This window comes from Trematomus bernacchii, unplaced genomic scaffold (assembly GCF_902827165.1).
Source record: "Trematomus bernacchii unplaced genomic scaffold, fTreBer1.1, whole genome shotgun sequence".
Classification (NCBI taxonomy): domain Eukaryota; kingdom Metazoa; phylum Chordata; class Actinopteri; order Perciformes; family Nototheniidae; genus Trematomus; species Trematomus bernacchii.
The window spans coordinates 2880004-2941330 of NW_022987966.1; the positions used below are offsets into that span (position 1 = coordinate 2880004).

Below are 61327 nucleotides of genomic sequence, written 5' to 3' on the forward strand. Positions count from 1 at the left end.
TTTTATTATTTTTATTATTAGATATTAATAGGATCCCTATAAAGTATATTCATTACTCGTCGTTATTCTCTACTAATAGTTAATTAAAGACTGTATATAATGACTATTTTGCACATCCCTTTCAAGATTTCAAGATTTTCTAAGGTTTATTGACATATCATATTATACACAACTACGGTGTAGTTATGCAATGAATGAAAAACTTGGGTCGCAGGTTCCTCAACAGTGCATTACAAGACCTCTATCAATATGTATGTACACCTCCACCTTTAAACTGTCATATTCTGCACATTTCTTATACTATCTACATACATCTTATAAGAGTATAATACATATGTATAATATCAGTTAAAACTAGAGAATGCAATTCCTGAAGAAATTGCTAGTGGGAATGCTTTATGCTGAAAAGCTGACGCTGAAATGTAATGTGTAAGAAGAAAGTGAAGAATTTAGATTGAAATGATACATGAACACTGGGGGCTTGAATGTGTGATGAGTGAAGAAAAGAAAGTAAAAAGGCTTGGAAAAGCAGCAGAATATTTGAACTGCAAACTTTTGAACTAACTTGATGGCGAATGATCTGTCGCCATGGCAACGGCATTTGATGACACCCCATAATACGCTTAGATGCGTTGATGGCTACATCGTTACCAAACCTGTGAAGTTTTGGGCCGTTTGGAACATTTTCACTGAAGTTATGAGAAAACCGTGTTTCATGGCGAGCATTGTGTTGCCATGGCAACGGCATTTGAAGAAACCCCATAATTGACGTAGAGCTGTTGAGGGCTGGACCGGTGATATACAAGCGAAGAAAGATAAACCTCTTACATGTGAACGTTTTGTGGAGGAACAATAACAGATATCTGTGAAATTTCAAAACGTGAAGCATGTCAAGGAAGTTGAGTATCTGAAGTGTAATTTTTGTGTACTTTCGGGTTAATAATGTGGCCTTTTTGGCAGTTTAACTAAAGGTGTGCGGCTGCTGCTGTGAGGAAATATCAGCCTGAAATTACAATGGGTTTTAATGGAGACATGTTGAACGTTGTTGTCACTTCATGCCCTCAAGAGGCATATTGTTGAATTATTTTTGCTTAATTATTTGTCATTTTTCAAGCTACGAGATGTTTTCCTACGTTTGTCATGAAAAATTATGTCTCAGGAATGTAGGGTTTGGGAATTATGGCAGTTTTAAGATTTGCTCCACTCTAGCTGTGACATCACGCACTCTAGTTAATGTTAAAATCTGAAGAAAATCTCTTTAACAAGGTCTGAACAATGTTTAATATCTCTAAAAGTAAGAATCAGATTTAAAAGTTTTGTTCCACGAATAATGTCAGAAAGATGTGTAACATTCTAAAGTTGGAATGAGGTTTCTGAGTGAAAGTATGAATGAACAGTTAGCAGTTGAAGTCGCATGAAGATTTGTTGAAGTCTGAAGAATATCTCCATTGACTTCAATGGTTAAACATTTGATGAATTATGGGATGCATCTCTGGAATTATGAGAGTTATGAATGAGAAAAGTAATAGCAGTCGATTCCCGACCGAGCTGAACGTTTTGATGTTTGAACGGAGTTTCTGCGATGTTGAATGTGGGAGGAGAAGAGGGCCAAAATAAGTCGGCGGAATAATAATAATAAACTTTTTGTCCGTAGCATAACATATAGCTGGAATGCTATATCAGCATTCTGAAGTAAAAAGATATGATTCTACACTGTATTGAAGTAAACATGTATTATTTTGAATTGTATTTTAGTGAACATGTATTGTTTGAACTGTTTTATGTAATCACAACGGTTATGGGTAATCATATATATAGAACTGATATTCTTACTTTCAAACTCACTGATCCAGAGATTCTGTTTTCACAACACACACCAACTTGCCTGTATCACCCCTAAAAGCCAGATGTTGTTTTTAAGTCGTTAAAGACATCGTTAAATAGGTGAAGAAAAGTTTAAATGTCTGAAAAGGGATGGTTTATGTGAAGAACCCAGGGGAAGGGAATGTAGAGTAGATAGGGTGGAGATAAACGTTGACTTTTGACCTGGTGTAACTTAGGATCTCACGTGCTGGTCAGACCTCTGATTGAACCCGGCCAGAAGCGAATCCAGCCAGTCAGGACACTTGGGGGAGGTGATCAGCTTACACAGCTCCTCCTCACGGACTCTCTGATTCGCGTGGGAGGAAAATGGGAAGGAAGAGTCGACTGATCTCCGCCCCAAAAATAGATATGAATACTGATGTTTTTGAGTGTAAAAATGCTTCTGGTTTGGTGAGTTGGTTGGTCCTGATATCTGTGTCCGCATCGCATCACAAACCTGAAGTCACTTTCATCTCGTTTGATGAGTTGGTTTGGTCCTGACACCTTTATCCGCATCGCATCACGAACCTGAAGTCCGGAGTACTCTGTATAACTTGTATATGTGTTTGGTTTCCTACTAGAAGTAAACTCAGATAATTTGTTATAACTTTGATTCCGGTGTTTTCAATTCCTTTCTTAATTTAATAGAGATCCAGCCTCATCCAACGAACGGCGCGTAGCAGAGGTGTTCTGCTCTAACAATTCCCACTAAATAAGTGCTTGAACATAGTTAACATGGCAGGAAAGCAATATATTAGACGTTAAGTACTTTGTCAGGCTTAATATTTATCTGTAGATACAAAAGAAGACCTTAACCTAAAGTATTATTTAATGTTTAAATAAAGCCTTATTAGTTTGTCCTCCTATTAATATCTAATAATAAAAATAATAAAATTCAATAATGTGCTTTAACCACTAGGTGTCCCTTTCTATCAGCTGTGCACCGTTATGGTGTAAATACAGCCTATCTACCAATTGGATCAAATGTAAAAGTCTGCCGAATTAGTGTTGATACTGCAAGGAGACGTATTGTGTGAAAAGAAATGTAAGATGTTGTTTAATTGCTGATATATTTATGATCCACGTCACGTTTTCAGTTTTGTCGGCAGTTCTTCCTGTTTGTCTAGAAGTCTTGTCATCAGGGCTCTATACATAGAGTTAACTACGGCAGATATGTAATATGTAATGCAGCCGAACCGTGTATTACAATGCCGTTATGTGATGACTTTCAAAGAGAAAAGCAAGCACACTCGGAATAAAGTATTATTTTATTTTTTTAAATTTCACATCGCATAAAACACCATATCCCAGCGTGCATTGCGGCTAAACCATCCAATCACCGAGCTGAGGATCTTGCCTACGTCTGTTTCCGGTACTGTTTATGACAGATGTATTTTGTTATACACACATTCGTTCACATTTACATTTTAATTTACATTAAAGTATTTTGTGAGGCCTTCTAAAATGTTTTTAAATATAACTACGGTTCTAGTTGAAGAGTTTGTAAATTAACATGAACCCAAACTGTTGCCTGGCAACGCAATCGCACAACGCCACGTCTGTTAATTCCACACACATGGATTAACATCGATTTAATACATTAATGTAGCATTGTTTCTGCTAAAAGAGGTGTCGACCAGCTGGGGCAACAAGAAAATCGGCGAAATCGAGTGTGACTATTACAAAATAAATCATTATTATATTAATATTGACAATAACAACCGACCGTCATGGTAGAGCATTTGCTTGGCATTTCCGGGTATTTCTCTACTGGTTGGGCCATGTTAACAATACTGTGTAACTGTCACGTTTGAAGGGACGAAATCGTGACATCTTCACGTCTCCCAGCATGGTAAATCGTCACATGTTCACGTCTTGCCGTGATACCGGGTTGGCCCCGCAGCGAGGCTCCCCCCGCCCTCCCGTAGACAGTTCACGAGCTCGGTCACTTCATAACACCAAAGATGGATCGCGGTAAACGCTCTAAAGTGAGGCTCCACTACACTAAAAAAGAAAAAGACAAGGCACAGTGTAATGCCTGTTAATAGCTTGCCATAGGCATAGCTCAGTTAAAATAAAGCACAGCTATTGTGCAATACATTTGTATTGCATGTATATTTTTTATTTGTAAAAATGTCAGTTAAAGCTTAAAAGAATAAAGATATTTTAGTTATCTAAACGTTTGACCTCTTTCTTTCATAATTTTGGAATCGAAACGGGGAATCGATAAGAACCGGAATCGATAAGCAGAACCGGAATCGGAATCGATACATTTAAAACGATACCCATCCCTACTCTCTATTTACTCTCTTGCTACAGTTTGCATATTAGTAAATGTTTGGGCAGGGTTCAGCACACGTAGCTGCGTGTATACGCCACCAGAGGGCGCTTGAATAACAGTTTGAATCAATCTTCCTGTTTTTATTGTATTGGTTTTAGGGGTGTATAAGGTCATTTTTGATAAATGTTTTGTTTCCTCAATTATATGCACTTTAGCAGAGTGATTTTCTACAATAATAATAAGTCAAATGCATGGATCACATGATAAAAACAACAAGAATTGTACAATGTTTTTTTTATTGATGAACAAAGTAAATAAATGTTTTGTCAAAATGTCATCAGTCATATTGTGACACATTTTGAGGATTATTGTCAAAGACAGGCTGTGTTATTACAGACTGCAACCCGTCACACTACTTAAGAGTCAAGTATAGAGCACTACATGGTTACTGTATTACTGTAGTATTACTCTTATTGTAAAATTGTGATTAATTGGACAGGAACATCTTGTTAAATATATTAAAGGGGCCCTATTGTGCTTTTTGGGGTTTTCTCTTTCCTGTAGTGTTACATAGGTTTGTGTGCATGTAAATGGTCTGCAAAGGCAACACTCCCTGTGTTCCCTCCAGAGGGAGTTTCTCTCCCACACACTCCCCCCCCCTGCCTGAAACGCCTCAGTTTGTAGTCATGTGTTAACTTCCGTAACATGGTGACATCACTGGGTAAGACTAGCCCTTTAACACATTGTACTTGATAGGCTAAGGGGCGGGACATCTTTAGGCGGTTGGTCAATCACAACAGAGCTGTCCAGCTAACCAATCAGAGCAGACTGGGCTCTGGTTTCAGACAGAGGGTGAAAAGAGGTGCTGCAGCACAGGCAGTATGAGAAAAATAAAGAGCTTTTTGATCATTAAAGCATGGAGACATGTACCAGTAGAGGCACTAAATACAAATATGAACCTGAAAATAAGCAGAATAGTGCCCCTTTATTTCTAATGTGTACATATTTTGTAGTTTGTGTCATTAACTGCAACAGAAAACTATAAAACTAGTACAAAGAAATAAGAAGAAAAGTACTTTAGTCCAAGTGATGATGGCACACTGCTGACTTTAATGAGCTATTTAATACATTTCATAGAGATGAAGAGTGCAGTATGTGTGCACCTACACTTGCTGTATGCTTTGCTAACAGCACTGTAAGTGTGTTGCATAACCTGCCAACACAGTCTCACTCCCTGAAAGTCCAATAGCGACGCTTGGTCAGGGTCCTTTGGCGTGCAGTTGTGACGCACAGAGTCTCCTTCAGCTTCATAAACGGACGCAAAGAGCTTTCAACTGATTGCAATGTATTCCGATCGGCGGCGGTATTTGACGCTCAGGGAAGCACCGCATCGGTCCATGTCGGCGGCAGTTAAAGGCAATGTGAGCATCCATTCCCATTGGATAACGGAGAATTTTACACCCGGAAATAAGTATTCTCCTTACTGTCGATTGATTTTACAGTGATATCTGCACTACTCATCAACTCAAAAACACCAGATTATCCTTGTTAATTACACAACATTGATTGGTTTAAATTGCCTACAAAGGTTTTGTGATTTTCCCCTTCGACTCTGAGAAACAAATACTTGTATCGGAGTTTAGGATGGCAGAAGACACTACCCAGAATCCTCAGCTATCGTTTGAGACTACACCATGCGCTTTGCTCGACAAACCCCGTGATTAGTCCTCAAGCTCTGTGATTGGTTGACCTCCGACTGTATTCCATATGAAAAAAACGTTTCGTAAAAGGTAAAATCATACTTTATTCAGCTAGTGCTTGCTTTACTCTTTGAAAGTCATCACATAAATGCATTGTAATAAATGGTTTGGCTGCATTAAATATTACACATCTGGCTTAATTATTTATTTATCTACAGAGATTGGGCCTCAGAATAGACCGGAAACTATTCTTTTACCGTTCTGTTTTAATTTCACAATAAAGTTAATAGTAATATTTTTGTATTAACTAGACAGCTGCTGGGTCATGTTAAGACCATCTTTTCTGTGTTGCTGTGGGTTTTTCCCATCGCTTTTGTGTTACAAATATCAAAACAATATATGTGTGGTCGTCTGTGGATAACAAAATATATCCGTCGTAAACTAAAGAAACCGGCTCGAGATACACTTTTTGTTATATTCCATGGAATACTCTTAACATCCCGATAGCAATGAATATCTTAAGTGCTTTGACAAAAAATCCATAAAAGAATTTCATCTGTGGAAGCCGTAGTACTGTAAAAAGCACGACCAATCATTTGAGCCGGCCCGGCTAAAATAACTGGATGGCCTACCTGCCTGTCAGCCTTCCATCTGTGCACAAACTTATCTCGTGCCCTCATTGGTCATGTGCGCGTTCGTGTGTGTTGGAGGAGGGGCTCTGTAAGAAAGTGGCAGATTTTTTCCGGCTGTGTATTTTCAAATTCTAGCGCACTCGAGCTGGTTTCTCCAAAATTACCTACCCCACCTTTAAGGTCTTCTTTTAAATACATATAAGCAAAAAGCTTTGGGGGTATCTAGAGATAAATATTAAGCCTGACAAAGTACTTAAAGTCTAATATATTGCATGGTTTGTTTTGGGACTTGACAATCAACTTTCCTGCAATGTTAACTATGTTGAAGCACTTGGTTTCAACATAGCGTCACTATTGGACTATCAGGGAGTGAGACTGTGTTGCACCTGCATCTGTAAATGACCTAACAATTGTTTGTCGAGTAAATAATATCAAGTGATAATGCCAAAAATGCGACGTGATCACAGACTCAAAATACACATTTTCACTGTCACAACAACAACAATATATTTTACTGTATTCAAATGATCGCACAAAGCTTAGCATGAGTCAGCCTTTTTTCAGCTCAGCCCACACGTGTTGCTTTGTTAAATGTTGGGCAGGTGATATTTATGCTTCACCTGTTTCTTAACATCTGGAGCTGGTGAGATGTTGCTGTTGGGTAACTGAGGCAGGTACTGAGCCTAGAGAAAGGAAAGGGGAAGACAAGAAAAAAAAAGGTTAACTTGATGCTTTTTTCAGGATGTCTATCTTAGACAACAGGAAAGGGGAACTATCATAAAAAATATGTTTTCTACTTATTAAGGTGTCCGTTAAAGAAAGGTTTGTTTAGATCCATGCAAGTTAAAATCAGTCGTAGAATGTAATTGAGCACTTATTTAAGTATTTTACTTAAGTAATAATAAAGTGTTGCAGGAATGAGTCCTAAAACCCGGAAATTAGTTGCATTTCTTGTTCCCTCGTGTCAAAGTAAATGTTTGTTTTTTAAACGTGTTTTTGGTTAGATGTCTCAAATAAGGTCTGTTGTTTACGTAAGTCTAAGAGTGTTTCGCTACATGTTAAAATACATCAGTAGATACCCCACTGGTCAATTTCCGAAGATTCTATGTGTCATAAAATCAGAGGTTGCTAAAAAGTGACGAAATGAGACGACTTTTATAGCCTTAATGTTTTTGTGGAGACTATCCTGATGAATAAAACGTGTCAATTATCATAAACACTTGCTTTTTTTAAATCACAGATCTTATTTTGCTATCCATTGAAACTTCCGGGTCGGCATATAAAAATACGTAATCACTGCACCACTCTATTCTACTCAACTACAATTCAGAGGGAAATAGTGTACTATTTACCACACTACATAAATGTAATATCTTTTGTTACTAGTTTCCTTGCAGATTCAGATTATTGATATAAAATATAATCAACCTATACAGATGTAGCACTCCAGATAGGACTCCACCCAGCGGATTCCAACCAAAAACCCAGCGGATCCCAGTGGCTGGGAGATTCAAGCCCTCCCACTATTTCCTAAGAGGGCGTTGCCAAATTTCCCCATTTGTTCAATTTCAGGATTTAACCATGAGATGGCGCTTCATTCACAAATACACAAAGACAACTGGGTGTTGGAGACCATAGTTTGTTTGCAATGTTTGCAGCTCTGCAGTTGTGTTAGCTGAATACTGTAGCATTTAATCCCTTATTTGTTATGGTTTTCACAGGCTACTATAATGAAAAAACATCAATATTTTAGATCAAATAAAGTATATCTAATCTTATTATCTTAATTGTAATTCAATAATATATAGTCTTTATATATTAAATAATCATAATAATGTAAATGTTTACACTTCTTTATTTTTTATGCTCATACTTTTACCTTTACAATAGTTTGCTTTAATATGCAGTATTTTTTTTGTAATATTGTTGTGGTGTACACAGTACAGTAGATCGAAGTAAATCAACTCATACATTATCACGTATTATACAGTAATGTGTTTATTTATTACTTATTAAGTAATATCATACATTAACCCCATTATAGCAGATGCCACATTGAATGGATGAACACATTTATGCATCAATAATTACAACGGAGTATTTCTAAATATAAGTTGTACAAATACTTATATGTATTTAATACTAATAACATAATGATTCATTTTACTTTCAGATGATAATACTTTTCACTTGGGCAATTGACAATTTTGAATGCAGGACATTTGCTTCTAACACGTATTTTTACCTAGGTAAATAATCGGAATACTTCTTCCACCTCTGATTTTAACTTGTCACTGTTTTTAAAACTTTAATTAAATGTTTGATATTTCCAGAGACACTTTCAGACCGGCAATGCTGCCCTGCATGTAATTCCGATTGCCCATCGGAATGTGACAAAAGTCTCCCATCCCCCATGGGAGACTTTTGACACATTCCGATGGGCAATTATTTGAAACAAATGGCGCATTTCCACCACACGGTCGGCCTCGGCCACGCTCGGTACTGCTTGGCCGCGTTGGGCCTTAACAGGGCCGGCTCACTTCATGCTGCGCTTCCATTACAGTTTAGGAACTGGGGTAGTTACTATAGTAACGCAGTGTAGGCGGAGCCGTGACGTCATCTTCAATGAGAACCCCAGAAAAACAACACAGCCGTTAGCTGTTAGCACTCAGAGCTCACAGCTCCTTATATATGTTCAGAAACTCGACAAAAGTTAAACAAGTACAAACCACAGACTGCCTGTGTCATGGCGAGTACAGTCGCTGCTTTATTTATGTCTGTATAGGCCGTTGTTGTGAGTGTGGACGGTCGGAACATATATTGAGTTAGCTTAGCCAATCTCCATCTAGAAAACACGCATTTTAAAAGGTTTTTCACCTGCCGTCTGTCTGCAAACTTGCCAAAGCATTAATTCATGGTTTTTACTAACCGGTATCAGTATGTTGTTACTTCGGCATCATTTTGAAACGTGTATTACAATTAAATCACGGTCAAATATGTTCATCTTGTTGTAGTTGTAGCCTCCTTGCCAGCGATTCTCTCTCTAGTTTAGCATACTCAGCCCGACTCAGCCCTGTTTGTTGGCCCCGATAGAACCACAATTTTGTCGGGCCAGAAAAGAGGTGAAAAAGTGGCCCCGGGCCGGGCCGGGCCGTAACTAGGCCTAGTGGAAGCGCAACCAAAAACGGGCACGGCACGACACATCACACTTAAACCGCGCTCCGCGCCATGGTGGAAATGCGCCAAAAGAGAGTCCGCAACATACTATCTCTTGTTAACAGAGGGGGGATGGTAGAGCTTTGTCACACCGATGATGGCCGACAGACCCTTTCAGGGTTAATTAATAGTGGATAGGAGAATTCAAAAGGCTTTAGGAGAAGAGACTGCAGTGCTTTGAGAATCCGACTGCACTTACACTATCAACGTATTTATGATGCGCCAGCGAACGTCATGAATGTGCGTCCGCTGCTGTGGGGAAACTACAGTTTTCTATACAGTGGACTACATTGATGTATAATAAAAACAACAACTACTGTAAACCCAGCGCCGTATTCTATCTAGATACTTTGCACCGTGCTCTGGTGGTGTTGTTTTATGCTTTATAAACGTGGACAACAGAGAAACATATTCTTCGTTACCAAGGTTGGAATTTAAATAAAAAGGAAAGTGAAACTTATAATAATCGTGAAGATGATGATTCAATTATGATTAAATATCAGTAGTGAGAGCCGGGCTGCATTTCCTTCCGTCGGATGTGATACAAAAACAAACCGATTATTTTTGTAGTTGTAAACTCACGTGGATTAAACCACATTTATTTCGTTAAAAAGAAACAAAATATGATTTTTTTTAAATGATTAAATGTATCTTATTCAATGCAGAATATGATTATATCCGTGAAAGTGGGAATCAAAAACGATATGCTACAATATAGTAATACAAGATAAATCCCACTTGTTGTACCTGGCAGAGCAAGAAACACTCCAGCCTTTTATTTAAACTTGTTTAAAACATATCTAAATAAATATGTGTGTCAATGTTTGTTTGTTTAAAAATGTTTGCAGTCGCGAAAGCTCTAAGCCAATCACTAGACACCCCTCTTCCTTTACAGCCATGGTCCGCTGTGACAGCGCTCAGCTGTCTGCTCTGCGGCAGAGAGGAAGAGATAGATCACTGCATAAATATGCAAACCCAAACCTACAGTTCAACTTTACTGCTGTGGCTGATGGGCCATTAGTTGTGTAAACAAAGAGAGTCACACACAGCTGATCAGCTGATCACCTGAGAGCTGCCGAGTTTCATTCAGACTATTTAAAAAAACAACGGTCTGATTTTATCATTGCACAACAATGAACTCAATGTGTGATTGTTATAGCAGTAATATTAAACACTAATAATACAGTAAACTATTAACACTGTAAATATGATTGTTTGCCCGTGGTGAGATAACGAGGCTCCATTAAAAAATAAACCTATTTTTAGTGAATTACTGAGTTTAGGCACGTTAATAAAGTTTTAATGAAGTTGACTACAGCATATTCATATTTGTTGGTGCTTTCATGTAAATTTGGCGAACATATGATAGTCTACTACATTAAATGATCGTGAAGATGATGATTCAATTATGATTACAAATCGGTAGTGAGAGCCGGGCTGCATTTCCTCCCGTCGGATGTGATACAAAAACAAACCGATTATTTTTGTAGTTGTAAACTCACGTGGATTAAACCACATATATTTCGTTAATAGAAACGAAATACGATTTTTTTTAAATGATTAAATGTATCTTATTCAATGCAGAATATGATTATATCCGTGAAAGTGGGAATCAAAAACGATATGCTACAATATAGTAATACAAGATAAATCCCACTTGTTGTGAAACGACGAGGCTCCATTAAAAATAAACCTATTTTTAGTGAATTACTGAGTTTAGGCACGTTAATAAAGTTTTAATGAAGTTGACTACAACAAATTCATATTTGTTAATGCTTTCATGTCAATTCGGCGAACATATGATACATTAAATGATCGTGAGGATGATGATTTAAAATCATTTGTTTGAGCTGGGCTGCATTTCCTGATGAAAAAACAAACCGATTATTTGTGTAGTTGTAGTACGCCAAAGTGGATTAAACAACATTATTTTGTTATATAAAAACAAGGTGATGTTTTGTAAATTATTACATGTCTCTTATCCGTGAAGATCCGCTATATCAGATATACCTATCAGCTGTTTATTTCACATGAGTTCCAGTGTGGCAGCTTTTTAATCACTGCTCCTCCTGGTGGATCCATGATCCATTGCAGCTGGTTTCATTATAATTTATCAAGGGGGCGTATCAAGTCATGCGGGGGGTTTTCCTTTCAGCGAGGGCCCACCCTGTGCCGATCACGGCCCCACATCGGTAGGGTGCTTTATCTGTACATTAGATTTAGTTATACCTGAAGTAAAATCACAATCTACCCAGCAATGCATAAAGTAGTTAAATTAGCTCCACTTTACTACCTGCAAAAAATACATTAATGCATCAATATATGTGTCCCTTCGCAATTATTACTGGCCCCGTGCATCTCCTGCTCTCGTCTATCCCACATGCTCCACTGAGATCCAACATCTAGTTACAGGTGGCCTTTGGAACTGCCAGTCAGCTGTTCCTAAGGCTGACTTCATTTCTCTCTCCACAGCATATTCCTTCACCCATACACCCAGACCCACTGGCAGAGGAGGTGGCACTGGTCTCCTGCTCTCTCCCAAATGGAGCTTTTCCCTCTAGCAACTACCTAACTTCTCTCCTTCCACCTTTGAATTCCATGCCGTTACTGTAACCCATCCTATACAATTAACCATTGTTGTTCTCTACCGTCCACCAGGCGCCTTGGGAGACTTCTTGGAGGAATTAGATAATCTCCTCTCACACATCCCTGAAACTGGCCCTCCCAGTGTACTTCTCGGAGACTTCAACCTCCAGACAGAGAAGATATCTGAACTAACATTTATTTTAACCGCCTTTGCTTTCTCACTGTCTCCATCCCCACCAACTCATAAAGCTGGCAATGTCCTTGATCTCATATTCTCAAGGAACTGCACTACTCCTAACCTCTCTGTAAACCCGCTTCACACCTCGGATCCAGGGCTCTCGACTAACTTTTTTCACCATCCTCCCGGAACCACAATCTAAGCCGTCCCGAAATTAATGTGGACTGTCCCGAATTTAAAATATTAGTTTTTCTACATTATCATTAGTTAAAATCATTCAAAGTGACCTTTAACATAAATAAAACATCATACAAATCATTAGATGATAATTCATCAACCTTTTTATTTGAGTAAATCAGTCAATCACATAAACAAAGGCCAAATATATTTAAAAAAAACACACAAACGAGAAAGTTACTCTAATATTGAATCCAATCAAGTCCCATCCAATTATCAAAAAAATCCAACACTCCTGAAGACAGAACCCAGAGTAACCACTAACCAGCAGTCTGTAACACAGTCAAGAGACCTTTACAAACTGCCCCGCCCCCTCGCACACAGACGGGAGAGAGAGATCTCTCGTCTGGATTGGAAAGATCGAAAATAAGATCGAAAATACATCATAGACGCATTTTGTAGTCTTATTGGATATTAGAGTTGGCGAAACTAAAACTGCAATATAATGTTTATGTAGCAATAATACATATGAAATATATTTTTTAAATGTCTCCAGTACCGATAAAAAGTCAGATAACGTCGGAGCTTAACGTTACCACTGTCTTTAATCATTCCGGCCCGGGGCCCGCTTAATACCGGGGCTCGGTACCCATCCCTACATGGGGAGAGGCGCAGCATATTGCTAAGGACTAAATACGATGGAGAGTTCTCATCTCAGCCTTATTACCCATATGCAGGGTTGGGTGGTAACGGAATACATGTAACGGCATTACGTAATCAGAATACAAAAATCAAGTAAATGTATTCAGCTCGCGTTACATTTGAAAAACGAGTAATTTGATTACAGTTACTTTCGTAAACCTGAAGTGAATACATTTTGGATTACTTATTGGAATTATTGGTGGAAAGATTTCCTCACAACATTTAATATTCATTACTAAAGGTACAGCCGAATCATCACAGCGCACAAAACCTATTACCGCCGCAGATGGACCAAAAAAGGGAGCGTTTGAAAAAAAATGTGCGGCTCCGCTCAGTGAAACAATAACAACGAAACATGGAGGAACAAAAGTCTGCGTTTAAATCGCGTGTGTGTGTGTGTAGAGGTGTGTGTGGTTAAAACACATCAGCCTGCGGTCGCTCTTTAGCCTTTCTAATTATTCTGAAGGTAAACACAGTGAAAGGCACTGCACGCTCCTCTTCTCAGAGGCTGAGTTAACCCTCCCGCTGCCTCCTGGTGCTGCAGAGATTTCATGAAGTGAAGGAGGTTTTCCTTCTATAAAACAGCTGTGGGCAGCAGATACTGTGAGTGTCACGGACATGAATTCATAGATCAAGGCAGACTGGTACACACACTCTCCTGTTTTGCCAATCCGGTGCTTAAAGGGCCCATGTCATGCTTTTCCAGTTATTACCCGTCCCCTTGTGTGTTATGAAGGTTTTTATGCATGTAAACGGTGTGCAGAGTCAAAAACCCTCAAAGTACACCCTGTAGCGAGTAAAACTCTAACACAGAAAATACCTCCCCAAAACGCCTCGTTGGAGATTCGTCACTGATACGTCATTGTCCAATGTTTCTTCCGGGTACGGCTTAACGTCATGCGGTACCCGCAATATCAAGCCACACTTATTGTTTTTACTTCGGCTGTGAGTTTGTGTGTGCTCAGGATGAGTTTGGCTGTGTTTGGCTGTGTATCGCTAAACAAGGAAACCACACCTCCACGGAGCTCAGCGCGATTCACAACGTCCCGACCAATCAGAGCACACTGGGCTCACAGGGAGGGTGGGGGCTGGAGCTATTGGAGCTCCAACGAGCCGTTAAAGGCAGAGAGTGAAATTCAGTGAATACACGTAGTTTACAGAGATGCTGTATGAGAAACCAATGTGAGTTTGGAAAATTGCACAATATAAATCTATTCTAGTAGACCTCAACAATGGAATTATGATCAGTGGAAATGGCCATGACATGGGCCCTTTAAACAAATATATAGCTCTACACCCCAGGCCGAAATGTCCTTAAAATGAAGTCCGAGTTCGACATTTTAATTAATGTCCTGCCAACACTGGCAGGACAGAAGGCGACACGCCCGTTCTAAGCCGTGTCCCTCACTCCTCACATCCCAAGCTGCATCCCCAAAAAGTGTATTATGTTGTTACATCGTTTCAGATGTTATGTTTCAGTTGTGCTAAGCCATTAAAACAGTAAAAACACGTTCAGTTTCCTTTTGCTTTTTGTGTCTCCTGTACACCAAAACATACCCATCTGTGATGGAAAAAGAAAGTAATCCAAAAGTAATCTAAAAGTAATCTGAATACGTTACTTTTTTATGACACGTAACTGTAACTGTATTTGGATTACTTTCAGAGCCATGTATTCAGTAATCAGTAACTGATTACATTTACAAAGTAACCCTCCCAACCCTGCCCATAGGGGATGAAGAGGAGTAAGTAAATAAAGAGGCCGGCGCTCCAGGGTTTGGTTCTGCTGTGCGTTTTCGTGATGTAACGGTAAAAAATTGTAGAATTCCTCCACGGGATGCCATTGTCATTGTACATCACTCAAGGCAAAATACACACACTCAGTACATAGCTAGACCCACGAATTTGCGGGCCAGGAATTCGCGGGCACAGCTGTGTGCAGGGTTCCCACGGGGTCTTAAAAAGTCTTAATCTGAATTTAAGGCCTTAAAAAGGTCTTAAATATGACCCAAAAAAAAAGAAAGGTCTTAAATATGATTTAGAAGGTCTTAAAAATTATCGGATTTGAAAGGTACTTCTGTGTTGCGATCGCGTCTAAATGTGTTTTGGGGGAAATGTCCGGGCTGCAAAGTAACCAGTATGGGGAAGTGTAAGTTCAACCGTAACCAGTTGAGGGGAATGTGTTTGAAGCCAGCTGCACCTTTTGCAAAAGAAATTAGCCTTTGTTTTGCTAATGCAGCGTTAGCTAGTGCAGCGTTAGCTAGTGCAGCAGCTCCCGCAACAACACCGGGGGACCTCCGGGCGACGTTTGGGTCTACGTCAACCCTAAAAGCGGAGGTGCTGTAGACGCTAAATACCGTAGTTAAACACCAATCATACAACAGCAACGATGAAAGACTGTAGCCAAGGCAGCAGAGCTCTGAATATAGTGCTTGTCACACACACACACACACACACACACACACACACCACACCACACCACACCACACACACACACACACACACACCCACACCACACCACACCACACACACACACACACACACACACACACACACACACACACACACACACACACTAGGGCTGCTCGATTATGGCAAAAATCAAATAATTGATATCACGATTATTAAATACGATTATTAATTGACTTTGAAAACATCCATTTATTGAACTTTAAAACAAATAATAATTTGAACAGTATCTTTTTAACTGTTGATTACCCTGAGCGTATAATTCAACTGAAAAACCAATACAAAAATTAATTAAATAAATGATACATTTAAATAAATAATATCAAAATAATAAATACCAATAAACAAGATCAACAAATATTTTGGAGCGCACTTCCACAAGCTACTAAACATATATAAATATGATAAATAAAAATAAATTAGACTAAAATTAATTAGATCAAATATGTTGTAGTGCACTGTCACAACCTAGCAAAGCTAAATAATCGTTTTTTTAGATTATGTTGTTTTCGTAATTGTGGCAGGCCAAAATCGTAATTGCGATTAAAATACGATTAATTGCACAGCCCTAACACACACACACACAAGCACACACAGAGACACACTTTTTGTCTAACACGCTAACACAATTCTGTACTGTTATGCTGTTATGTATTGTTCAGTCATTGTTCTTATGTTGAACATGAATACATTTACTTTGTAAGTAATTATGGGACGTATTTCTTCTTTCATAGCAATTTTCCTTCATACATTCTTGCCGTGAAATAGGTCTTAAATTCTATTCAAAGTGGTCTTAAAAAGGTCTTAAAAAGTCTTAAATTTGAGTTGGCGAAACCTGCAGGCTGTGTGTGTGTGTGTGTGTATTTCGCGGTTTGCTAAATGTTTTGTGCGTGTGTGTTTATGTTGAGGTTTAATAACTGTGTGCTACACAAAACGTGCAGTCAGTTTCATTTTCATCGCCGTTCGTAGTAGAGTTAGCAGGGTATTTTTATTTTAACTCTCGTCCCAAATTCGTCCAAAAATTATTTTTTATAATCCCCGACCCTATTTTTTTCGGACGACGGGACGTCCTTAAGCTCAAGCCCTGCTCGGATCACTTTTTCATATCATTCTCTCTACTCCTTTCCAAACATAACAAACTAATCTCTTCTAATTCTGCACCTGTCCGCCGTAACCTTCATTCCCTCTCCCCCTCTACTCTTACCTCATCGGTGCTCTCAGCCCTCCCTTCGTCTAACTCGTTCCAACTCCTGCCTCCAAACTCTGCTGCAGAAACTCTCCTCTCTACTCTTTCATCCTCTCTGGACTCTCTCTGTCCTCTCACATCTCGGCAGTCTCGTCAGTCCCCTCCTGCTCCCTGGCTAAATGACTCACTGCGTGCTAATAGAACCATCCTTCGGGCAGCTGAGCGGAAATCCAAACACCCTGACGATCTCCTAACCTATCAAGCTCTCCTCTCCTCTCTCTCATCTTCGATTTCTCAGGCAAAAAGCACTTTCTTTCAAGATAAGATCCATTCTTCCTATTCCAATCCCAACAAACTATTTTCTATCTTCTCCACCCTCCTCGAACCCCCCAGAGCCCCTTCCCCCTCCTCCCTTCTTCCAAGCGACTTTGTTAACTACTTTGAAAAAAAGTTGATGATATTCGCTCTTCTTTTTCCGACTCACCATTACTCACCACTGGGTCACCAGTCCCACCGTTCACCCACACACTAGCCTCCTTTTCCCCTCTCTCTCCAAGTGAGGTTCTTACCCTCATTACCTCTGCCCGTCCTACCACCTGTCCTCTGGAACCTATCCCCTCAAACCGCCTTCAGTCTATCGCTCCTGATATTCTACCGTTTCTCACGCATTTCATCAATACTTCTCTAACTTCTGGTCACTTTACAAACAGTCTCAAGGAGGCAAGAGTAAACCCTCTCCTAAAGAAACCCACTCTCAACCCGTCCGATGTTATAAACTACAGGCTCAAGCTCAACCTTGACAAGACTGAACTGCTTTTTTTTCCGGGAAAATAGTGTCCCACCCTTGACCTAACAATCAACGGCCCATCGGCCCATCTGTTGTTTCCCCGACTCAGACTGCAAGGAATCTGGGTGTGACCCTAGATAACAACCTGTCCTTCACTGCAAACATCGCTGCTACAACCCGCTGCTGCAGATACACTCTTTACAACATCAGGAGGATACGTCCCCACCTGACCCAGAAAGCGACGCAACTTCTGGTCCAGGCTCTCGTCATCTTACACCTAGACTACTGCAACTCCCTCCTGGCTGGTCTACCTGCATGTGCCATCCGACCTCTGCAGCTCATCCAGAATGCAGCGGCTCGTCTGGTCTTCAACCTTCCAAAATGTTCCCACACCACACCGCTCCTCCGCTCCCTTCACTGGCTTCCAGTAACTGCTAGAATCCACTTCAAGACACTGGTACTTGCGTACAATTCTGTGAATGGATCTGGCCCTTCCTACATCCAGGACATGGTTAAACCATACATCCCAGCACGTGCACTCCGCTCGGCATCAGCCAAACGGCTCGCTGCACCCGCACTGCGAGGGGGACCCAAGTTCCCATCAGCAAAAACACGTCGGTTTGCTATCCTGGCTCCAAAATGGTGGAATGAGCTCCCCATTGACATCAGGACAGCAGAAAGCTTACACATCTTCCGGCGCAGACTAAAAACTCATCTCTTTCGACTCCACTTCGAGCAATACAATTACTAACAAAGCACTTATATACTAATAAAGGACTGGCTTATCTAAAGCCTGTTGAATAGCACCTGAAATGTTTTGGCTCTATGAAACCTGATGTACTTATATGATTCTGTTTTCTTCAAGTTTGTATCTTCTTGGTCGAATGCACTTATTGTAAGTCGCTTTGGATAAAAGCGTCAGCTAAATGCAATGTAATGTAATGTAATCAATAATTAGGATCCCAAAATATAACGTATATTATTCTGAAATGGGCCAATTTGTATAATGAGGACTTTTTGTACCTTAGGTATATTTGGATGCCGATAAATGTTTTGTTAAGTCATTTTTTATGCAGGACTCAAACTTCAACAGTATTTCTACACTGTGGTATTTTTATGTTTACTCAAGTACAAGATCCGACTCTCTTTATTGCCCTTGGTTGAAGTCATTTCATGAAAGCAGCCTCTGTGTCGGACAAAGACGAGTATGATATTATTAGTGTTAGGAACATACTAAGAATATATAAACTAACCTATAGCAGTATGTTCATTGAGCCTGTATAGGTACAGTGATACAGTATGCGTGGCTGAAGCAGCAAGCACAGTCTGTCAATTTGGGGTCATGAGAGGATTTCCCCACACTTACCCCAGGCTGTCTTCGTCGGGAGCCTTTGTCATGTCGTCTCCCCAGGCGCTCCCCCTCACGGCCCCAGTTCACTCCATCTTCCTGGAAGTAAGGCAGCTCCAGCAGCTCCTCACAGGACAGACGGAGTGACGGGTCCATCACCAGGCAGGACTGCTCACAGAGTGAACATAGAGGGTTGGTTTTCAAAATATTAGTTATTTCAAAGAAAATGAAGAAAAATGTGCCTTGAGATTATCAAGGCCTTCGATTGGACAAACTACAGTATGTAATGGCAACACTTGTTAAAATAAGCTCACACATAATAGCCTTAATTTTCTGTAGCACCATTTCTTGAATTATCTTTATTGATCCGAACATTTAAAATTGTTTGTTACAGGGCATTGCACGTGAGTTAAAAATATAATAAACAAAGAAATAAACACAAACCTGCATATCAACAGTCGAATTATATATAGAGAATCTATTGATCACAATATAAAATATACAGAATAAGTTAGGATACACTGTAATAAATCATCTTTAAACTGAAACAAAATATATAAACAGTATACAAAATAAATGGAAATGCTATGAAGTAGAGTTTGAGTACAATATGAAAGGGGAAAACTGGAGTGAAATCTGGTTAAAAAAGAAAACGATGTATTATATATGTATATAATAAAGAATACATACCTTCATAACTTGGAGGGCATAAAGAGACATGCCATGGAAGCGCTTTTCCAAAGGCTCCTAATAGCAGAAATAAATGGAAAATGATGACGTCAAGAACCCTTGGCCTCCCCAATAATAACATGTGCATTCTCAATGGTAACAGGATTCGTACCGTCGTGTCAGGTTCAGGAATACTGACTCCGCTGAAGAAAACATTGGAGCGGAAGACCTGCTGGTGCCGGGGGATCAGGTCACCTGAGGTCAGAAAGGAGATCAACAAAATCATCAACCAGTACCATTTATTTTATTCTGTGTGTCCATTTCTGGGAGTAAATGGTTAACTAAGCTGAACAGACTTTTCAAAAATGTTTAACCAAGATCTATGCCGGTTAAACAAACCATGTAGAACAAAGTCCACTGAAGAAAAGCCAAGTTTCCTTGTGAGGTTCCCTTAAGGAACAGTTCAACCCCAAATCAAAAATACATACTGTTCCACTTACCTGTCTTATTTATCAATGTAGATTGTTTTGCTGTGTGCTGCAGAGTGTTGGAAATATAGAGTGGTGCAGTGATGACGTATTTATATTAAACCAGACTCGAAAGTGAGCATCGCAACGGGCTCCCTCGACAAAAAGCAAAGAGTATTCCCCATTGCATTTTGGTTTGTTGCAGAAAATAAGCTTTGTGGCCAACACAGGTTTATGATACTTAACACGTTCTGTTCAGCAGAATAATCCTCATATTAACACCCCTTTGGGATTTTTGAAGCATCAATGCGATTGGCATATATAAAAAGCTAACATTAGGCAATAAACAAACTACATCACAGTTGCATGGCTGCGAATCACCACCGCTAAGCTAAAGGGGGACTTATGTCGGGGTGATGACGTTTAGTAGATTCATTTAGTCACTTGTCAGCAACCGCCATTTTAAAGACACATAACATCTTTGGACATTCACAAGTGGGGTATTTTACTGGCGTATTTTATGTCGTTAAACAAAACGTACACATCTCTTCAGCTCGTGTTAACCACAGACCTTATTTCAGGCTTCTAACCACAAACACGTTCAATAAACTGTTGACTTTGAGATGAGGAAACCGGAAGAGGTTAAATGCTAAGTCTTTTCCTGGTTTCAGGACTAATGACTGCACCACTCTATTGGCCTTAAATGTGTGACTTCTCTCCAATATAATGAAAGTATATGTACTGTAACTATACGCGGTGCTTACATCGCCCAAAAAACACACTTTGACCCAAATACTAAATATAGTCCACAGACCTGTTGTGAGCAGTTTAATGTAGAAAGCATTTTCTTGTCAACCTGTCTCTCTCCTTATGTGCAGTGAGACAGTTGGCAGGTATCTCACACCAAGGTCTGAGGGTTATCTTTCTGGAAAGAGACATTGCTCTTCTTACATTATAGTTCATTTTAGTTCACACAACCTTTGATGTATTTGCCTGTTTGACTAAGCTTATACTGGTGTGAAAGCTATTGTATTAATGATCAATCAACTTGACCAAGACTGCTCCAAAAGGTAGATATCTTTGTTTGTGGTGTAAAAGCAAGACAAATCCATCATTAACTGTTGAATTATCTCGGATTTCTTCATCAACTTAAGAACTGAACTACCCTTAAATCCATTTACTAATCGTATTAACTGTCAATTAATGAATGTCTGAATAAACACATGTTGAGTTTGGCACCCAAAAGCAGATTATTCCTGCTAAGAACCCATTTACGTGGCCCCTCAGTATACCTAGAGTTTTTCGGATAAGGTAGAGCTGGTCAACATCAGACTTCCCGGGCCAGAGTGGATTCCCATTGAGGAGCTCAGCGAAAACGCAGCCGAGGGCCCACATGTCCACAGGGGGCCCGTACTGAGTGTCCCCGACCAGCAGCTCAGGGGCCCGGTACCAGCGAGTCGCCACGTAGTCTGTGTAGTCGTCCTCTGGTCCTGCTGAGTAGGCGGATAGAGATAACTTGTATATACACACATACACTTAGAATAATGAATACTAAATAGGGTACATTGTTGAGGAGGGGATTACAAGGCATGTTGAATGAGTACATGTTAATGTATGGTAACACAACCCAGAAACCTAATGCACGAAGGGTAAACAGAGACACCCTACACAGAGACGCACTAACTGCCTGAACGGTCCCCCTATGCAAAGCATTCATTGAAAACATTGAAAGTGAGGAGGCCGTCGGCAGGAGGATGATTCCGGTTTCTTGTTGAATAAGTCATTAGAGGTAGACGCTAAATGCACATAAATGCACTCGCTTTCTGGATGACCTACTCAGAATGCGGGCGAAACCGAAGTCGCAGAGCTTGATGACTCCGGTTTTGGTGAGGAGGATGTTCTCTGGCTTCACATCACGGTGGATACACTGCAACATAAACACTCAGTATCAAGGATTTGGCAACGTGATACACAGTCTCTTAGTGACATAGGAAGAGGCGGATATTAAGGCTGAGGGATTAGGAATGGAGGAACAATGGCAAGAGATCAGACACCAAATATTGAAACTGAATACCGCATTGCAGTCACTGAGACTTAAATGACTCCTGATGGGGAGTAGAAGGCAAAGTTTGAGTTCCGGAATTATTCTTAACTGTAGTGAGAAAAGAGTGGTGCAGTGAGTCCTAAAACCTAAAAGACTTAGCATTTGCCGCTTCTTGTCCCCATGCACGAAGTCAATGGTTTTTAAACGTGTTTTATGGTGAAATAAGGTACGTGGAGAAGAGATTTTTCACGTTTTGTTTGAAGACATAAAACACGCCAGTAGATACTCAACTCTGTAATGTCCGAAGCATCTATGTGTCATAACAATAGCTAACAAGTGGCTAAATGAGAATACTAAATGTCATAACGCCGACATGATTCCGCCTTTAGCTTAGTGGTGGTGAGGCGCAGCCATTACGTTAGATTTTTATTTCTGCATTTACGCTTCAAAACAAAATGGTGTTAATATGTGGAGATTGTCCTGCTGAACAAAACTTTGTTGGTATCATAAATGTGTGATGCTAAATTCCAGGTCCAGCCTACAAAAATATATCAACACTGCACCGCTCTATTATTTAAGTAGGAGTAGTTCTGTGGTTTGTGATGGTGCACATTTCTTGTTTAATGCAATCCTTCTCAGTATCCAAACCACTGTCTACAGGTGCCTGATGGACAGCTTCATTGACACATTTTCCAGGAAAAGGTGTTGAAAAACTGAGCTATTCAAATAAGATGGTTTGCCAGATTCTGGGAATTAGTATAATATATTCCCATCAATGCTATGAGCAGCAACAGTGATACAATTATTGTGTATACTGTATGATGCTCATGTAACTAGAATTCAATGTTGGAATAAGGGTTCAACTGAATATTAGAGCAAAAAACTGTATTTTATCAAATGTTTCATATGAAATAATATAGTAAACTGTAAAACACATACAAATGTAAGGATAGTTATATATGTGTTCAAGTTTATCTTAAAAAAATAATCAGCTGCCATATGTACACTGTAAAATATAGTGGAAAAAATACACAGTTTAAATTGAGTAAATACAAAATCTTTCTTAAACCACTTTGAGCTTTTATATGGCTGTGGATTTAGCCCCCCCATCTCTTTACATGTTGTCACAGTAGGAGAGGGAAAATATTACAGAAACATGTAACTTTAAAATACTGTAGATATGGCTTAAAGTATTTTTCTAATGCAGCCTTACAAACTCTTAATATATCCTTTTAGACGAGTGTGGAAAATCTAAGAATAAACACATGAAAATGACCAAAGAAAAACATTATATTAGCAGTTGAAATATACTGACATTGTGCTTGTGGCAGAAGTTGACCGCCTGCAGAGTCTGCCACACGATGCTCTTCAGCTGAGCCTCTGGAACCCTGCAGAGGACCAGAGACAAACAAAACCTATTTACCAGTCATGATTTCCTTGTCTATTATAAAATAAAATACAAGAAGTGTGGCTTTACGCACCCTCTTGTCACCCGGGTAACCTTAGGCCTGTCTCTAACGGCAACAGCGCCTTTGTTTTCAGGAGCAGCTAGAGTTTCTGCTGCACTGCCTTGTGAGAAGGGAATGGTCCGACAGCCACTAACCATTTGTCTTGCTGTGTGACTTCACATGACTAAACTAAACATGATAATCCCTAAAAAAGAAGGCCCACATATACAAACTATATAGATACTCCAATGAAACTGAAAGTCCTGCATTGGAATTGTACATAATGTAGAAGGAAGTATCATCAGCATAGTGTAAAACATATCTAAAGTAAAAGTTCTAATGTTAAAACTTTTAGTGTTACATTTATATACTGAACAAGAGAATTGATGATAATCACTGATGCGTTAATAAGTAGGCAGCACTTTAACATTGTAGCGGGTCAAGAGCTTATTTTAACCAATTTATATACATCGGAGTTGTTTTAACTTGTAGAAATTGCTAAATTATCTAAGATGTAGTGAAGTAGAAAGTAGCATAAAGGGAAGTACATGACTAAAGTACAAATGCCTCAAAACTGAAGTACAGGACTTAGATGTACCTTCCACCACTGCACATCATGGTGAATTCTTAGGCTGCCTTTACACGGGAACGTTTGCGTTTATGCACAGTATGCGTTTTCAAAAAAGTATTCCGTTCACATGCATTCGTTTCATTTAACGTGTCTGTTCACACGAGACCGCTGGAAACGCTGTAGTACATATGCCGGGACTGTAAGTGGCGCTGTACTTCCACACAAGACAGCTCGAAAGCGCTGGACACGCTGTAGTACATATGCCGGGACTGTAAGTGGCGCTGTAACTTCCGCCACAAAATACACCAAAAGCAGCGAAGAAGACCCCGGAGCATGGTTGCCATGGCTGCCCTTCTGTTTATGCCCCGCGGTGGATTAATGTAGTAGTCCATGTAATTCTCCATGTCCACTTGTTGCTGATGGTTGTGGTAGAGGAGCTGTAGATTTTGCACTAACATCTGTAGCATGGTCAGTAGCAGTAGCACTAGCAGTAGCTACTGACAGTAGCTACTGACCATGCTACAGCAGTGAGCAGCAGAGGTGGGGAGAGGCGGGGCTATGGCTTCATCTATCGGGAAATGATCGTATAGAGGCGATTACACGGAGCTGTTTGACCCCCCAGAGCGTTCCGTTTGCAAATCTATCCACCTTGGGACACGTTATCGTTTGTGGGGTCTGTTTCTATCGTTTTGTTACGGCCTCGTGTAAATAAAAGGGCTATACGCAAGAGAAACTATGCGGATACAACCCGTTTCGTTCTCGTGTAAAGGGGGTCTTAGAGGGGTGCGAACGAAATTGATAACAGATACACTTCTATAAAGATTAAAGTGGATGAGTATCTTCAGCGTTCCAAGTATGCAGCTCTTCAGATTCCTCCACAACTCACTGATCAGACACAGAGGAACTCACAGACATGGCCGACGTGTTTCCCTTACCCTCGAGGGTGTTTGTCCAGCTCGTTGAGGACTGTCTGCTCGCAGAACTCGAACACCAAGTGGAGCCGTCTTTTCCTCCTGAACACCTCCAGCAGGTTGACCAGATTCACGTGTTTCAGCTGCTGCAGGACCAACAGATAACAAGGACACTGTGTCAGAACTCACCATCATACTGAACAAAATACAACCTATTAAGGATCTTGAGTCTGGCCAACTCTGTTCATTTTTAAAATGTTATATCAGAATTGCCTCCAAATTTTGTGTGCACTCTTTGTTTAATTCAGTGTCTTAAAGCTTGTTTCCCATCCCTTTAAAGTTGAAATGTCTGTATCGCTCTTTGAAACAACAAGTATACATTATGTGTGTCTAATACCTGTGTCGGACACATTCCTTACAATAGTGGCTTAGTATCATATAACCTAAAGAGTGCATATGAACCGGTGTGCGTGCAAGTGTCAACGTGTGGTTTTAAATGTAAGCCAACTTGATACTATTGGGTGTTACTAATCTCCTGTCACCTTCAGCATGCGGATTTCTCGCAGTGCAATCTTCTTAATGACAGGATCATCTTCGGATTCCACAAACTTCTTGATGGCAACTATCTGGCCCGTGTCTCTGTGTCTGCATTTGAACACCACGCCGTAGGAACCCTCGCCGATTTTGGCCAGCTTTTCATATTTCTCCATTTTCTAGTCACCTGTCAAAAAATGTAACATTTATCACAAGCTCAGCACCTCATTGAGATGTAAAAGATTCTCCTTAAAATATCAAAGACACCTAAGACATATTTTTTAAGCACTGGTCTATTTTGATAGTTTGGGCTTATTTGATCCATTTGTGTCAGATTTCTCCTAAATATCTTCAGTCAGTCAACAAAGTGAAAAACTATTTTTTAAACTGGCTTTATCGAATGTTTGGATTTATATCACATTAGCACGTATTTATAAGAAAACAATTAATGAATCTAGTAATTTATTTGTTATGATTAAAATGGTAACAAAAAGCATAGAATAGAAATGCAAATTATTTCATTTCTCAGGGTATACATTTAACATCATGTAGGGCTGAAATAATAATACAGTACCAGAAAATGAAAAGCAAGAGTAAAAAATAAATGTCTGGTTTTATTCTAGAAATGCAAATGATTGGATAGCTGAACTAATTAAAGTCAATTGGTGGTTGGTATAACTTTTTATAATCTGTTAGTCAAATATTCCTTAACTTTGATTTGGATTGTTGATCATAAACAATACTTGAGAGATTCGGACTCAGCCAATTCCATAATTAAACACCGATTATCGATGAATTGTGTGACTTAATGGTTGTTCTTTCTACCCATTTGACAGAAGTTGGGAGAAGTAGTCATACTGAAGTAAAAGTAGAAGTACTAGAGTGTAGGAATACTCTGTTACAAGTAAAAGTCCTACATTCAAAATGTTACTAAAATCACACAAGTATTATCATCAAAATATACTTAAAGTACCAAAAGTAAAATAAGTCATTGTGCAGATTGGTCCATTTCAGAATACTATATATGTTTTATAATGATTGATCATTAAAGTGTTATCAAAGCTGGTAAAGGTGCAGCTAGTTTGAATGACTTTGTATACTGCAGGGTAGCTTGTGAATTTACTCCAGGTGTAACTAAAGTCTGATTTAAGAGTAGATCATACTGTTTATCATCAATCTAAATCTGCAAAGTAGGCTAACTAAAGGTACTGCATAGGCTAAATGTAGTGAAGTAACATTACAATATTTACCTCTGAATTGTAGTGGAATAGAAGTACAAAGTAGTAACATTCTACTGAAGTACAGTACTTGAGTAAATGTACTTAGTTACTTAAGCCCACTGATATTACCCCAGTCCTGAATATGTGTGTTGTTGTAGACTAACACAACTCATGATGCCGACCCTAAACCGCCGTCAGTGTCCCACTCACCTGTCCGCAGTGAACTCGCCACCCGCCGTCAGTCTGCGGAGGGTCCGTCCGTCAACAGTCCGTCAACAGTCAACAGTCCGTCAACAGTCCGTCAACAAACAGTCCGTCAACAGTCCGCAGAGATACATGTAGGCTATGTCGTCATAAGGTGAGTTTGATTTATGATAGCAGTAAGAAGGATGTCAGAGGTCTCTGTCTGTTAATACTATACCCCCCCCTCCTCTATCCTCCTGCCCTGTGCGTCGTCATTACCATGGTAACCCTCTTTGTTATAATGTTCCCTCAGCACTCACTCTTCATTTTCAGTCTATTTTCACATTACCACGACGCCTCGTCATTGATAATTAATAACTAAGCATGAGGAAGTTTGACTTACCCCTGAGAACTGCGCACAAACACATCGTTACGGGATTCACAAAGAAGCCTAGGTTAAAACACTCACGTGGGTACACATTCGTTGTAACCAAGGAGACAGGTGGCCGACAGGTGACCGGAAGCAGCGTTAAGCACGACTCCTGACTTTTCCGTGTGTTTTATTTTTATTTTGTTTTTAAGATATATCTGTTGTAATTTATTGTCGTTTATTGTGATTTGTAGTAATGTGTTTTTATTACATGTACAGCACTTTGGCTCGACCAAAAATCGCTTTTAAATGTGCTATATAAATAAAACCTGAGTTAACCGTCACACGGCCTACTAATGACTGATTATCTAACAATGCTTTGGTTTATTGTGTATTCAGTTTATTATTTAAAATCAGGTAGTAGGCTATTAAACCGCTCCCCACGTTGTCTGGTATTTAGGAACAAACCTAACACAGTAGGTCCATTTCCATTGTTTTATTCTTAGCTTTAAAGTTAGTATATTTTTATAACGTTAGTATTCACTTCAGTAATACTTACGTTAAGATACTACACTGTAAAAATACTCTGTTGCAAATAAAAGTTTAATCAGGAAAATGTATTAAAAGTATTGGGAGTAAAAGTACTCATCGCAGAGAAAAAACCCTCTAAAATATTAAAAAGAGATAGATATGTAAATTAAAAAAGCATAAAATCTTCACAATTGAGAAGCTGGAACTATGAAATGTTTTACATCAAAAAATGCTTAAACAATTAGCTAAATTGCTTCCAATTAATGTTGTGTCTCCCCAACATTGTTTTAGGCACTTAATGGATCATCTGATCTATAAAAAGATCATATTTTTTCATGTTTAATAATCTTTATCCATAGTAAAATGTAATAAACTAAAGCTGTTGAATACATTTAGTGAAGTAAAAAAGCACAATATTTTCCTTTGAACTGTAGTGGGGTAGAAGTATAAAGTGCCACAGAAAGAATATTCTCAAGTAAAGTACAAGTACCTCAAAATGTGTACTTTAGTGCAGTACTTGAGTAAGTACTTTCCAGCACTGTTGGAATTTATTTAGCAGTTATACTAACATAAAAGATGTAGAATTATACATCCAATATATATAAACTCTACAATAAAATACTCAACAGCACAAATGCAATACTATGCAATAATAATATAATTATCGGCTATATGCTAAAGTTACATTGACAACACCCATTCAATGCGTCACAAGTACTTTACTGAGGACATCTCTGTACTTTAACTTGCATGTTGTTTCTTGCTATTTGCTTTTGAGCCGCTGATCCATACCATTTACATCTGATGCTGTTACCTGGAACCTGTAAGCCTATACAGTATTCCTTGAAATAAATCAGTAAATATATCCTGTCTGACTCAATGTTTGAGTTGTTATCCAAAGTTCTTGAGCATCACTCCACTGCAAAATCATCTCAGCAGTTTCAAAGCTGCAGCATCATGTCACTTTGCCACCAATACGATATGTGTGCAGGAACAACTCTGATGTGGTAGCATGATTTATAGACTGTTCTGTTCTCTCTCTCTCTCACCGTCCAGCATTTGCAAGTGCTCAGAGACTTTTTGCATTGCATCCCTACCTTTAAGTACAATTTACTTTTAAAAGTATTTAAATTTGTTGTACTTCTACCCCATTACAAACATAGCTACATTGTGTATTTTTAATCCACTACATTTATTTAATACCTTTAGTTACTTTACAGATCTGGATGAATGATGTGAAATATAATCAACTCTTAAATCAGACTTTAGTTCCACCTGGAGTAAATTCACAAGCTACCCTGCAGTGCAGTATACAAAGTCATTAACACTAGCTGCACCTTTACCAGCTTTGATAACACTTTAATGCATCAAGTTCAAATTGTTTTTTTGTCATGACATATACACAACTACGGTGTAATTTTGTAATGTTTGAAATACTTAGATTGCAGGTTGTCAACATTGCAATTTTACAAGATATAAAACAAAATATATAAAACAACTACATTCAAAATAAAAATAGTGCAAGCTCAGCCGTTTAATAGTCTTATGGCCTGTGGGATGAAACTGTCCCTGAGTCTGGTGGTTTTATTCCTGATGCTGCGGTACCGCCTGCCAGACGGAAGAGTTATCGATAATCAAAACATATAATATATGTTTTTCTGAAATGGGGTGATTTGCATAATGACTTTTACTTTCAGTACTTTATGTTTATTTTGATGCTAATACCTATGTACTTTTACTTGAGTAAGATTTTAAATTCAGGACTTTTACTTGTAACAGAGTATTCCTACACTCTGATACCTCTACTTTTACCTGATTACAAGATCTGAGTACTACTTCCACCTCTGGACACAGCTCTATGGGATCCTTGGCAGAGACGCATTTAGGACTTCACAGGGAAAAGAATAGATCATGTTGCTCAGAAAAGACAGACAGACACCTTGAGGTGCTGGCGTCGACGCTCTGTGGTGGAAGGTATGAAATGCCCCATGACAGACTGGTAAGACGTGCTGGTAGGGAGGTGGTTGTGTTCAGAGGTCCATGAAGTAAGTTGGAAGAGAGAGAAGGTGAAACAAATCATAAAAGGATTTTTGGACCTTTGGACTAATTTGCACAACAAGAACTCATGTGTTGCTGGAGATGCATTTAGTTCAGTTGTCACTGTTAGAACTGCTTTATAGTGTCCTTACTGATAGTGCCTAAACATCCTGACCTTTACCACAGGATGCAGCTGTGGTTATAAGAGGAAATGCTCATTATCTTCAGTTCCCATATATGCAGTGGTGGATAGTACATTTACTCAATTATTGTGCTTTATTTTGACTTTACATAACATTTAATGCTGCTTTATACTTATAATTCACTAAATTTCAGAGGGGAATATCATACGTTTTACTCCACTAAATGTATTTGAACACTCACAGTAACTAGTTACTTTGTACACAAAATAACACATACGCATTTACTACTAATCTATACAGTATCTACATTTGGTCCAAATTGACAAACTACAATACTTAAATGCTCTTATATGTATCACAATAAAGTACTGATCTACTCTGAATAACAAGTATTTTCACTTTTGATACTTGAAGTACATTTAGCTAAATATTCTTTTACTTTTTGTATTTTAAGTACAGTTTGATGCTAATACTTTTGTTCTTTTACTGAAGTAGAATTTTGAAATCAGAACTTTTACTTGTAGTAGAATATTTGAAGACCATAGTATTCATACTTTTACTTAAGTAAAGCATCTGAGTATTTCTTCCAACACTGTATCGATGGGATGTCAATGTAACCAAAGAAAGATGATCATGTGGCAAGTGATACACGGTGATCTGTAAATATTTACTTCTGTTGAGATCCTTCTCTACCTCAATTCACTACTGGTGATGGTTTTATATATTTACAGTGCACACTAAAATGGGTGCATCGTAAAAAAAATGGAGGTAATTCAGGTAGATGGCAGAGATGTTACCTATGTTTGTCCACCAGGGGGCGGTGCACACCCATCAAAGCTCCCACACACCAACACAAGCAACAGTTGTTGACAGCAGATAGCCTCACTCATATTATCCTCCCACTCTTATCATTAATGGTAATCAGAGATGTGTATTTGTTGACGCAGTCTGTAGCAAATTGTCAATAGTACCTTTGTTTGAGCAATCGTTATTTCCTGTTGTTATAATTGCTGGTATTTTAGGGGGTTTCTGCTTGAGTTTCCCCATGTTAAACGTCATGTTTATTACCAGTGTTTGATGAACAGCTCTTTCCTTGTAACCGTCCGACAGAGTGGAAGACAATAAACAACCGTGGAAAATCCAGTTTGGGCACAACCTTAAATAGACCAACAACTGAACTGTTGGCAACATACACTGAAACGTTGACTTTAATAAAAATGTATTATGTCAACAGATTTCTCAAAACTGTATTAGGTTAGTTGAAAGCATAATACATTTAATTAAAGTCAACGGTTCAGTTTTTTCAGTGTACTATCTTTACTTCCTTGATGAATCATCCCTCAGACAGAGACAACAATGATTGAAACCATCACTGGTTTGTTTTAATTTAGCCTTTCTTTTGAAAATACACAATTGTACCTTTAAAAAGCGCTCAGACGTAGGTCAGTGCACCACACGGCCCAGCCCTGTTGGCTCTCCATCCATTCAAAACCACCCTTCTACTTTTAGACATGCCGGGCCCAGTTCTTTGGCCTGGCAGGCGTTCACCTTCACAGCCACCAGGTAAATGTGGTTGGCGGCAAACCAGTGTCATACAGGGACCTAGATGTGGAAAAAGTACTCAGATCTTCTACTAAGTCAAAGTAGAAGTACCAGAGTGTGGGAATACTCTGTTAATAATACAGTACTAGAAATTGAAAAGAAAGAGTAAAGAAATGTCGATTTTATATTCTAGAAATACATATTATTGGTTAGCTGAACTAATAAAAGTCAATAGTTGAATCAGTGGTAGACATAATTTCGTATAATATGTTAGTAAAATATTCCTGAACTTAAATTTGAATGGTTGATAATAAATACTACATGAGAGATTTGGGTTCAGTTTCTTTGCATTTACTACAGGTCTAGTCTAATTTAAGTGTTGATTATACAGTATTTCATATTATTAATCCAAATCTGTAGGCCTATGTAGTGGAGTAAAAAGTACACGCTTCACCTCTGGGGGGTAGATGTACAGGAAGTGCAATACTTGAGTATATTTACTTAACAACTTTACACCACTGACCATGGCTAAGCTAAAGGCTGCTAATGGTCGGCGTGATGACGTTTAGCAGTCTTATTTGGTCACTTTTTTAGCAACCTCTGACACAAACAAGCTTCGAACATTTACTTAAGAGTAGTTGAGTAAATGTACTTAGTTACTTTACACCACTGCAGAGCCCTTTGACATGTAGAAAGCAGATAGTGTGAGAGCTCTGGTGGCTCTGCAGTGTTCAGCTGCTGGCTTCCTGATGTGGACAGAAGGCAGGCAGCAGAGCTCTGTTAAACAGCAGATGTTTTACACTGCGGCCGTTACCCTCATTTCCTGGGCGGAGAGCTCCTCGCTCTATGAGACGAGTAACAGGAACCAGAAAAAAAAGAAGAGTTAGAGGGAGAGAGAGCCAGAGCGAGGGGAGTGCAAGAGAGAAGTTAGCCGAGCTTCCACAAATCACTCTGTCACCAGCAAGCTCTGACAAGCATCGGGAGAGAGGGAGAAAGGGGAGAGAGACTGGGGAGTTAAATAGAGGTGCGAATAGGGAGTAGTGTCAGAGCAAGAGGGAAGGTGTGAAGGAGCTTAAAGGAGGTGATACAGATGGATGGATAGAGGGAAGAGAGGACAAGACTACAATCCGGTTCTCATAACTTTTAAGAGGGACTGTTACTCCTGCTGCTGCTGCTGGGTCTGGATGGTGCACATGTAAAGAGGTGTGTCAAACTTAAGCAAATATTGTTACGAGAGTTGGAGTGGCAGTCTGTTATTTTATAGCATCCCCTGCCTGAGCTGTTTCTTTTTTATTATCTCAGGCTCGAAACACAGGGATAACATTATTGTGTTTTAGAATAAAGAGACAGTGTCAGAAAACTGGTCATAGTGTGTCAAGTAGGCATGAGTCGGAAATCATTTTACTAGCAGCTGTACACAGATCACATGCTCTTAATGCTAAAAAGGGGTAGTCAGAGCGGAGAGTGTTTGAGTGTATCAGATGTGTCTTTGTGGGGACATGTCTTAATGGCTTGACTGCATCAGAATAAGTTAGTGAAACTTTGAAATACTACATTATACATTTGTTCCTCTGGCCCCGAGGATACTTGATTAGTCCGGGTTGACTCAACGCCCCAGGGGTCAAACTTTAAACACTGAGAAATAGGAAGCTCTTTTTTACAACTTTAAGAACAGTATGAATTATTGCTATTTTCTTTCTCTTCGTCACATTTAGAAAGGGCTTAATTTACTTCACATCCGTGTACAGGGTAGTCCTGAATGATCTGTGAAGAGACCTCGGGGGTAAAGAAGGACAGGAAGCAGAGTCAGCTGAAAAATCTTAGACTCAAATGTTAAGGGCTAAAGAACGTTTTGTTTTGACATGTGGAAGTTTCTTTGAGTAAGACAAGATTTATTTTAACAGGAGTATTTGGGTATGTTGTGACTCACTGAGGGTCTTCTGAATCTTGGTGTGTGCTTCTGTTTGCACGTTAGGCTGGGCTCTGTTAGCATTTGACAGCGTCTGGGACGTCATTGTGTTACCCGTGTGGCTGAGTCAGAGGCTGGCTCAGGTCTGTCCGCCCACTGGGAATCTCTACATTGGTTTTCATGCCAAGAAGACACAAGTGCTAGGTGGTTTTCACAGCAGCAGCAGAGGCAGCGACTGCGGTGGCACCACTACTCCTCAACTTTGAGGACTGTCCACACTGCTTTTATTGTTCTGCTGTCTGTAAACACCTTGCGTCACTCACACCTCTCCACGGAGTGATTCACTGTTCCCTAAGCATCCCTGGTCGGTGGCAGACAGTGAAAGGGAGGATTCGCCGAGAACCAGAGCCCAAAAGTAGTTGCAAACATTCACCATGAAGCTGGCGTTGTTGATGCTCATGGTCGTCTACATGGTGGGCAACGTAAGCAGCATGTCCACATGTAAGACGCTGGACCTGGAGATGGTGAAGAAAAAGCGCATTGAAGCCATCAGGAGCCAGATCCTTAGCAAATTGCGTATGCCCAAAGAGCCTGAGCCGGATCAGACGGGGGACGACGAGGAGATCCCCGTCCCCCTGCTGTCCCTCTACAACAGCACCAAGGAGATACTGACAGAGCAGCAGAGCGAGGTCCAGACTGACATCTCCACGGAGCAGGAGGAGGAGGAATACTTCGCCAAGGTGCTGCACAAGTTCAACATGACAGGTGAGTACCAGCAATAAAATGGCAATACATCAGTCATGGGTGGTGCACATGTGGACGCCCGTTGTCAAGGATAAGGGCGATTGCTGATGGTTTAACTACAGCACTAAGGGTGTCACGTAAAACTGTAATTTATGCTTCTACATTTGAAGGCACTTTGCTGAAGACATACCCACATGGAAGCACAGATGCTGAACATGATTGCTTCCATGTTGGAAAATGGTTGTTCCTCAGATCGTACAATAACAGTTGCTATAGTGGCAGGGGTGAGGAGGTGAGATGAAAAGGTGTAGGGTAAAAACAACATTTAACAATGAATTTCTTTTGACCCACTACAATTTTGCATAAAAAAGCCAGGGAACAATTGTTGAACATTTCACCTTTTCAGTGCATGTGCGCATACATTTGGACAGAAAACATAGGACTTTAACATGCCAATCAGATTTGACTCCTTCCAACCATAACAAGAAACTATACCTCGCTGCATTGCTTCAGAAAATACCTAAAAAGATAATTTCATTATGTATGGTTCCTGGTTTTCAAATTCACATCAGTGTTGCTTTATTTAGCCCATCTATGTATCTCCACGAAAGCTTGAGAATTACCTATTGAAATTTTTTGCAAGCCTTTTAAAGCAGACTTTGCTTTTCTGAAGAGGGCCTTAAGGAGATCCACAGAAAGTACAAGACATTATCTGTTTCCTGAACATAAAATTATGCAAAGATGTTATAGTTGCACCCCAAATTTCAAATATAAGTATGAAAATGAGCACAACATGTTTCTAGCAGTTTGCTGGGATAGTCAAACTGAGACCAGGCCAATCAGTATTTGCCCGATCTCCTCCATAAATTCTCTAAACATGTGTACCCCTTCTGATCTCCACCCAACGTCTTCAGGCAGCTTGAGGAGTTCAGAGATCACAGGCGTTACACGTTAGCAGGATGGTGTGTTGCATCTGGTCCCATTCTCCGTGTTGCTTTCGTTGTATCTATGGCATTTTTACTGCTTTATTAGCGCTGTTTGTTTGGCTGGCATGCCTGTGCTGTTTGTTCAGCCAAATGGTTTTCTGGCTGTAATTCTGCAACGACTCCCAAACTATTATGATAAACAGAAATTTTTTTCCTTTCTCGGTTTGGTTTCTTTGGTCTATTGTTCTCTACATGCCTATACTTCTCACCCCATCAGGCAGGCATCCACACTATCCCTCTTTTATCCACCACTTCAAAAGAAAGTGGATGGACGCTGCTCAGGACTGTGCAGTCCTGAAGGGAGAAGAAAGACACGTTCAAAACCAAGGGGCATGATTTTGTTCTGCTTAGATTAAAGCTAAAAGAACAGGAGGGGGGAAATGGGATGAGGGACGACATGAAATGCACTCCTTCACCCTCACCCTGTCTGGTTCGTTTTCTTTTCCCTCTCCTTCCCTCAGGGATTGGGGGTTTCCTGTAACTTGAGCATCAGGTTCTCCTTTGCTTATCCTGTCACTTGTTCTCCATCATATCTCTTTCTCCTTCCCTGACCATTTCCCATTTCACTCCCATATCTCTCTGCCAATAATTACCCGTCTCCCCCTGCTGGGTTTCCTGAGCTTATTATCAGTGTGTTTGCAGCATGTTTTTGACGGGTCTGCTTGGCAGGAAGGAAAGCAGGCTGATGGCCACTGAGATCTTGAGTGACTCAGGTCCGGTGCAAGCGATGCCCATGGGGAACATGTGTTTCCTACCTCTGTGGAATGCCAGAGAACACCCAGCCACTGTCTAATGCTGCGTTCCATTTACATTGGAAGTCGGAGGTCGGGACGTCACATCCGAGTTGACTGCGCTCCAGTGGCAAAAGTAGGAAAAATATGGCCGCCTGCAGGAAAGTTGTTCGCCTTGTTTACAGCTTTAGCAGCAAACTTGGGTCAGCCATTGTTAGCAATACCGGTTGACAACAACGCTTTACTTTGTATTTTGTGAATACATTACATTACAGTGCATTTGGCTGACGCTTTTAACCAAAGCGACTTACAATAAGTGCAATAAACCATAAAGATTCAAATGAAGAACAACAAGAAAAGTGCTGACATTAATTTCAGACAAGCAAGACCATTGTAAGTGCCGGTGCATAAGTTAAACTCTTAGTGCTACTTTTGTTTAATTTTCAAATGGCCCAGGTACCATACAAACATCGTAGCAACATTTCTGCAGATAGAAGACGAGCATTTTTAAAGTAACCCTGCCAACCCTGATGGCGAGGTATCTCGAAGTTTCCAAGTAGGAAGTCTGACCTCAGGGAGCGTTCCAGATAAAATGTCACGACTGGGAACTCAGATACTCCCAATAACGCTCCAATAACCCTCAGGACGGCTTCTGAAAACATACTCTGGGAAATTCAAGTGCAGGAGCGTACGTGTGCAGGCCTAGCAAAAAGTGTTTTGCAATTATTTAAAAGTACATCACACAACAGGGTGTGGGAGCTTCTTCTCTGCTATGAGAAGTAAAAGATTGTGAGCAGAGCGCGTGGACAACAAGTTTTTACACATTATCCATCAGCATAGCCTATTCGTCACTTCAATTTGTGGTTCTATTTATTGGGCGAGTCACACTTTCCTGATACCCCAACACAGCCTAGGGAGATGCATATTTGTGTGTGCCATTATGGTAATTAAGTGGTGAATTAGGCTAGATTCCTTCAGTAAATTAGCACTCACATCCTCCCCTTAAAGCCCACACATATTCACCTCTCCCATTAGACGTGGTATGGGTCCAATGTTAATTTAGCTTGTTAACAGAGAGACCATTTTTCCCCCTTATTTGGAAACATGCCTATTTGTGGTGTTCCAGAGTTAAATGGGTTCACTGCTCACTGAGAAATGTATAATATTCAACAGCAGATTAATACGCTGCTTCCATGCTATAATGAGAAGCAGCAACTGGGGTGCGTAGACAGTGTGAGGTGGGGGGAACATTGACAAGTGGGCCATTGGAGGGTGGAGCTGAACGTATGAAGGAGGCAGGTATTTAGCCTGTTGCTGGAATCTGGTGCCTCCCACTGGTAATTACAGAGCTGTCTCCCAACCTGTCACAACAGCTGTCCCCGGCTTACCTGTGGATAGGCCCTGATTCAACACACAAATCCCCCCCCACACCCATGTTAGTACGCAGGCTTGGGTGCTATCTATACCCCCATTGGGAAGAGCAAGGCCCTTTCTAAGCCGAGCGTGGAGAAGAAGTTGTACGCTTTGTCTCCTCCAAAGTCTTGTATTTGGATCAGATAAGCATTTAAGTGATAGGGAGAAGACGCGTCAAATGGAAAGTAGAAGTGAGGATAAAGAGTTGTTGGTAGTGCAGTCAAAATGTGGAGGAGCTTTAGGGGAAGTGACTTAATTTCCTGTTTCCCAAACGCTTCTCTTAACACATCTATCTCAGTTTACTTAAACTAGCAGGAGACGATTACTTTCCGTGCATGGTGTTGCTCCCTGCACCGTTCACAGCTCTTCTCACGGGTTGTGATGCTCTGTGTTTTTCATTCAAACGTTTTTTTGAAGACTCTCTGGGTGGGACCAGTATAAATGTAATTTAATTTCCCTTTGAACCCCATGACAGCTCTTTTCAGTTTCAGTTTGGCTTCCCTACAAGTCGTGAAACACTACCTAAGCAACAACACAGATGGTGGTACTGGTTAATGATACCCAAGCAGCCCTGACATGCAGAGGTGGATTAAGTACTCAGATCTTGTATTGAAGTAAAAGTAGAGTGAAAAAGTAGAGTGTAGGAATACTCTGTTACAGTAAAACTCCTGCATTGAAAATGTTACTCAAGTAAAAGTACAAAAGTATCAGCATCAAAATGTACTTAAAGTACCAAAAGTAAAAGTAGTCATTATGCAGATTGGTCCATTTCAGAATAATATATATGATATGTTTTATAATGATTGATCATTAAAGTGTTATCAAAGCTGGTAAAGGTGAAGCTAGTTTTAATGACTTTGTATACTACAGAGTAGCTTGTGAATTTAGGTGTAACTAAAGTCTGATTACTGATTATAATACAAATAATAATAATACATTTAATTTATCAAGTGCTTTATCAGGTGCTCAAAGAAGATAAAACGTCCCCCCAGGTTCAGGTGTTGATTATACTTCATATCATTAATCCCAATCTGCAAAGTAACTAAAGGTACTAAATTAATGCGGTGGAGTAAAAGACGATTACACGATTTTCCGCTGAATTGTAGTGGGGTAAAAGTACAAAGAAAATGTAAATACTCAAGTCAAGTCACTTAATATTGTACACTACTTTGTTAAATCTACTGAGTTACTTTACACCATGGTGCCATGTAGGATCCTGGTACAGGCTGATCCTGTAGCAGGGCTTCCTTGTAGCTCCTGTCAGGTCCAAGAGTAATTCCCGGATTGGGAGCAGAGAACCCGGCTCTGGCAGGCTCAGGCAGAGTGGAAGGCTTGGGCCAGCGCCAGGCCCCGGCTTCATTGATACACATCTCCAATTTCTCCGCACCCCCACTCACTCACTCACACTCTTCCAGCCCTCACCACTGTGAGTGATATTCATATGCATTCTTCACTTTGCCTGTTACAACTCCCCCTCCCACACCTCCTTTCACTCTTGGGTCATCTTTCTTCCATCTTCCGATTATCTTTGCACGTCTCCGTCCAACTTAATCCTTTGCAATGTAACGCCGGTAGATTTATGGTGTTAAAGCCTTCAGTAGCTTGGCTCTGTTTTCTGTCAGCCCGTGCAGGAGGAATGTTCCTGCTGTCATGGAATGGGGCAGGCTCAGGAATAAAACTTGCAAATATGGGCAGGAATATACTAAGAAAACAAAATGCTCTTTATGGTCAACTTTACAGCAGCTGGAAAGGATGAATGCTTGGCTGCAGTTGAAATTATTGAGTAACACTGTGAATTTGGCTACTCAATGTTATTCTCTGAAGAACCAGCACCTTACCGTGGTGGAGAGGTTTGTGTGCCCTGATGAACCTGGGGGCTGTGTTGTCTGGAACCTTGTGTTCCTGGTAGGGTCTCCCATGGCAAATTGGTCTCAGGCAAGGGGCCAGACTAAGATTGGTTCAAAGACCTCATGAAAGACGACAGGGCTTGCGACGAAGCCCGGCCGGGCACAGCCTGAAAAGGCAACGTGGGCAACACCTCCGCTTCTCCGTCCCGCGGGCCCACCACCTACGGGAAACAGCGATGGGGTCGGGTGCGCTGCCAGAAGGGTGGCAGTGAAAGCAGAGGGTCTCGACGGACCCGGGCGACAGAAGCTGACTTTGGGGACGTGGAACGTCACCTCTCTGGGGGGGAAGGAGCCGGAGCTTGTGCGGGAGGTGGAGCGTTACCAGTTGGATCTGGTTGGGCTCACCTCTACGCACAGCGTCGGCTCTGGAACCTTACTTCTGGATAGGGGTTGGACTCTATTCTTCTCCGGAGTTGCCCAAGGTGTGAGGCGCCGGGCAGGTGTGGGGATGCTCACAAGCCCCCGGTTGGGTGCTTCTTTGTTGGAGTTTACCCCAGTGGACGAGGGGGTCACCTCCCTATGCCTGCGGGTTATGGGGGGGAAAACTCTGACTGTTGTGTGTGCTTATGCACCAAACAGCAGTTCAGAGTATTCAGCCTTCTTGGAGACCCTGGAAAGAGTCCTGTATGGGGCTCTTGAAGGGGACTCTTTAATCTTGCTGGGAGACTTCAACACACATGTGGGCAATGATGGAGACACTTGGAGGGGCGTGATTGGGAGGAACGGCCCCCCTGATCTGAACCGGAGTGGTGGTTTGTTACTGGACTTCTGTGCTAGTCATGGATTGGCCATAACAAACACCATGTTCGAACATAAGGATGCTCATAAGTGTACGTGGTACCAGAGCACCCTAGGCAAAAGGTCCATGATCGATTTCGTTATCGTATCATCGGACCTGAGGCCGTATGTTTTGGACACTCGGGTAAAGAGAGGGGCGGAGTTGTCAACTGATCACCATCTGGTGGTGAGTTGGGTTGAGTGGCGGGGGAAGCCTCTGGACAGACCTGGTAAGCCCAAACGTGTAGTTCGGGTAAACTGGGAACGTCTGGAGGAGGCCCGAGTTCAGGAGGCCTTCAACTCACACCTCCGGTGGAGCTTTTCGGGCATCCCTGTGGAGGCTGGGGACATTGAACCAGAGTGGGCGGTGTTCAAAGCCTCTATTGCCGAAGCCGCGGAACTGTGGTCTCAAGGTCTTAGGTGCCTCAAGGGGCGGTAACCCTCAAACCTCCTGGTGGACACCGGCGGTCAGGGAAGCCGTCCGACTGAAGAAGGAGGCCTTCAGGGATATGTTATCCCGGGGGAGTCCTGAGGCAGTTACAAGGTACCGACAGGCCCGAAGGGCAGCAGCCTCAGCCGTGGCCGAGGCAAAGCAGCGGGTGTGGGAGAAGTTCGGAGAAGCCATGGAAAAGGACTTTCGGACTGCACCAAAGTTGTTCTGGAAAACTGTCCGACACCTCAGGAGGGGGAAGCAGGGAACCATATAAGCTGTGTACAGTAAGGATGGGACGCTGTTGATCTCAACTGATGGAGTGTTAGCGCGTTGGAAGGAACAATTTGAGGAACTCCTGAACCCGACAACTCCGCCCTCTATGGTAGAGGCAGAGCTGGAGTATGACGGGGGATCAACACCAATCTCCCGGGGGAGGTCACTGAGGTAGTCAGTGACCTCCACTCCACAGTGGCAAAGCCCCGGGGGTGGATGAGATCCGCCCAGAAATGCTGAAGGCTCTGGGTGTTGAGGGACTGTCATGGTTGACACGTTTCATCAACGTTGCGTGGAAGTCGGAAACAGTACCAAAGGAGTGGCAGACCGGGGTGGTGGTTCCCCTTTTCAAAAAGGGGGGTCAGAGGGTGTGTGCCAATTATAGAGGCATCACACTACTCAGCTTTTTACTCTAAGGTACTCGAAAGGAGGGTCAGGCCGATTGTCGAACCTCAGATTGAGGAGGAACATGCGGATTCCGTCCTGGTCGTGGAACGACTGATCAGCTTTTTACTCTCGCAAGGATCCTGGAGGGGGCCTTGGAGTACGCTTATCCGGTCTACATGTGTTTTAGAGATTTGGAGAAGGCGTATGACCGGGTTCCCATGGAGTTACTGTGGGAGGTGCTGCAGGAGTATGGGGTGAGGGGGTCTCTACTCAGGGCCATCCAATCTCTGCACTCCCAAAGCGAGAGCTGTGTCCGGGTCCTCTGCAGTAAGTTGGACACTTTTCCGGTGAGGGTTGGCCTCCGCCAGGGCTTGTAACCATATTCGTGGTTCTAATGGCTTCATCGGTCTGCGACCTTCAGCACTCACTGGATCGGTTCGCAACCGAGTGTGAAGCGGCTGGGATGAGGATCAGCACCTCCAAATCTGAGGCCATGGTTCTCAGCAGGAAACCGATGGACTGTCCACTCCAAGAAGGGAATGAGGCCTTACCCCAAGTGAAGGAGTTCAAGTATCTCAGGGTCTTGTTCTTGAGTGAGGGAACAATGGAGCTTGAGATGGGCCGGAGAATCGGAGCAGCGGGAGCGGTACTGCAGTCGCTTTACAGCACCATTGTGACGAAAAGGGAGCTGAGCCAGAAGGCAAAGCTCTCTGTCTACCGGGCCATTTTCGTTCCTACCCTCACCTATGGTCATGAAGGATGGGTCATGACCGAAAGAACGAGATCGCGGATACAAGCGGCCGAGATGGGTTTTCTCTGCAGGGTGGCTGGCGTCTCCCTTAGGGATAAGGTGAGAAGTTCAGTCATTCGGGGGTTGAACCGCTCCTCCTTCGCGTCGAAAGGAGCCAGTTGAGGTGGTTCGGGCACCGAGTAAGGATGCCACCTGGGCGCCTCCCTATGGAGGTGTTCCAGGCACGTCCAGCTGGGAGGAGACCGAGGGGTAGACCTAGGACCAGGTGGAGGGATTATATCTCTTCGCTGGCCTGGGAGCGCCTTGGGATCCCCCAGTCAGAGCTGGTTGATGAGGCCAGGGAAAGGGACGTTTGGGGCTCTCTGCTGGAACTGATACCTCCGCGAGCCGACCACGGATAAGCGGGAGAAGATGGATGGATGGAATTGTATTAGTGCGTATAGTACAGCATTCTGAATAATAAAGATTGCGTAGTTCAATTATGTGGTAACTGCAGTGTCAAGAGTCCAGGAAAAAAAAATTCTGTTCAAAGAGATATGACCTGTACAGCAAATTATCTTTACTGCAATAACTATGACTATATAAGCACTACTAAAAACTATTTAGATTATTTATTTAGTAACCTAAATATGATGATCATCGATGGTCAACCCTCCTGTTGTGTTCGTTTCCCCCCCCTTACTTTGGTGTTCGTGGTCAAATTTGACCGGTCCTGTTTTAACTGCTATTACATTAACACAAAAACCCTTAATCCTCACCAAATTTCATTTAACACCCTTTCAAACTGTAAATATTGTATCAGACTACTGGTATACATGAAAAACTGCAGTATATATACAAAGAATAGACACTGAACATGTATTGCGTGTGCCAGGTGTGATTCACATGGGGGGATGGGCACATAAGGGGGGGGAAACACATCTAGTGTGTGTGTGTGTGTGTGTGTGTGTGTTGTGTGTGTGTGTGTGTGTGTGTGTGTGTGTGTGTGTGTGTGTGTGTGTGTGTGTGTGTGTGTGTGTGTGTGTGTGTGTGTGTGTGTGTGTGTGTGTGTGTGTGTGTGTGTGTGTGTGTGTGTGTGTGTGTGTGTGTGTGTGTTGTGCGTGTGTGTGTGGGTGTCTGTGTGTGTGTTTTATCTGATCCGGATGGTTACTAATTCCATTTCTTTATGGCGGTCATTTTTGACCGGGAACACCATGGGTGTTACAAAGTTGACTAAATCATCCAAAATCCAATGAAAGTGGTGATCAGCAATTTGATATGTTCAAATGTCTACTGTGGAGGATATCATAAAGCCTTAATGCAATCGAATGTAAAACAAAAAAGTTATGATTGATGAAAGTAGTACATTGGTCAGATTTGACCCGAACACAACATGAGGGTTAAATCTATACCAAATAATCCTATTTTAAACATTTCTTCCAAGTATTGTGAGCCAAAATCCGAATTTATAAAATAACTAGTGAATACATCTTTAAAATAAATATTGTGGGGTAAAAAGTACAAAGTTGGCCTCCAAAGTGTTGTAGAGTAGAAGTATAAAATGAAAATACTTGGGTAAAGTAAGAGTACCTCAAATGTGTACTTAAGTACAGTACTTGAGTTAATGTTACTTTCCACCACTGAATATAAGAATAACATGTCAGATCTCCACCATCTCTCGTAAATTAGGGAGCAAAGGATAATGAAAGAATGGAAACAACACATATATACCTGTCTGTGCCTTAATATCAGATTCAAATGTTTAATATTTAACATCTGCTGACAACGAGCCAATTATATATTCTACTCCATAAAAAGACGCAGTTTTAAAAATTTAAATTACATTTCAAAATAGTTACCTTTCTGAAAGCCAGTAACACATACAGTACCTTTTATATTCCGCCTTTAAACATGGAATGTTACGCTTTTATACATCCAAAGTCATTATTGGTGATAAGATTCCTTCTTGTTTTTGAAATTTCATCATCAGTTACTGTTTTAGATCCCACAGAAACAAATTACACAGAGGAAGGAAAGACCAAAATGATGATCTTCAACTTGTCGGAGATACGTAAAAGTGTGGGGGATTATCGCCTGCTGACCAGTGCGGAGCTACGGATACTCATCAAGAGCCCCAGCATGAATACGAATAAGGAGAAGCGGGTGGAGCTGTACCAGGGTCTGGGGATAGCGCGTCGCTACCTCGTCTCCCGCTTCGTCTCCATTGACTGGAAAGACAAGTGGATGTCCTTCGATGTCACTGAGAGCCTGCAGACGTGGCTCAAAGGGACTGGTGAGAAAAACTAACTTTATTTACACTTGATATGACGCCTGTTCATTTCTTTAGTTCCACCTGTCTGCAGATACTAAAGATGATGTCTACCTTAACCAATAAAGTTTTTAATAGCTGTAACTGTTCTGTCTCACCAGAGGATGAGCAGGGCTTCCAACTTCGGCTGTTCTGTGAATGCGACCTGAACATTTCCGAAGACTTTGATTTTAAAATCTCCGGTATTGACCAAAGTAGAGGAGACAAATCAGTTATGGAACTGTTGACAAAGCAACCACCCTACATCCTGACCATGTCCATCCCTCAGAACAGCAGCAGCCACCTCACCTCGCGCCGAAAACGCTCCACGGACACCAAAGATACCTGTACAGCGTAAGCAATCCTGCAGATAGCACATTTTTCTGTTGTAATTTATTTCAATAACATGTTTGAAGCTGAATCAGGCATTGCTACCCATTGTGAGATTTAACCATGGATGTATGAAGAGAACTGGATACAGTGTTGGAGGCGGGACCCCGTTCTTACCTATGGAAGTTGCTCAGTGGCACATGGACTCTTGAGAGCAAAAGTACCCGTATCTGGGCCCATAGAGTGTGCAAAGTTTAGCTTTCCCTTCAAGCCCCGCCTCCAATCTTCCACTCTCCGCTCCGTCAAATTAATGTTTCTGCAGGTCTCCCTTGAAAAAGAGATCTATGATCTCAATGGGACCAATCTGGTTAAATAAAGGTTTGAAATGAAATGAATGTAGAGAGAAAACTTTTAGACCCTAATGACTTATTAAAGGGCTATAAAAGCGGTCACTTGGTTGATTTTGTTTTAATATATTACCCGCTGATTAACAGATGTCTCTTACTCAATGTAAGTCAATTAGAAAAAGTATTTTTGGGCCCAATGATGTCACAGACTAACACATAAGTTGTAGTACCACCGTTTGGCCACTACAAAGATTTGCTTCAACGTCCGGAGCACTTCCTGGGGGCTTGGTTTTAACACGTTGGGACAGGTGAAAGCACAACTCAAAGCTGTGTGGTAAATAGACTGTATTTGTACAGCGCTTCTCACCCCCAGTAGGCCTCAGTACTTAATCTATCTACGCCAACCCTGTCTCCTACAAATTATGGTCCGATGCAATTTGACTGCATTCTCAATTACATTTCAAGGGAAACATATTTTCTTCTGGATTACAGTCACAGTTATTAACATGTGTTTAACGTTATGACTTGAAACAAATTAAATACGCATCAGAAGTACTTGGTTCGGTTTTAGGGAAAGATCACGGTTTGGCTAGTATATTATACTCTGGGTGAAAGTCCTGTGTATGTTTGATCCATCCATCAAACCAGACTTCACCCCAACAGCGTCTTCCACTGATTAGAAACATACTCCATCAATCAAAAACAAAGCGTCATCTGGGAGAAAATAGGTTTGCCTTGAAACGTTATTGAAAACGCATTTTTGTTGTACAAGAACGTTGTTTTTATGAGACCAGGCTGTCCACACACACTGTCTGGCTTTTAGGAGCAACTGGGGTCCAGACTCCACCTGCAAACTACTCGTTTACTGAACCCCAGCTGCACTTGAGCACATTGTATTTTACACTTTTGATTAGATTTGCTGCCATTTATTGGACACTAAACCCTAACTTAGGGTGGGATAGACCTCTCATTATGTGCCTGCAAAGTGTACACTGATGGGATGAGAGCAATCTTATATTAAATCGTAACTTTTAAAAACTAATTGATTTTGAATATTTCCCTGCCACAGCAACTTTTCAGCAACAACTGACAACTGATATGCTTTCTCATCAAAAAAGTTTCCCTGTTTTCTCTTTACGCAGTACTACGGAGACCTGCTGCGTGCGAAGTCTGTACATCGACTTCAGGAAAGATCTAGGCTGGAAGTGGATTCATAAGCCGACGGGCTACAATGCTAACTACTGCATGGGGTCCTGCACCTACATCTGGAATGCTGAAAACAAATATTCTCAGGTATACACCTCAAAGTAGTGGACTATCTATTTCTGATTCCATGGCTAAATGAAGGCACAGCAGAGTTAAGGTTCGGCAGCTCAGACGCAATAATTCTTAGAACTTAATGTTTTTCCGTTTTGGCTTTTAAAGGATTGTGGAAGTGTTGTCACTGTTCATAAAGAGGGTTAAAATGACTGCTGAGCCGATCCTCCATTAGTTGGTAGACAGAAAAGGAACAATTCTAATAATTGATAATAATTTTGGTCAAACATTTAGTGGTTCGAGCTTCCAAATAGAATTTGCTGATCGATGATTCTGATGGAAGGCCATTTCATTGATGATTTTTTTTCACATTTGAAAGATTATACAATACAAAATGTAAACAAATATATATCATTGTAATTGTTAATGACATAAATAATTTGTTACACGCCCATTTCTAATAATAAAGCACATACTATGACATAAATGTGAAATGTTTTCATTTACAATACTTCCCATTCAACATTTTGTTGCCAATACCAAGATTTTAACATAAACACTCTGGTAACTTAAGCTTGTAACAATCAGTTTTTACTACAAATGCATTGTGGGATTATGAAATACTGAGCTGAGATCACTTTTTGAGGATCATTCTTTGGCATTTCTGCCTTTATTTGGCAGAGACGGAATAAAAATAGAAAGAGGATGGAAACCCAGTATGACACGCAACAAAGGTCCTGGAATGGAACCGGTTGCGGTTATGTGGTATGCGCTGTAACCATTCAGCTGTTCTCATGTCCTTCCCTTGTTATAATTGTTTGCAGATTTTGGCCCTGTACAAGCATCACAACCCAGGAGCCTCTGCCCAGCCCTGCTGCGTTCCCCAGGCCCTGGAGCCACTGCCAATCCTCTATTACGTGGGCAGGCAACACAAGGTATCCATACCGCAGCCATGTAGCCTCCATTCTGAAGTATTTACCGAACATTTCATATGAAAGCCACACTTGCCAATGAGTTAACCCATTACTGTTGATTTTCACTTTCAGGTGGAGCAGCTGTCCAACATGGTTGTGAAGTCCTGCAAGTGTAGCTAAAAAAATACGACATGGCACACTGCTCCGCGTCCTTTCGAACATAAACCGAGATGTGTTTGAGACCACAGAGAGGGGCATGCGACGGGAACAATGAGGTGAATAAGGAGCAGAATAATGAGGACATGGAGAACAACAAATGTAAAGTCTTCAGGATCTTTGTGGTCCAACCTTTCTCCTGAGAGCCACCATTGTCATGTTGAACGCACAAACCATGGACTTCTTTTATCCATATTCTTTTCTATGTGTATATACTTTTTTCTTGCAGTAGTTGAAATATCTGTCTTAAAATGAATTAATTTATTTGTTGGAGGGACAGATCTGTAAAGAAGTGATATACATGTGTAAAAGTTGGACAGATTTAAAGGATTTTTATAAAAACAAGATGGAGGAATTCCAAAGGATACGAGGACCAAAATGACCTTGATGATTGTCTGGGATAAGTGGTTATTTCCATATAATCTTCCTAATGGGGTCTCAGTTTAAGGTGCTAAATCCCAGGTGTTGGGGTTTTCCTGGACAACAATGCCCCAGGTGTTTTTGGAGAACCGTAAAGGTGAACAGACAGTCCAGCCTGGGAACTCCCTCCAACCGAGAATCTGGAGTCATCAGCAAACAGAGAAGTCTTTCACGACAACCGTTCCTCAGTTGTACTTTTCTACAGCCCACGTGATTTGTAAAATGCTTTTTTAATACATAGTTAAATGTCAGTCTGTCCTCATGAAGCCTCCCGTGCTGTCAGAGCCATGAGTAATATCAGTGGTTGTAAGAGTGATGACACCTTGTTTTTCTCTCTCAGGATTTACAGCCAGCTTGTTGTCTTTAGATGGTGAGGGTCAGGGGCTGTGGTTGTGGTGTTGGTTTTAGGGAAGCCATACAGACTCAATACACAGATTTGTTTTTGTTTTTTATAACGCCATAGTAAGTTATAATAAGAGGCAATGTATGCCTTTTATTCCAGGACAGTTCTTTTTCATTTCATCTGTAGTGTGATGCTTTTTGCACAACTCAAGAACGAATTCAGCTTGTTTTACACTTAAAAAAAAAATTCTTCTTATAGTGCACTTACCATTTGAAATTTGTATTTGTAAATATTTTAACAATTTTAAATAAACATTGTTGTTAAATTATCACGTTAGGATGGAATATTTTTTCCAAGCAGAATAAAACCACATGCAATGTACTGTATCACTCGTCAGAGAGCTGTGTTGTGAAGTGTGTGTATGCCGATAGCATTTAGACATGCATTCTTGTCTTCATCATCATGAGGAAACATGAATGAAATGTTTCATCTTGTCAGTGTTTGGGATGTTTTGCTTTGTGACTTAAAAAATCCCACACCTTTTCAGCTACTTAAACATCTCTCGTGTATTTCCTTTGCTGGTGGGGACATACAGCATGCACAGAACAAATATTATGATTCTTTCAGCAAATTCTATAAAACCAGGTTGTGCGCTTATGACTGTCCAATGTCAGATCTACCAGTGGAAAAGCTTGGTGAATGCCAGGTGCGTGTGGTCTATTTCTGGGCAGCAGTGGATGTGTGTTTACTCTGGACGGCTGTGGACTGACTGAAGAAGAGCAGCACCTACGCCTGAGGCAGCGCTCCAATTCCCGGACGCAAAGCCCCGTTCTTGGCACTGCTTTTACATGTAGGGATGCACACCATACCAACATCTCTTTAACTATCTTCGAGGCACCTCGTCCACCCCCACCCTGCCAGCCCCACCCCTCTCCCTCAGTACTCAAGGGATTACTGGCAGCCCACGAGGCTGAATTGGGAGTGAGGAAAGCAGGTCCAGACCCGTTGGTAAGTCCCAGACTTAAGGGCAGTGACTACATGGAAAATTAAACACACATACTGTACACATGCACATGAAAACACTGAACCCACTGACACACAGCCGCGGCTCCAGCACAACACGTCAAATACCTTACATAAGATGTGTGCTCCCGAGGGGTGTGGGGGATGCTGCAAACCAAGTGACAGTGATCTGTGCTATCTTGTTCCAAAGCTGGTCATGTTACCCAGGGTTCTTCTGCAAAGTGCAAGAATCTTCAACACAGAGATCCCTTGTTTGGAAAGAGCTCTCTGAAGGAGGATAAACAAAGTAAAAATGAAACATGATCAACATAATTGAATCCTCTTTTTATCTCACCTCTCAACGTGATCCACACAGATCCCTTGCCAGGTCTTGATTTTTAATGGTGCCGAGGCACAGTACGCACTGTTTTCTCTTGGCAGAGCAGATGTAATTGGAATGTTAAAAGGTTTTTTCTCTGCAAGAAAGTAGGATCATTACCTAACCCTAAACAAGCAAAACATGAGTTGTGTTGGAGGAGACAAGATCATTAAAAGGTTTCTAAAAATGCCAGCACTTCCACCTGCTTTACTTTCCCTGTAATGACCAAACAAAGAGTAAGAAGAGGCTCATAAATCTATCAGGATGTTAATGGAACAGTCCCAGAGGGAAGTCAAACTCAAGTAGGCTTGTCCTTCAAACCAATGTTCATTTCTCGGCAGCTGCTTCCTCCCGAGCCCTCTGGCTTTTATGGGACTGAAGCAACCTGCTGACACCTCCTGCTACATACTGAAGCACTTCCTAAAGAAATGCTGCATCCAAAGAAAAAGGGCACTTGAATCTTCCTTACTGAGTGTTACACGAGAGAGAAAAAGTGAAGACGGGTGCCTGCAGCATTTCAGGGTCAAGCAGGTGTTCCTCTACTGTTAATGCAATCCACGTGCAGAGTTTATATGACTTCATGAGTAATAAGAAAATTGCTCTGTTGTTGCACTTCTTCAGAGCAAATAAGTCAATTGTGTTATAAATCACCCTTTAATTGCATCCACATGCTTTTTTATCTGTAAAAGCTCTGTTTCATGTTAGGCTGCGTAAAACATGCACATGCTACAATCTAAGTAGATCAGCCACGCCGCCCGTCTTGAAATGCTATTTTGGGTTCTGTCTTATTACAACACATATGACATTTGCAATTATATGTCCACTGATGTTTTGCGCCAACTGTTTATTAAAAGTGGATCTCTGAAGCGACCTGGTGTAATTCCTGTGGGCTCAGACAGAGCTGACTGCGACCTTAATAACACACTGTGGTGTCCTGCTGCTGCTCCACAAACACACAGCTGCTCACAGCCATTGTTGCTCCAGGTGCTGATTCTGTGCATGCACACACAAATACTCACACATCGACAAACATGGCTTCCTAATCTCTGTTATAACTCTGCTCTGATTATTATTATTATCAAATGTTTATTTATTTTGATTGCTGAGTTGTTTTTCATTTGAATGTTTCTGAAGACTGAGTAATTTCACTACATTTGTTTTCCTATCTTATTAATTATCCTTACAAAAAACGATTACGTTTTACTACCTATGTCATTGTTTGGCAATATATCTTTTGGTTAAAATGCTGTCTCTATTGTTTTCATTGATGTTGTTTTTTTTATTTCATTACGCTTTTTATTACTATAATGCATATATTTCCTACCATGAATATTTACACACACACATACACACCTTTTTGAGAAGTGGGGACCAGATAAAAATAATGTCCTCACTTTGAATTGGTCCCCACAAAGATAGAACTATAAGAACTGTAACACACACACACACCTTATTACCTTGGCTTTGGAAATGTGTAGCAGTGTCAAAACATTAATTGATGATTGAGAAGTTTTGTGTGGAGGCTGAACTGCTGAATGTGCGAAAAAGGTCAACGGTGAGTTGACAGGTTCCCCCCCCACTCCACCTGTCTCACCTTTACCGCCGTGCCTCCCCCTTCACACCTGCAGTTTAAGCCGAGATGGTTATCACAGTCTGAGTCAGCCGACCATGTCTCTTGCTCTGTCTCTTCCTTTCTCTCACTTGTCCTCTCTCATCTTTAGCCCCTGCCAGCGCTTTGAAGCCCCCCTGGCCGTGTGGAGTTACCACCTGTACCAATCAAGGTAGGTAATAGGGGGAGAAAACAGATGTAGGGGACTGAATGAACAGAGAATAATAGACCACACACTTCTTCTCCATTTAGCTTAAGTGTTTCAGCATTAACAACAACATGTTCACAAATGAGAGTCTCTCAAATCCTTTTCTCCAGATGGTGGCTATGTTCTTTTGTCATGCACATAACCAGTAGCTAACATCATAGCCTCGTACGCCGAGGAGAAAAGAGAGAAAAACTCTTCAAAGTGAAAACTACAAAGGGAAAGTATGATGAACCATGTGAGTGTGGTTATAAAACATGCTGCGCCCTGACTCATTTGCTGGACCTCAGTAAGTAAGAAACATCTTCCTAAATAAGGAAAGGTACTAAATATATATCTGGACTGACTCACAGGCCCGCCCCCTGCTCCGTTTCCTATTTTCTGATTGCGTCTCTTTCTTTTCTCTCTGTTACTCTCTCCCTTTCCCTTTCCATGGACACAAGGGGACACATGTACCCTCATAAACAGCTACCATCTTCCCTGGTAATAAAAAGACAACATTGGCCCTGTTGAGATTACACCCAGGGGAGAGGCATATGCTAAATAGCAGTTTATTCTCACATCCCCCATGGGTGATGGTGACAGTGGGAGGGGGGGGAGAATTAGTGAGGTTTGAGGGTCCCAATAACTTTCTTTAGCAGAACCTCGCTAGCCTTTACTGCCCTAGAGTGTAACTAAATGTTTTTTTTATTAAAAGGTTTCTGGTTTTCTGGAAACAAGGTTTGTTAGAGGCCCTTTTATGCTTTTTGGGGTTTTCCCTTTCCTGTACTGTGTTATATCGTGTTACACATGTCTGAGCGGTCCAATTGAAGACCAGTTAAAAGGGGGGTGTCGCTAATAAAAAGCTAATCTAAAAGATGTGTCTTCAGCTGTCCACTGAGTTGGCCTCTCTGATGTATAGTTGTAGTCTGTTCGTAAAAGCTGCTTCGCCCATTTTATTTTGGGGAACTTTAGGAATTTTTAAAAAGCCAGCTGAAGAGGACCTCAGGGCACTTCCAAATCACACACATTGGGTTAAACTGACACAGCGTGAAGAAATATCATCCTCCTGCTCTGTGAATGCACACACACACACACACACTTTCACACACATTGTCTGTATCGCTTAGTAACCTGACTCTCCTTATTGGATAAATGGGAGGTAAGGGGGTTGCTAGCTTGGTATAGGGTCTGTTTTAGATTAGCCATGATGTCCTGTGTCAGTGGGGCTCTCAGCTGTACTGATGGGCGTACAAGGGTTATGACAGCAGAGAATAAGCCTGTTCCTCCATTGCCTCCACTCAGAGGGACATTAGGTCAGTGTGCCCCCACCCCTCCTTCCTCTCCCCACTGGCTCTGAATTCCCCAATGAACAACACATTCCTCCTTCCCAGTCCCTCTGTTTATGACACGAAATCCTTTGAAGCAGTTGAGTGTTTGTGTACGTGCATGAGCCCAGCGCATGAGTGTGTGTTACTGTGTTGGCCTTGAGCAACAGAGCCCGGGTGAAAACATAAACGTTTCAGCATGACGGTATCAAAGTTGGAGCTTTGAGTGTTCTACTGATCCGACACACCTGAGCAGGTATGATACATACATCTGTGTGACAGCTGTTTTTTTTTCTCCATCCCTGCACCAAATGCGGAATCTAGGCCAATTGAGCAAGAGCGAGGGTGCACGACAGCGATGGAGAAAGCTATGAGTCATCGGCAAACTTGGGATGCGCTCGTTTTAAGAGGCAGAGACGGAGAGAGGGGGCAGACTGGGTGTTGAGACGAAGAAAAACAAACGAGTTGCTTTTCTAATTAAAGCCGCCCTGAAGGAGAGGGTGGGGGCGTTAGGGAGTTGAGGGGTGGTGGAGGTCAACGTGAAGCTGAGTCATTCCTTTACACCCATTTCCTGCGATTGGGCCACTTTGGGAGCGGGCAGCAGGGTGAAATGATGTGTTTGGTTTATGCAATCTTTTCCTCATTTCTCCTCCCATTCAATGCACGCTCACACGCAATCACATTATACATGTACAGTACACCCATGAGAACATATTCAAACACACTGCTGCATACATGTGCAGGATGGATTTATGCACACGTGCTCACATGTGTACATTAAGTCATATGCAGTCAGTGGAATACACTTAGGATTTTTTGCTGTTCTATGAGAGGGATTGCCTATTCACAGTGGTGGAGGAGGTACTCAGTTATATACTTTAGGAAAAGTAGTACCACCAGAGAATATAAATATTTGTATTTCTAGCAGGAAAATAAAAATCCATGTAAAGTACAGCACTTGTGTAAAAAGTAACTGTCCAACACTGATTTGTCACAACTTCTAACTATATATTCTTTATAACAACAAAGACTACTACAAAATCTATGTTGTGCAATATCACTCATGTGCAATATATATATATATATACTGCTTTATAATTAAACATTTTTACGAGATGCAATCTCGTAGTAAGACTACTGTAACACAATCTTTAATCACTGTGTAATACTTTTAATTTCACTACTGTTATCTGGCTGCTATCACACTTTGCTAAACTTATTATTATTTTTTTTAAATACTGTTACTGTACTTAATGTTGTCCACCTGGATGGGTACTTTTGTAGATTCTAATTTGTGTATGCATGCCTCTTAATTAATATTTAGCCTCTTTACTTTTACTGTAAAAATGTAAATCAACTAATAAAGGTATTCTGATCTGATACTGATTCTTATTTATCTAATACACCCGGTATGTTGCACTTTCAACCAGCGTGCCTATTGTTCAATATGGAGGTATCTGTTGTGGGATCCAAAGTAATACTGGTCCTGGTAATGGAGATACAATTGTCCAACATTGCAACAGCACTTTATATGTTTTTGTATTTCTTGTATTTAATTAACCTGTCATTTCATGATTCATGTGACTCATGTGCAATGCCAATTTTACTATTAAGAATGTGAAGTTACATTTACATGAGTAAAGCTCTCACAGGACAGCTCAGGGGTTCTTTATGAGAAACACAAAAGGTGTAAAGGCATAACTTATTAGACTGTGCCGAGTGTATGCAGCCTCGTGCAGTGATGTGATTGTGCTTGATTCAGGTAAACTAATGTGATATAAAAGTGTTGACACAAATGTATATTGTATAAGTGTAACTGTAACAAACTTGTGGTAATGCTGATAATATATGAAGTTAATTTGTTAACTAAGGTTCAGGAGCATGGCCACTCCTTAACCCCATCTCTAATCACTGCAAGGTCTATTTTTATCCGGCCAAAACATCCGGCTTCATTTTGACTCCATTCTCTCAACCCACCCTCCCTCTCCCTTCCACTCAATACATTCCTTTTTCTACCTTATCCTTAGCCAAACTCCTTGATCCCTCCATACTTGGACCCTCTTCATCGATTCAGCCCTACATCCATTCATCCCTTACTCTCTCATCTCTTCTTCCTCACTCACTTCCCTTATCCCTTCATCGCTACATCCCTTCTTCCCTTCATCCCTCCCTTCCCTTATCCCTTCATCCACCAATCCCTTCATCCCTTATCCCTACACACCCTCATCCCTTCATCCCTCTCTTCCCTTATCCCTTCATCCCTACATTCCTTAATCCCTCCGTTCCCTTATCCCTTCATCCCTACATCCCTTATCCCTACACACCCTCTCCCCTCATCCCTCTCTTCCCTTATCCCTTCATCCCTACATTCCTTAATCCCTCCGTTCCCTTATCCCTTAATCCACCAATTCCTTCATCCCTACATCCGTCATCCACCAATCCCTACACCCCTACATCCCTTCACCTCTCCCTTCTGTTATCCCTACATCCCCTTATCCCTTTATCCCTTCATCTGTCGCTTCCCTTATTAATTTATCCACCAATCCCTTCATCCACTCATCCCTACATTCCTTCATCCCCTCATCCCTACATTCCTTCATCTCCTCATCCCTACATTCCTTCATTCCTTCTTCCTTACATTCCTTCATCTCCTCATCCCTACATTCCTACATTCCTTCATCCCCTCATCCCTACATTCCTTCATTCCTTCATCCCTACATTCCTTCATTCCTTCATCCCTACATTCCTTCATTCCTTAACCTGTTAAGCCCTGAGCCTGTTTTTCAGGTCTCAGGCTCGAAAATGACATTCCCAGAACAAATGACCATATCTTCCCTTCTAAAAGGGAAAAATTAATAATCTTTTTTCTCAAAGTAATGATAAACCTGTGAGTTGGATGTAGAAAAGTCAGAACAATATAGATGTTTTTTATTTTAAAGAAAATTCAGATTTTACATAGTCTGTGGGATTTTACCGTTTCTCTGGAACCCATTGGTCGATTTTGGTGATTGACATCTCTTTCTGACCGTTAGAGCCAATAGAATCGAAGGGGAATCTCCCCTCTCACACACATGGTACAAAAAAAAGGTAGGGGCTTCGCACATGCAGTTTTGCATCAGAGCGAACCTATACTCTAGCTCTGACATCTGGAAACGGAAAAGCAGGTTTATTGCTCATGGATTATCAGAAATCATTTCAAAGGGACACAGACACATTGGATTAACCTATGGATTAACTTCAGCAGCGTTGTTATCGTTTTAATGCCATTGAAGACCACTTTTGACCAGAATACGACACAGGTAAACCATGTTAGCGTTTTTAGCTACCTAGCGCCACATGTTTTGATGTCTGTTTTTGTTTATAAAGTCGCGAGTTCGTATCATTGAGTGATAATGTATCACTCGATTCTGTGTCACCTCACGATGTGAAACGATGTGTTGGATGTGCAGAAAAGATAAATAATAAGGTTTTGTGAGTGAATTTCGGTGCAGTAATCTGTTAGCATTTTTCGCTCGTTGCTAATTCAGAGGCTCAGCGTTAGCATTGTGGGTTTTATTTTGAAAAAAAAATGTAAATGATCAGTTAGATGAGTTTCTTCCCGTTACATGGATATAAAACATTCATAGTTTATTAAATGAACATGCCCTCAGACACTGTTTCCTGCAAGATGTTGCAGGAGTGCCCCGGTACCGGGGTCTCTCGGGCTTAACAGGTTAAATCGTTTTTTCTTTGGTAAAAGCGTTTTGCTAATGTAATTTTGTTTTATAAAATGTAAATTTGTTTTATAAAATGTAAATTTGTCTCAAATGTCTCTCTTTGTTAAAGTGTTTCACACTTTGTAATTGTCGATTGCACCTCTCAGCCACCGTATCTATTGGTACTTTAATCAAGTACAGCATCTGAATAGTTCTTCCAGCACTGACTGTAAATATCAGTCGGCAGAACAATATTTCTTCCCCGACTACAGAACTGGAACACATATGTTTTCAAAGTCACTAATGAGACACTAAAACTTTGCTGTGTCAATACCAGCTGCGTAGGACAAACGGAGACTCGGAAACCCTGCGCAGTGTCTGAAAATATCCAGTCACACATAGGCAAGCCATCCAGGATGTGGAGGGGGAGAGTTTCCTCTTCCTGTTGCTCTTTCTGTTGGACTTTCCTGTCAGTTAGCATTACCCACTGACAGACCTTTGGGTGCCTTCCAGACTCATCCCTGAGCCCATTTCTTTTTTATCTCCAGGGAGTATGATTTCTTACTGTAAAGTATTAGTTCACATCCTGTACACTTGGGTGGCCAGCCAGGGGAGGAAGTGTAAATTCGAAGGCACTTTCTGGAGCAGATGGGCTCTTGGCACCGTACGGTGGGTATATCGAAGAGAAACTGAGAACCACATTCAAGAGCTCAGTCACAGGAGTTCATCAGGTGGTGTTAGCCGAAAACACAACAGCAGATAGCATCTTCCAAACTCTCACTGGACCCCCGTGGAATGCAGCAGACTTTGTGACCTCCCTCTTTATCATCACTGCGGTCAAAAAGCTGTAATTAGTGCCAACTTTTTAAGTCTGCAGTCTGTCCTAACTGGCCACCCATATTCAAGGATTCAAGGCTTTTATTGTCATATGTACATAGCTACAGTGTAGTTATGACAATGAAATGCGTAGGTCACAGGCTCCTCCAACAGTGCAACACAATACAGCAGATAATAGTGCAAGTAAATAAAAATAAAATAGAATATAATAGAAATTGCAGAGAAATAAGACCAACATGAGACAAAAGGAATATTAGCATGATCAAAAGATCAGATGGAAAAAGTATTAAGATGTTTTACTTCCAGCAAAACTACAATGTCAATATTTTCCCAAACGACTGTTCACTAGCAAGGACCACACCACAACAGTATGGTGTTTATAGATCTAATGAAAGAAGTAACAATGAATAGATATGAAGTGGGTGAAGAAATGATGATGACGAATGCTGTCTGTTGGTCTGGTCTGGGATGACGTGCTGTGGTCCATGCAGAGGGAGACTCAGAGGGGGGGTTCCGTCTCCGGCACAATCCCATGCGGCCTGATAACAGCGCCCTAGATTGTTCCTAGAATGAGACATTTAAAAATATGCACAAGTTGAATATGATTAGACGAAGAGACAGGTAGAGAGGATGAGGGGATGTTGGGTTAAGAGAAGGGAGGGATGAAGGAATTTAGGGATTAAGGAATGAAGGAATGTAGGGATGAGGGGATGAAGGAATGTAGGGATGAGGGGATGAAGGAATGTAGGGATGAGGGGATGAAGGAATGTAGGGATGAGGGGATGAAGGAATGTAGGGATCACTGCCGCAACATCTTGCAGGAAACAGTGTCTGAGGGCATGTTAATTTAATAAACTATGAATGTTTTATATCCATGTAATGGGAAGAAACTCATCTAACTGATCTTTTTTTTTTTTTTTTTCAAAAAAAACCCCACAATGCTAACGCTGAGCCTCTGAATTAGCAACGAGCGAAAAATGCTAACAGATTACTGCACCGAAAATCACTCACAAAACCTTATTATTTATCTTTTCTCCACATCCATGACATCGTTTCACATCGTGAGGTGACACAGAATCAAAGGGTACCCTCATTATCACTCAATTATACGAAATCGCGACGTTATAAACAAAAACAGATATCAAAACATGTGGCGCTAGGTAGCTAAAAATGCTAACATGGTTACCTTGTCTCTGTAGTCTGCTCCAAAGTGGTCTTCAATGGCATTAAAACGATAAAAATGCTGCTGAAGTTAATCCATAGGTTAATCCAATGTGTCTGTGTCCCTTTGAAATGATTTCTGATAATCCATGAGCAATAAAACGGATAATCCATGCTTTTCCGTTTCTAGATGTCAAAGCTAGAGTGTAGCTTCACTCTCATGCAAAACTACATGTGCAAAGCCCACACCTTTTTGTTTTACAACGAGTGTGTGTGGGGGAATCCCCCTTCGATTCTATTGGCTCTAATGGTCAGAAAGAGGTGTCAACCATCAAAATCGACAAAGGGGGGCCAGAGATATGGAGAAAAAAAACATTTCCACCCAAATCACCTCAGAGGTGGAGTTATTTTGGCTAAACCTCTCTAAAAAGGTCATATGTCACTTGTTTTGAATCAATCTTGATACAGGGTACTTATTATATGTTGTACTTTGGATTCCTAAAGCTTTTAGTCTACCTTACCATCATCCAAGGGTAGTTTTCACTATAAGTAACAAATAATTTTTGGACGGACACTATAATTTACAGTCTTTTACTATGTTCAATCTGAATTTTCTTTAAAATAAAAAACATCTATATTGTTCTGACTTTTCTACATCCAACTCACAGGTTTATCATTACTTTGAGAGTAAAAGATTATTAATTTAACCCTTTTAGAAGGGAAGATATGGTCATTTGTTCTGGGAATGTCATTTTCGAGCCTGAGACCTGAAAAACAGGCTCAGGGCTAAACAGGTTAACATTAACAAAAACAAATTAACAAGATGCGAAACACTTTTACAAAGCTAGAGACAAATGTACAAGTGTCGAAACACTTTAACCTTTCCCGAAACACTTTAACATTTTCCGAAACACTTTAACATTTGCCGAAACACTTTAACAAACTAGAGAATCAAACCGGAAAGGGAATGCCCATCATACCAGAAATGACGTGCAAGTGATTGACACACACATAAGTTTGTTTTGGCGGATAGACCGCCGGTTTATGGTCGTTAAACATGTTTTGTCCGTTAGGGTTAGGGTTAGTGTTAGAGAAAGTATATCGTGATGAGCAAAACCATGTCACTTGGCCCAGGTGGTTTCCACAGAACGGACAAAACCAACACACCCTCACTCCCTAAACGTCCAGGAGCGACGCTTGGTCAGTTGGGACGCGCCGAGGCTCCTTCAGCTTCATAAACGGACGCAAAGAGCTTTCAACTGATTGCAATGTATTCCCATCGGCGGCGGTATTTGACGCTCATGGAAGCACCGCATCGGTCCATGTCGGCGGCATTTAAAGGCAATGTGAGCGTCCATTCCCATTGGATAACGGAGGATTTTACACCCGGAAGTAACTATTCTCCTTACTGTCGATTGATTTTACAGTGATATCTGCACTACTCATCAACTCAAAAACACCAGTTTATCCTTGTTAATTACACAACATTGATTGGTTTAAATTGTGTGCAATGCTTTTGTATTTTTCCCCTTCGATTCGGAGAAACAAATATTTTTTCGGAGTTTAGGATGGCAGAAAACACTACACTACCCAGAATCCCCAGCTATCGTTTAGGACTACACCATGTGCTTTGTTTGACAAACCCCGTGATTAGTTCTCAAGCTCTGTGATTGGTTGACCTCCAACTGCATTCCATATGAAAAAAAAACGTTTCGTAAAAGATAAAATCATACTTTATTCAGCAGTGCTTGCTTTACTCTTTGAAAGTCATCACATGAATGCATTGTAATAAATGGTTCGGCTGCATTAAATATTACACATCTGTCGTAGTTCTTTATTTATCTACAGAGATCGGGCCTCAGAATAGACCGGAAACTATTATTTTACCGTTCTGTTTTAATTTCACAATAAAGTTAGTAGTAATATTTTGTTTTGATATTATTGTTTTTTATTAACTACTAGACCGCTGGGTCATGTTAAAACCATCTTTTCTGTGTTGCTGTGGGTTTTTTCCATCGCTTTTGTGTTACATATATCAAAACAATAACAAAATATATCCGTCGTAAACTAAACCGGAAACAGCAGTATATTTTATTTTGTTAACACTGTAAACTTGACAGCTTTTTAACCCAAACCACCTACTGGTTAAAGCACGTTATTACACGTTTAGAGTAATTGCAATGCAGGTAGATTGTGTTGCTTTTTAATGACTGTTTAAAATACCTTTTTCTTAATGTCTTTCATTTTTGTAAAGCACTTTTGAATGTGTTATATTTCATGAAAACATTTAAATATTAAGAGTATATACAAAATAGGAGGAAAGTAGAAGGTCAATGATAGAAATATAGAATAGAAAATATCAAGAAGATACTGTAAATGGTATCTAGAATAAAACAGTTTAGTGCCGGATGTACAAAGATATTAATAGGAGGATGTGCAAAACAGACAAACTAATTAGGCTTTATTTAAACATTAAATAATACTTTAGGTTAAGGTCTTCTTTTAAATACATGTAAGCAAAAAGCTTTGGGGGTATCTATATTAAGCCTGACAAAGTACTTAACGTTTAATATATTGCATGGTTTGTTTTAGGACTTGACAATCAACTTTCCTGTAATGTTAACTATGTTGAAGCACTTATTTTAACCGATATTATACATATTTATTATACTCTTATAAGATGTATGTAGATAGAATAAGAAATGTGCAGAATATGACAGTTTAATGGTGGAGGTACACACATATTGATAGATCTCTTGTTGAGGAACCTATGACCCAAGTTTGTCATCATTGCATAACTACACCGTAGTTGTGTATATGATATTTCAATAAACCTTTGAAAATCTTGAAATCTTGAAAGGGATGTGCAAAATAGCCATTATATACAGTTTTTGATGAACAATTAGAGAATAACG

General features: G+C 40.8%; 2 protein-coding genes across 6 annotated transcripts; one reads left to right on the plus strand and one right to left on the minus strand.

Annotated features, from left to right (window-relative positions):
- Positions 1–6719: 6719 nt before the first annotated feature.
- On the minus strand, positions 6720–27713 carry LOC117471060 (cyclin-dependent kinase-like 1). Of its 5 annotated transcripts, none has more exons than XM_034115843.1 (10): positions 27197–27506; positions 25775–25953; positions 25257–25375; positions 23618–23690; positions 22095–22185; positions 21551–21751; positions 19964–20046; positions 19813–19869; positions 19141–19290; positions 6720–7159 (listed from the first exon to the last, which is right to left on the minus strand). In XM_034115843.1, the coding sequence occupies exons 2-10, from the start codon at positions 25940–25942 to the stop codon at positions 7064–7066; spliced, it is 1038 nt and encodes a 345-aa protein (XP_033971734.1). In that variant the 5' UTR covers positions 25943–25953; positions 27197–27506; the 3' UTR covers positions 6720–7063. The 5 variants fall into 5 exon arrangements, with proteins under 5 accessions (XP_033971734.1, XP_033971733.1, XP_033971731.1 ...); XM_034115842.1 differs by having other exon boundaries at positions 6721–7159; positions 21551–21748; positions 25257–25378; XM_034115840.1 differs by lacking the exon at positions 27197–27506 and adding an exon at positions 27639–27713 and having other exon boundaries at positions 6724–7159; positions 25257–25378.
- A 4953-nt stretch (positions 27714–32666) lies between these two features.
- tgfb1a (transforming growth factor, beta 1a) lies at positions 32667–48767 on the plus strand. Its single transcript, XM_034115844.1, has 6 exons — positions 32667–34466; positions 44085–44375; positions 44513–44744; positions 46210–46360; positions 47149–47259; positions 47371–48767. Exons 1-6 carry the CDS (start codon positions 34136–34138, stop codon positions 47416–47418), a joined length of 1164 nt encoding a protein of 387 aa, XP_033971735.1. The 5' UTR covers positions 32667–34135; the 3' UTR covers positions 47419–48767.
- Positions 48768–61327: the final 12560 nt, after the last annotated feature.

Excerpts from the sequence above, each read along its gene's own strand:
- LOC117471060 (XM_034115840.1), bottom strand. The coding sequence starts at position 25,942 with ATGGAGAAATATGAAAAGCTGGCCAAAATCGGCGAGGGTTCCTACGGC. Across the intron at positions 19,870-19,963 it reads TTCCTGAACCTGACACGACG|GAGCCTTTGGAAAAGCGCTT; the intron begins GTACGAATCCTG and ends TTCTGCTATTAG. Across the intron at positions 7,160-19,140 it reads CCCGACGAAGACAGCCTGGG|GCTCAGTACCTGCCTCAGTT; the intron begins GTAAGTGTGGGG and ends TCCTTTCTCTAG.
- tgfb1a (XM_034115844.1), top strand. The coding sequence starts at position 34,136 with ATGAAGCTGGCGTTGTTGATGCTCATGGTCGTCTACATGGTGGGCAAC. Across the intron at positions 46,361-47,148 it reads CTGAAAACAAATATTCTCAG|ATTTTGGCCCTGTACAAGCA; the intron begins GTATACACCTCA and ends AATTGTTTGCAG. Across the intron at positions 47,260-47,370 it reads ACGTGGGCAGGCAACACAAG|GTGGAGCAGCTGTCCAACAT; the intron begins GTATCCATACCG and ends TTTCACTTTCAG.